Source organism: Podarcis bocagei (genome assembly GCF_964188305.1).
Source record: "Podarcis bocagei genome assembly, chromosome: 14".
Taxonomy (NCBI): Eukaryota; Metazoa; Chordata; class Lepidosauria; order Squamata; family Lacertidae; genus Podarcis; species Podarcis bocagei.
The window spans coordinates 19,144,586-19,206,994 of record NC_138139.1 but is presented as its reverse complement, the minus strand read 5'-3'; the positions used below and the strand labels follow the sequence as shown (position 1 = coordinate 19,206,994).

The following is a 62,409-nucleotide window of genomic DNA, read 5'->3' as shown; positions in this document are numbered from 1 at the left end:
TTGGTTTCTTACACTTTTGACTGCTGGATAAAAGGTGGGGGACATAAAGGAATGGGGGAGAACTTTATTTTAATTTTTTAAAAGTACAGACGAAGTTACAGACGTCTGTTAAACGTCAATTATGTCTGGATAAAGACGTCTGCTTAAGGCTTAGTTATGGCCCTTTCTCCCACAGAGATTTTTTTTTTGAAAAAACTAAGGCTAGCCAAGGATGCCTTTGGCAACCTAATTTGGAGATTGTAACTATAAACAAGCCCAGTATTAATGGAGGCTGGCAAGAATGCAAATGAACGAGAGTCCATAGCTGTGGAAGAGGCGACAGTCTTGAAACTTTGAGGGTGAAGGGTGAGAGAGTACATGAAAGGAGAGAGTGGAAAGGGGTCGTCTCCAATGTTGCCTGGAGCTATAGACATTAGGGTGCTATATTCTTCTGATTTTCATATTCATCCTCTTGGGTTCTTGGGCTCATTAGAATATTTAGCAATCACCGCTTATGTCGTTAATGTGGTTGAATTAAGGAGAGCAAGTTTTTAAATTCAGACACTAGCTTATGTGTATTTACAAACCAGAAAGGGATGGGGGTGGAATCTACAGTCAAGGGACAACTTCTTCCCAATCCTAAATATGGCAGTCAGACTGGATGACTTCCAATTGTGGGAGCAATCCAAACTGAATATTCACAAGCATGAGCAAGTTGGGATCCTGTGGCTCTCCGACCCAGCTGGCCAATTCCTGGCACTATGCTGGCCCACATACTGGCTCAGTCACGAATACACCAGGGTAACTCTCTCATCCCGGCTTAGCTGGGGCTTAGCCAGCTGAGTTGAACCTGGTCGAATTTTATGCTGGTGTAAACCCTGAAAAATTGGCATTCATGGGGGAGAGGTAGGGATGAGACCAGGCAGGCGGCAGCGGGTTTTGTTTTACACTGGATGCTATCTTGGTTCAGCTCAGCCATATGACCTGACAACCCAGAGGAAATCAGCACCAGCAAAACGGGTGGTGTATCAAACTAAAATTTAAAGGATTGTTTCCCTCTGCCAGACTTGAGTTAGCTGAGCAGGCAGTAGCCTCACTCCTGAAACAACCATATTTTACATTGACTTAAACTGGCATAGATTTCACTGGCTTATTTATTTTATTATTATTATTATTATTATTATTATTATTATTATTATTACAGTGGTACCCCGCAAAACGAACGCCTCGCGAGACGAAAAGCTCGCAAAACGAAAGGTTTTTTCGTTTTCGAGTTGCCTCGCAAGACGAATTTCCCTATGGGCTTGCTTCGCAAAACGAAGCTTGCCCCGGGGACAGCGGGTCTTCTCTTTTGAAGCAAGGGGCGGCGGGGAGAAGCGATCTTCTCCCCGCAGCCCCAGGTCCGGGGACAGCGGGAAGCGCTTCCCGCTGCCCCCGGACCTCTTTTGAAGCAAGGGGCTGCGGGGAGATCGCTTCTCCCCACCGCCCCTTGCTTCAAAAGAGGTCTGGGGGCAGCGGGAAGCGCTTCCCGCTGTCCCCGGACCTGGGGCTGCGGGGAGAAGATCGCTTCTCCCCGCCGCCCCTTGCTTCAAAAGAGGTCTGGGGGCAGCGGGAAGCGCTTCCCGCTGTCCCCGGACCTGGGGCTGCGGAGAGAAGATCGCTTCTCCCCGCCGCCCCTTGCTTCAAAAGAGGTCCGGGGGCAGCGGCAAGCACTTCCCGCTGCCCCCGGACCTCTTTTGAAGCAAGGGGCTGTGGGGAGATCGCTTCTCCCGGTGCTCCGAAGCGGGGTGGGGGGGTGGGAACACCTTCCCCCGCCGCCCCGCTTCGGAACGGTGCTCCGAAGCGGGGCGGGGGGGGGGAACACCTTCCCCCCACCGCCCGGCTTCGGAACGGTGCTCCGAAGCGGGGCAGGGGGTGGGAACACCTTCCCCCACCGCCCCGCTTCAGAACGGTGCTCCGAAGCGGGGCGGGGGGGTGGGAACACCTTCCACCACCGCCCCGCTTCGGAACGGTGCTCCGAAGCGGGGCGGGGGGGGTGGGAACACCTTCCCCCACCGCCCCGCTTCGGAACGGTGCTCCGAAGTGGGGCGGGGGGGCGGGAACACCTTCTGAAGGCTGGCGGGGGGCAAAAGTCTTTGTCCCCCCTGCCTGCCTTCCCAGGGGCTTTTAAATCGCCCCGGACAGTGGAGAAGTCCTCCGCTGTCCCGGGGCGATTTTAAAATGCCGCCCGCCAGCATTTTAAGATTGCCCGGACAGCGGAGAAGTCCTCCGCTGTCCCGGGGTTTTTTAAAATGCTGGGGGTGGGAAGAAAAGCCCTTATCCCCCCCCCCAGCCTTCAGAAGAGGTCCGGGGACAGACTGTCCCCGGACCTGGTCTGAAGGCGGTTTCCCTAGGAACGCATTAATTGATTTTCAATGCATTCCTATGGGAAACCGTGCTTCGCAAGACGAAAAACTCGCAAGACGAAGAGACTTGCGGAACGAATTAATTTCGTCTTGCGAGGCACCACTGTATTTACTAAGCTTTCACCCTATGGTCCACTGAGCATGCAGTTTTGGTTGTTTGGATTCTCTTCACAGCTTTGGGTGTCTCATATATTGCGGTATTAATGGTTAAGAGACCTGTGCTCTGTGAATTTGTCTAATCCCTTTTAATGGGCACCACAACATCTGGCAATGAATTCTATAAGTTGATATGTTGGTGTTTCCTTTTCTTTGTCCTGCATCTATTTGCAGCCAATGTCATTCAATGGTCTTGGATTCTTGGGGGGGGGGTGTATGTGTCCCACCAGCAGAGCATCATACCACTTTTAACAGACATTCATTCCCCCAATGAATCCTGGGAATTGTAATTTGTTAATGGTGTTGGGTGTTGTTAGGACACACCATTCCCCTCACAGAACTACAATTCCCAGAGTTCCCTGGGAAAAGGGATTGAATGCCAAACCGCTCTGAGAATTGTGAGAGGAATAGGGGTCTCCTAACAACTCTCAGCACCTTTTACAAAATTTTACACACCAAAAATTATTTGGGGGAAGCCATGACTGTTATTCAGACTAATAACTTCATGACTAATAACTCTGTTTCCTCCTAGCTTTGGTAGTATTGGGCCACAATATTCAGCCCCCTTTCCATTTTTCATTAAAGTAGGATCAAGAATACATGTTAACCGGTCATGATTTACATTGCAAGCCAGAGGCAAGATCATGGTGATATCTCACTGGAAGATTCATGCAGTGGGTGACCAACAATCTGGAAATGTAGACACCGAAGGGAATAAATGAGAATCAGAATATGGCTTCAGCAGACGTTATTGTCTTTCTTTCTTGCCTCCCTCTGTCTCCATCCCAGACATAACACACACACACACTTTCTCTCTCAGTAAAGTTGTTTGAAAGTCTGCTGGCAGTTTTAATGGCAACGAATAACCCATTAGCCATGATCTGATCGGCTTCGTATCTAAGCTGTATTCTCCCTGCTGACAAGTATTTGAAAGAGGGGAGGGACCACTTTCAGCCCAAACGATGAATCTTTCACAGACAAGAATGGGCCTTTTCTCTCAGGCTGTTTCGGCAGCCGGTTGCTAGGCGAGGCGGTTGCAGGCCAGGGCCTAGTCTGGCAGGCCTCAGGTTAACGGGATAAGGCGATTCAGACCAAACATCTTGTTTTGTAGAGTTTCTTTCTTCCTTGGCGTTTGATTGGCAGATAACATCTCGCCTTGAATTCCAACCCAGATAATCACAACAGCTTCCTGAGTTATGGGGCTAGAGAAGGGAACGTGGAGACATTGGTATTGGGGGTCGGTGGGTGGGTGCAATTTCCCAACCTCTCCCCAATGACCATAAAAAGGAATCTGTGAGGAGACTTGCCATGAATAACAATTTGTTTGAACCCAGTTAGAAACTTCCAGGCTTTGATTGATAAGGCTCCTTCCCTGAGGAACAGCTGTTTTGTTCCGTTCCATTCCCACAAAGGTAGACTTTCCCACTCCATGAAAGCGTCAAATTCCTTCAGGGAGCTCAGTGCGATGTTAAAATAAAGGCAGTCTTAGTCTTGAGAACAAAAATGAAAGCAATCAAAAAGCTATGTCGCTCTCACATGTGAAATACTCTATCTCTGTGTGTCTGCTGCCATTACAAAAATTGCTCCAAAAATCGCATTGCAAAAATTGTATTAAAAATGGCAGCTAAGGCAGCAATCATATATATGCTTGCCTGAGAGTAAGCCCCACTGAGTGCAATGGTGCAATCCCATACATATCGACTCAAAAGTGAGTCTCTTTGAGTTCACTGAGGTTTTACTTCAGTCCCAGGGCAGCCTCAGCTGCTTATACAGATGGCTGGTTTTATAAGTTATTAGTCTGAACATTCTAGCTCATCTTCCTGTACAATGGGAAAGATGTTTGTTTCGTACTTTCAAGCTATTAACACACCAGTTGAAGTTATCTTTGACTCTTAAGAGCTTGGGCGTATGAAAGAACAAGCTCCCTTCCCATTTACAAACACTTCCCAAAGCTGGTTGCCTACAGTATGTTTCTATATACAAGCAAATATACAAGCAGCATTGTTTTTGACATCTCCTTTTCACTGAAATTGATCAGAGTGAATTGCATAATTAGTTACCAAAGATTTGGTCATAACAGATAGCAATATGAATATCGTTGTTTCTAGCAGAAGCAAAACTGTAGCAAAACAGAAACAGTGCCAATTGTGACAAACTCAGAACAGATTGTAATGCACTTTTGTGTGTTCTTTTCATGTGTTTTTACACACGCTTTAACCCCTGGCATGTGCATATATATATATTACATGTCACTTGACTGGAGAACTGTATTGCAAAATTCAGATAAGGGCAACTTTTTGACGGATGGCTGTGATTTTTCTTCACATGTTTCTAACAGTGTGAATTTGATAGATCTGCCTTTCAATGCAAACTGAATCAAACTTCTTCTCCCTTTTGTCCATATTAATATACTTTGTTCCTTCTGTGCCTGCCTATATATATATATATATATATATATATATATATATATTTGCTTTCGTAGATTTTCACGGGTACAGGAATGCAGGTTTTGGTGTCTTCGGGTGTCTTCCCGTGTAAGAGTTGGGGTGTCTAGGCGACGTTTCGACGAGGTCTCACTCGTCATCTTCAGGCTGGTGCTTTCGGCTTCTTGTTACTGGATCCTGCTCTGTTCCAGATTTATGGTATAATGGGCTATTATACCATAAATCAGAACCTCTTCTCTCTCTCAGTAGGAATTCTATAGTCTTCTTCAGCCCTGCAATATTAATGCTGGACATTCTCTTCCTCCTTCTGTTACCCTGGACCACTCCCAAGACCCTCAGTGATCCCAGATGACAAACTTCTGGCAAAAGCAATTACAAAGATGCCAGTTTACTATCTTACAGGACTCTTTGGGAGGCAACAACAGCAACAACGCAAGTCTTGTTTTATCACAGCTTCGAAGAGCAGATATGTAAAAAGTTCTATAAGCAAAACTCCCCAGAAGTCAAAGGTCAGCTGCAGGATTTTCTGATGGGTTCCTCACTACCCAGGCAGCACAGTTCCACTAAGAATTTGCAATAAGCTTGCCTATAGATAGTTTTGATAATTGCTGCTGTCATTTTCTTGGCAGAAGTGTCGATAATTTACTGTCGCCTGCTGCTTTGCATTGTGTTTGATTGATTATTTTATTTTATTTTATTTTTGGTTATAGCTTTTTTGTTACGGCTTTTAAAATCATTGCTATCTATCCTGAGATTGCGGAAGTGATGAAGGTTGAAATGTAAATTCAAGCAAATAAACAATTACGTGCCTGGGTACAGTACATGAAAGTTAGAAAGGACTTTGTTGACTTTCCGTAACAGAAACCTTATTTGTATGTTGTAGGAAAAGTAGCCCAGTCTTCCCCTGTATCCTAAAAGCCCTCCTTAAAAAATCCTCAATAATAATAATAATAATAATAATAATAATAATAATAATAATAATAATAATAATAATAATAATTTATTATTTATACTCTGCCCATCTAGCTGAGTTTCCCCAGCCACTCTGGGTGCCTCCCAATTGAATGTTAAAAACAATACAGCATTAAATATTAAAAACAGGGCTGCCTTCAGATGTCTTTTAAAAATAAGATAGCTGCTTATTTCCTTGACATCTGATGGGAGGGCATTCCACAGGGCGGGCGCCACTACCGAGAAGGCCCTCTGTCTGGTTCCCTATAACTTCACTTCTTGCAATGAGGGAACCACCAGAAGGCCCTTGGAGTTGGACCTCAGTGTCTGGGTTGAACGATGGGGGTGGAGACGCTCCTTCAGGTATACAGGACCGAGGCCGTTTAGGGCTTTAAAGGTCAGCACCAACACTTTGAATTGTGCTCGGAAACCTACTGGGAGCCAATGCAGATCTCTCAGGACTGGTGTTATGCGGTCCCGGCAGCCACTCCCATTGACCAGTCTAGCTGCTGCATTCTGGATTAATTGCAGTTTCCGGGTCACCTTCAAAGGTAGCCCCAGGTAGAGCACATTGCAGTAGTCCAAGCGGGAGATAACTAGAGCACGCACCACTCTGGCTAAGGAGGAATCTGATTGCTGGACCGTTACACCCAGGCATTTTGATGAATCATAGAAGAGTTGGAAGGGACCACAAGGATAATCTAGTCCAACCCCCTGCAATGCAAGAATCATTCGCCCCATGTGGGGCTATAACCCATGACCTTCAGATTAAGAGACTCCAGAGGCAGAAAATCTAAATCTGGGAACCTTTTCCCATCTCATAGCTGCATTCCTTTTTGGCCAAACTTCCAGAGGTCAGAGGCCAAAGTGGGCAGAGTACAAAAGGTGCGTTTCTGCACTTGCTCACACATTTGCTGCTCTCCTCCATTCAGGGAAGCAAGAGGCCTTATCAGAGTTCAAGGACACACCACCCTGAGGCAGCAGCGGGGGAACTTTTCCAGTCTGAGGGCCACATTCCTTTCTGGGCAACCTTCTGAGGGCCACATAACCAGTGGTGGGTGAGGCCAGAGGCAAACATGGGTGGAGCAACAGAGGCAAATTTTACATTTGTACAGTAGGCTACTTTCTGCACCCACCCACTCACCTCAACCGGTCCCCCTCCTGGGGTGCAAAAGTTAAAGGACACAACCAAGATTGGCAGTTACACTCAAGGAAGGTGCAAAGCAGGAACCGCCTGAGCCACTGCATGGCTGCCTCTGTGGCCCTGAAGCTCCCCTGCTCCCGCCCGTATTTCTCGTGCTCGGTTTGTACGTGTGCGCATTGTGGTTGGGTGGGAGGTGGGATTTGCCAGCAGCAGATCTGCACAATGACTCCAAGGGCTGGCAGCATCTCCTGAAGTGAGGAGGCCGTGCTTCTCACTCCATTAGCACATGAATAAGGAGGGAAGGGGGGTGGTTGGGTGGGAGCAGAAGGGACAAGCCCCCACTGTCCACTCAAGCAAACAATTTGGCTAGTAAATTGACATAATTACAAGGGGGGAGCGAGAGAGAAGGGGGAAAGGACCCCCTTCTTCTGTGCTCTAGAGGGCCTGACCCCTACTGAGTTACTTAGACCCTTTGTGAGCCATGGTGCTAGGTACTGATTAGAAAGCATATGTCCTTTTCAAGGGCTCTAAGTGATTGGCTGCCTTAATCTGATTACACTTTTTTTTAGCAGAGCTTCTTCTGAAAAGGCCTGGAGAGTCTTGCAGACACACTGCTGGGGGAGGATCAGCAAGAGGTGGACACACGGGCAAGGGCCCATGCAGAGACGCAAAGCCGAGCACGCACACACACATGAAGGAACATGGCAATTGACATAGAATCATAGAAGAGTTGGAAGGGACCACGAGGATCATCTAGTCCAACCCCTTGAAAAGCAGAAATATTTTGCCCAAAGTGGGGCTCAAACCAGCAACCCTGAGATTAAGGGTCTCATGCTCTATCAACCAAGCATGTGCATGTACGCCCATGTATTCAGACCCAGATGTAAGTAAGGTAAAGGGACCCCTGACCATTAGGTCCAGTCGTGACTGACTCTGGGGTTGCGGCGCTCATCTTGCTTTATTGGCCAAGGGAGCCGGTGTACATCTCCCGGGTCATGTGGCCAGCAGGACTAAGCCGCTTCTGGTGATCCATAGCAGCACACGGAAACGCCGTTTACCTTCCTGCCAGAGCCGTACCTATTTATCTACTTGCACTTTGACGTGCTTTCAAACTGCTAGGTGGGCAGGAGCTGGGACCGAGCAACGGGAGCTCACCCCATCATGGGGATTCAAACCGCCGACCTTCTGATCGGCAAGTCCTAGGCTCTGTGGTTTAACCCACAGTGCCACCTGCGTCCCTAGACCCACATGTACATTTATGCATATACACACCTGCAGTTGTGCACACAAAAAGAGGTATGAACGCAAGCCCAAGGCAACTGTCATGTGCACGCCTACACATAAGTTAAGCATGTGCATACATGCAGTCGTATGCCCACCCAGACACAAGAGACAGAGAGAGCTTGCCGTATACGTAAATCAACACCTGGTACAAAGAGATGGAGGCAAAAAGAGATTAACATTCAAAGTTCTATATCAAAATCTACATAAACATTACACAAGAATGATATTGTGGACCGCACACCTAAACAGGTGCTAATGTGCACTCAGAAGCACATGCAAAAACTAGACATGCCCCCTTCATTATGCACATAAATTGAAGGAGAGTTGCAGCATAGATCTATTGACATATATGCACATTATCACTGGGCCCGTAACTTAGTGGTAGTGCATTTGCTTTGCATTCAAAAGCTCCCTGGTTCAATCCCTGGCATTGCCAGGTAGGGCTGGGATAAATGCCTACCTGAAACCCTGGAAAGCTGCTGCCAGTCAGTGTGGGCAGCACTGAGCTTGATGGATCAATGGTCTGATGCAGTATAAGGCAGTGCCTTATGTTCCTAAGAAACTCACACAGACATGTAAAAAAGGTAAAAGGTAAAGGAGCCCTGGACGGTTAAGTCCAGCCAAAGGCGACTATGTGGATGCGGCGCTCATCTCGCTTTCAGACCGGAGCTGACGTTTGTGCACAGACAGCTTTCTGGGTCATGTGGCCAGCATGACTAAACCACTTCTGCTGCAATGGAACATCTTTACAGAAGCCAGAGTGCACGGAAATGCCATTTACCTTCCTGCCGCAGTGGTACCTATTTATCTACTTGCACTGGTGTGCTTTCGACTGCTGGGTTGGCAGAAGCTGAGGCAGAGCAACGGGAGCTCACCCCGTCATGCGGATTTGAACCATCGACCTTCTGATCAGCAAGCCCAAGAGGCTCAGTGGTTTAGACCACAACGCCACCCGCATCCCTCACCACGTACCTGTGTACTCACCACATAGATACCCCATTCATGCCATATATTCGACCTCACATAGAGCAAATGAAGATGCATGAAAACTCATCAGCGTATAATGACATTTTGTCATGCAGGGAAATAATAAAAGGCATTTCACAATGAAAAAAAATCACATACTAGCTGCGGGGTCCTATATATGTCTAGTCAAAGGGGCGTTACAATAAATTTGATGGGGTTTACTACCAGGTAAGTGGATATAGGATTGAATCCTAAGGTGGTAGTCAAAAGTCTTTGAAATTATTCTCCCACGCCATGGAAGCCCTGAGTTTTAATAGAATGCAGAATGTTGGGGGCAGATGGACAACAGCATGTAACACATCTGCTAAAATATCTAAACTGGCTGCCCATATCCTACTAAGCCTGGCTCAAGGCCCTTGGGTTGATACACAAAGACCGGAACAACTTGGGTCCAGGATACCTTAAGGACCATCTGGGCCCAGGATGACAACTTGAATAAAATATTGTGGGCCCCAGGTAAGCCCCACCCCACACAATCGATCACATAACGTGTTGCACACACACACCTTTTGAATTTGAATGCCCATCACCTTTGTGGGGGTGCGCCCCCCCAAATAAATTATCTGGGCCCTTCTATCTGCAGAGGAGCACTATTAGATGTCTCCCATGTTACAGAGGTCTGAATGGCCTCAACCAGAAATTGGGCATTTTATGTTGTTTGTCCCGTGCTGTGGAACCCTCTTCAAGCAGGCATCCTTGCTTGTGATTTGCAATTGTCTCTTGAATACAATTTTTTATGCTGACAGGTTTATGTAGTTTTAAAACTTCCCTAAGTAGCCTGTCATTTTAATGATGGCTTTGTATTGCTTTTAAAGGTTGCTATGTTGTTGATGTTTCGTGAGTGGGTGGTCTGTAAACACACATACATCTGTCTATCATCTATCATCTATCTATAGCTATCTTTTAATGGCTACTTACTGATTTTTTTTAATTGCCTCTTTTGATTTTGTACTTGTAGTTGCTTATTTCATCATTCACTGCCCTGTGAACCAAACCTATTGAAGGGTTCTATGTGGATTTATAAGCATCAATAAAGCAAATAAGGAAGGACTGGTCAAACTTGACATAGGTGTGTTCAGCTACTTGAGGACTGTGCAGGACACAACTTTGACTTCCATGCGTGAAAGAGCCATCACAGATCAAGTACCAATGGCTGCCAGCTCAGATCACCTCCTCAAATGCAGTGGGGGTCATTTGCACATTCAGCCCTGAAGTAGTCCCAAGCAACATGCATATCTTAGTGGAGGGTGGTTCATTAGGACATACCTGATAGCCTTATTTGCATCCAATCCAGTGTGGGTGGCGAGGGATGTGAAAATATACCCATTTCAGTTTCTCTCAGTTTCTCATTTTTTCCCCAATCTTAAATTTGATTCTTCACATTGGTTTGTATATATATATATATATATATATATATATATATATATATATATATATATATAAGATAAACGTCCTCGTGAAAATTCATCAACATTTCAGTGCAAATTCCTCCTAATAAACATTTTTCAGATGCAATTTTGCCTAACATTTTTGCAAAGCAAAATAACAATGCATTTTTGCATGTTATTTTCACTAAAGCGGGCAATTATCTGCACGCTTTATGCATTTTTGCACACATTACTTGATTAGAGAATGGCACTGCAAAATTCTAAGAAGCACACATTCTGAAGGATGCCCACGTTTCGATTTGCGTATTGTTCGGGAGGCTGCTAATTAAGCAGGTTCAGTTTTAGATGTGAACTGAACTGAACCTCTCCCCCGTCTCCAAGGGTGACACTAGCCATGAGCTTCCTCCTCCTCCTCCTCCTTAGTCCCGGTGTTGCCCTTATAAGAACTTAGCAGGGAGGAGGATGGGGGCAAAACGAAGACTTGGTGGTTCTGCCTGCCGTCAGCTCTGGCTGCCCCTACTGTTGGACTCCCTGCCTTGCGCCCAACCAGCCCCAATGGGCACCAGCCTCCACTTGCAAACGTGTGTGAATATCTGACCCGTTACTCTCATGCCTACAGGGATGAATGCAGCGACACTTCCCCCATAGCTCAGTCCTTGTTCTTAAAGGGAGGCTACTGATCTGAATGAGGGCCTCCTCTGTCTAAGTAGCTCTGCAGGGATTGGATCATGATCTAAGCCCACCCGCCTGCCTACTAACCATAGGATTAAGGGCTGCTGTTCTCTGGCCCGCCTCTTTCCCCGTTCCTCTGCTAACTAACATCATCCCCTGGGGTAAGCTACCATCTTTACATGATAATTTTTTTAACCTCATTTCTGCTTCTTGGCCTGCCGCTCTCAGGGGATTAGCTGCTAGGCTGGGCCCGAGAGCCTCCTTGAACGTGGCTTGCTTCAGCCACCCTCCACACCCCCCCATGGGAACCTGTCTCAGGCCAGCTTCGGTCAATGGCTTCATCCCTTTGCATTCAATTTGTACCTCCTAATCCCCCACAAAGACTTAGGCCCCAAGGTTTCAATGGCTCCTTTTCCCACATGCCTTTGGTCCCCCCCGTCCCCTCCCCGCATGCACTTTGCCCTCCAAAACAGGATAGACTTTTGCTCTGTACAACCCTCAACGGGGAGGATACTTGCTTTCCCACTTAGGCTCATGACTGGCATTTGCTAGGGAAGAGGGGGAAGGTTGATGGGGGAGTGCCAAAAGGAGACTGAAGCCTCAACAAATGGAACTCCACGGTCAGCTCGGCCCGAAAACACCTTGACTGTTGAGGGATAAATTCCTTTCCTCACCAGGGTCAAGGGAACACCTTCATGGCAAGAACTAGCGGAGGCTGACTTCATAATTACGCACATTCATCAAATGTTTCCTGTGACTTGAGAGCCTGGGCATTTCCCACCCTCGACGAAATATTAAAATGGCTTCTCTTAGACCCAGTGGCTCCCAAATTCTTTGCTGAGTCACACTGGTCGGTTATGTGAGGAGCTGCTGACAAAGCAGCCGTGTGTCCAGCTTTACAGGGGACGGTCCTCTGGCAGCTTGGGATGGGTGCATCTGTCACGCTTTACAACCTTAAGTTTAGCTCTCCACATTTGCACATCAGCTTGTGAATCACAGTCGTACCTTGGTTCTCAAACAGAATGCGTTCCAGAAGTCCGTTCAACTCCTGGAACCATTCAAAAACCAAGGCGTGGCTTCTGATTGGTTGCAGGAGCATCCTGCAGCCGATCGGAAGCCGTGCTGGACATTTGGTATCTGAAAATTGTTCAAAAGCTTCCAGTTTTCTATCATTCAGGAGCCGAAACATACGAGTACCAAGGCATTTTGGCAACCAAGGTATGACTGTATTTAAAAACAAGTCCTTGTGAAAATGGATCAACCTTTTAGTACAAATTTCTCCCGACATACACATTTTTGTATGTTATTTTCACTCATCTATGCATTTCTATGCACACTTTACCCCCAACATACCTTTTTTTGTGCACATTACAGTGGTACCATGGTTCTTGAACTTAATCCATTCAGGGAGTCCATTTGACTCCCAGAACCATTCAAAAATCAAGACGTGGCTTCCGATTGGCTGCAGGAGCTTCCTGCACTCAAGCGGAAGCTGTGTTGGGTGTTCGGCTTCTGAAGAACATTCGCAAACCGTAACACTTACTTCCGGGTTTGTGGCATTTGGGAGCTGATTTGTTTGGTGACTAAGCCATTTGGGAAGAAAGGTTTGACTCTACTTTGCCAGAGACCTGCATTGCAGAATTTGTAGAAATACAAGAATGTATGGGTGGCTGTGTTTTGGTTTGTGTATTGTTTTGTAAAGTGCAAATTAGGTGATTTGCCTTTAAATGTAAAACTGAAATATATTTCGACCTTACTGGCATGGCCACCTAGTTCAGGGATGGGCAGAAGGTAGATCAGAATCTGCAAGCAGATCTCAGAGTGATTTGAAGTTGATCAGCAAGGATTTGTGAATCCCCCTTGTTGAACAACAGCAAGAATGACGCATGTCTTGTATTGGAAGTTCAAGTCAAGTTTCAGGATAGAAACCAGAAGAAGGGAGGGTGACCAGCTGGGAACAGGGCTTAAAGTTGCCCTTTAGCAGGGAGCAGACTGGATTGCAGACCGAGCAGGTATAAAGGTCCATTGGTTGCAATCTTCCCCACTAAGGTGTGATGTGCTGCAGTTTTATTTGAATTATCGTTATTACTTCTATATGGATGCATATAAATTAGCATGTGCAAATTATAAATCTGTGCCCTCCTTTGTTTCTAATACACATTCTTCTATGCTGTTATCACAACTATGTACATTTAAAAGCACACTTTTCCCCCTCGTACACATTTTGTACACATCATTTGGTTGAAGAACTGCATTGTGAAAAGTGAGAACTTCAAAGGATAGGGTCACCTCAGCTCATGCATTGTTTCGGGACGTGTGAGTTAGGGAGTTTTGCATTAAAATGCAAGCTGAACCAAATTGCTCCCCCATTCCTAGCTGGGAATTATATTTTTGAATGCTTTCTTCTTTCAAAAATAATAAGAATACTTCCATGTAAGCCGAAAATTAGCACAGCAGAACCTTCTCCCTATCCCCCCCTTTTTTTTACTTCCAGGGAATTTTACACATCAAAAATGGCATTTTGCACCTGCCATCTGAATTAGCACACAGTCCCCTCTGTTCCCTCAGGATTCTGCAGCCTCGTTTGACGGCACTTGCAGGCTAGATAAGAGACTCTTCATTAGCGTCTTGTCTGTGTCTGATCTCACTTTGCCCAGGTCTGACATGCAGCTGCCCAGATTGTGGATCAGAACAGAAAATAGTAGTGCTTTTTTGTCTTTTTCTCTCTCTCTTACACACACACACACACACGAGAGAGAGAGAGAGAGAGAGAGAGAGAGAGAGAGAGAGAGAGAGTGCAAAGGCATGATGGGTTCATAATAAACCTCTGCTCTAATGTCTCCCCTTTGGTGAGAAACAACTCAGCAACATTGTTAAACCAACGAGGCTTGTCCAACCTTCTGACCACTGACCTCTCCTGGCCTTTGAGTAGGCCAGCTGATAAAATCCTTTAAAAGCAAACAGGGCATAATGTTGTTCGTGTGGGGACAGGAAGCAGAGGAGAGGCAGGTTTGAACCAAATTTACATTCTAAACCCTGTAAAGGGCGGCGGTCAAATTACAGATGGAAATGAGGCAGAAAGAGCAGAAAGGGAAATAGAGTTCATTGTGGAAATAGCACTGCTGTATTAGGAAGATGTTGGGAACCTGTGGCCTTCAGGATGTTGCTGGACTACCACTCCCATCATCTCTGACCTTTGGCCATGCTAGCCAGGGCTGATGGGAGTTGGAGTTCAACAATATTCTGGAGCGCAAGTCCCCCCATCATTGCTTTATTGGAGCCACTGTCAAAGAAACAGCGACATGTGAAAAAAATGGGATGTCCCAGTTATCCTGAACAGTTGAGGGGTATGCAGTAAGTGCTAGTAAACACCAGTCCTACTCAGAGTAGACCCATTGAAATTAAAGGCCCCGGTAGCACTATATATCCCAAGCAGTATCATACCACTTTAAACAGTCATGGCTTCCCCCAAAGAATCTTGGGAACTGTAGTTTGTAAAGAGTGCTGAAATTTGTTAAGAAGCCCCTATTCCATGGGGAAAGGGATTGGTTGTTAAACCTCTCTGATAACTGTAGCTCTCTGAGGGGAACAGGGGTCTCTTAACAAATCTCAGCACCATTAACACACTGCAGTTCCTGGAATATTGGGGGGGGGGTGCCCTGACTGCTAAAAGTGGTATAATAGGGCTTTAAATATGTGCATATATGGCTTAACACTCTATTTTCTCTGTGTTAGTTTCCTCGCTGATACAGTGGTACCTCGGGTTACATGCGCTTCAGGTTACATACGCTTCAGGTTACAGACTCCGCTAACCCAGAAATAATACCTCGGGTTAAGAACTTTGCTTCAGGAGGAGAACAGAACAGAAATCGTGCATGGGCGGCGCGGCGGCAGCAGGAGGCCCCATTAGCTAAAGTGGCACCTCAGGTTAAGAACAGTTTCAGGTTAAGAATGGACATCCGGAATGAATTAAGTACTTAACCTGAGGTACCACTGTAGTGAGCACGCACAGGGGTTCATGAGCTCCCTGGTGTGGAGGGGGGCTAGTTCCTTGGCTAGTAAAATTTTAGAATAAATTGGCTGGCCCTTTCTTGCCTGAGCAGAGTCCAGATCCAAGGCCACATTCATGCATCCACTTTCTGAGGTCTTATTAACTGAAAATTGTGAGGGCAACCCAAGGCTGATTAAGAATGTGTTGTTGAACTGCCCGGCATTCATCCTCCAGAGATGACAGAAGTAAAGTCCCCAATTAGCCGGAGGCACATTTCCTAACTGAAAAAATCACTAGGCACTGATTTTCTCCTCAATTCAGTAAGCAAAGCTGAGAACTCATCCACACATCCCTTTCTAGGCACAGATCTGTGCTTAAAAGCTCAGTGTCCTGTCCAAGCCCCAGAGCTTTCTCCATGAAAACCTGCTCTTTAGCGCTCAATCGGAGCAAATGTCAACTCGGGTTTTTGCTGTTTGCTCCAACTGAGCTTTAAAGAGCAGGTTTTTCATGGAGAAAGCTCTGGAGGAAACAAAAAAGCACCTGGACACAACTTTAAAGCACTGACCATACCGGGAAAGAGTGGAGGAAAGATACCCTTTTGTGTAAGGTTGAGCCAATATTCCCTCTCCAGTTACCCAAAGTATGGTCCCCACCTGCAAAAGAAACAGGAACCAACTTTTGTTCCTGGGGAAGTGGAGGCATTCATTTTGATCTGTGTGGAGGAGGTGGTTGCTTCTTCTGAGGAAGTCCAGCCTGTGTAAATAGTCTCACTCTGCTTCCCACTGTCCACACTTCCCAGAATGCCTCTGGGAAAGATGTGACGTTGCTTTTTTATTGCGCAGCTTTGGCCAATGCACACTTTCTTTTTGCAAGCGCCTTCTCCTGATAAATGCACTCTTGTAAACATCACTTGGTTGGAGAACAGTATCGCAAAATTCAGGTAAGACTTAGGAGCCAAGCAACCAACTTTGATACCTGAGGGCAAGCAGTTCAGCAAGCAAACCATCCCTTGATTCTATTCCCTTATAACTACACTTCCCAGGAGTCTTTGGGGGAAGCTATGACTTTCTAAGGGACGCGGGTGGTGCTGTGGGTTAAACCACAGAGCCTAGGGCTTGCCGATCAGAAGGTCGGCGGTTCGAATCCCCACGACGGGGTGAGCTCCCGTTGCTCGGTCCCTGCTCCTGCCAACCTAGCAGTTCAAAAGCATGTCAAAGTGCAAGTAGATAAATAGGTACTGCTCCGGTGGGAAGGTAAACGGCATTTCCATGCGCTGCTCTGGTTCGCCAGAAGCGGCTTAGTCATGCTGGCCACATGACCCGGAAGCTGTACACTGGCTCCCTCACCCAATAAAATCAGATGAGCGCCGCAACCCCAGAGTCAGTCACGACTGGACCTAATGGTCAGGGGTCCCTTTACCTTTACCTTTATGACTTTCTAAAGTGGCATGATATGGCTTTTAAATGTATAGTGCAGACAGGGCCTTACGGCATCTCGTCCATGCTATAGCTGCCATGCAGCCAAAATTAACTGCAAGCAGGGATGTAGGCAGTTTCTTGACTGTTGCACCCTTAAAGAAAAGTTACCTCAGATCAACTAAAGCCAGACCGTCCTGGCTGATCACAGCATGCCGGATCACCTTCATCTCCAATTCCCATGCCGTGCGGTGGGAACTTGTCGCCTTTGCCGCCACCTCCCCTCCCCATCCTCACAAAGCAAACTGTCCAATTAGAACAGGGTCTCTTTGCTTCCATCTTTGCCGACAGTTAATTAAGATGCGGTTGCTGGCAGCAGTTGACAAATCCCAGGACCGTGTTGTAAAGAGGTGTGTGTGTGTGTGGCTTTATCCAGCAGGAGAAATGAGGGTGTTGTATCCTAAGGGGACATGCACAGCTGATGTTCAACTCCCTCTCTCTCTCCTCAGGTGTGAGAAGTGCATGCAGACGCAGCAAAGAACAGCCACTTTCCCCCCTCTCTTTTGCATCTGGTCTCCTTTCCCACTCCACTTCTTATAAGCATTGCCTCCCGTGCCTGTTTCCTTGCTCCAAACACTCCCTTGTCTGTTGCCCCAAATCCACCTTACTGGAAACAGCCTGTGAAATAAGTCTATGTAGCGATAACTGAAGTCGCATTACTAAAACACTTCTGATTCCTCTATCTCAAGATCATCCTCACTATTTTGCCAGGACGGCAACAGCTTCTCTCAAGTATAACGTATACTTTTCAGGCTTGTGATCACCTACCACCAAGGTGTTGTTAGGGCTGGACTAGTGGGTGCCACTCTGGGGCCCCGTCCATCCCAGAGGGACCCACCCAGGCCAGGGATCTCCCAAAATCCAAGCAGCACCATGGCCAAGTGGCCTTTATTTTTCTTTTGAGTGTTATGCTTCCTTCAGCAGCACAGAGCTCTGGTGCTGGCTTCCAACTCGGCGGCCGTTCCTGAGAGACCTGGCATTGTGTAGTCATCAATGATTTTCCTCCTCCCTCCCAATCCCTTTTCCTTTTGTGTTTATGTCTGTTATATTTAAACCTGGTGGAAGGAGCTGTCTTAAAAGAATCATCTCTGCAAGCTGCTCTGGGTGCCTCTTTTTGTAGCTAAAGAGCAGGGTAGCAATGTGTGATATCCAATATAGACCCATTAAAATTAGGAACTTGCATTCATTAATTTCAGTGGGAATACTCTGAATAGGACTAGCATTGGCTTAGAAACAAATATAGTTCAATGAACTCCATGCTCTCTCTAACATACTGTGCTAAAGTTCCCCCAGTGTGACACTCCCTGCCTTTCTATAGAGCTTGGAACCAGGAAAAAACATTCCAGTGGTTTTCTCCATACCATCAGGTTTCTCCTGTGTCCACTACATCTATGTTCTTAGCTTACAGTAAAGCACTCCATTTCCCCCCATCTTGGCTCAGAGGCTTCAAGAATTAGTAAATAAACAGCTACACATTGTCCCCTTTTCCAAAGGTATCTGGCAGATGAATTCCATCCTACGGCTCTATGCAGGGATTCAAGCAAGGTTCTCTCCCAAACATAAGGAGAACTCGCCGGATCAGGCCAATGGCCCATCTAGTTCAGCGTCCTAGCAGGACCCAAGTGCATAAAAACCTCTCTGCTCCTGTGGCTTCCAGCAACTGGCATTCAGAAGCATTTATGCCTCTGACTGCGTGTTGGCAGCCCTATTTGGAGAAGCCATTGGGAACTGAACCTGCAACCATCTGCACACAAGGCAGATGCTGTGCCACTGAGCTAAAGGTAGTGCCTTTGCTGGTTATTAGAAGGAAAAGAAGGAAAAACAAATTTGAGGGTACAGTCTAGCATGAAGCGCTTTTAATATCCACTGATTCCAACAGGAGGGATTTCGGCAGCACGCGTTTCAAGTCTCCCCTTCTCCAGCTGCGTTATCACAGATCTTTCAGCACGCTAATCACATGCTGGCTTTCAGAGCCTTGAGCATTTTGGTCTTCCTGACCCTAGACGCTGCCACCATGCGTGGGTCCACCGCGCACTTAGAGATGAGAGGGCATTCGAAAGCTCTCTTCCAGATTGCCTCTGGCTCAGAAGCTTCCTAGGGGGCGGGGGATGGAAGCAGAGAATCTCAGACCAATCTGAGGAATATGAAGGGGCCGAAACACAGCACTGCAAGCTCTTCTCAGATCAGCTCCAGCTTGGGAATTTCCCAGAAAAAGGGGCAGGGGGGGAATCAGAGGGGACACCCCAAGACCATCTGATAGTTCGGGAAAATGCATTACTTTTAGGATAGCTACATATTCCATTCATTTTTCAAGCTTTGCTGCCTAACGATGCAGAATGCCTGGATGATGAGGGAGGGAGAGAAGGAAAGGACAATCTTCTTCCCCTCTTCTTTCTTCTGCTCATACCATTTCTGCTCTAGGTACCTTTAGATGGGGCTAGTCAGGGGAGCTGTTGTGGACAAGCAGGGGAGGCCAGTAATTCTCCGGCTGAGATTTCAAACTGAGACGGTGAATACATTTGGGGCTTGCAAAGCTGACTTCTTCTTTTTAGGTGATCTTTCACATTGCTCTGCAGCTCGTATCCAAGTCCTGAACTTGGGGGAACTTTGCTGCCACTTCTAGCCACATGATATTATAGATTTCCACTTGTCTTTGCATGGTAGCAGGAGGATGTAAACACTCTTTCTTCCAGGCTAACCTCACGATGGTGCAAGATGCAGGAAGAGAAATAATAATAATAATAAGGGCACAATCTATTCCATGAAGAATCTTTGCATCCAGACAAATGATGGTAGCAAATGTTACAACTTCCAGAAAACCACAACCTTCTTGTGTACTTGAGAGTGTAGGAGATTAAACAAAACAAAACAAAACAAAACAAAACAAAAACCACTCAAGGAATTCCAAAAGGAGAAGCTGATTATACTGATCTGGTTGTCTGCATTGTCCTATAAGAAAAGAAAATGAGAGGCTCATGTGTAAAGACAGGGGAGAAATTCCATTAAGTTTGCATTTATCATTCTCTCTTTCCAAAACAATACAAAAACAGAAACACAGCCATCCTTTGACATTATCTGAATTTTTCAAGGTAGATCTCAAAGTAATGTGTACAGAAAGGCATAAAAATGCTGGTCATTGGCAACAAGGGTTTAATTTGATTTGCATATACTAGGGTGAAGTATGCATGGAAATGCATTATATTAGGGAAAACCAGTGGTTTTTTTCTGGGGGGACACAGGTGTACGCATACCCCTAAACATTTTGTGAATCGAAAGTTTGGCCTCATTGAGGGGCAGTATTTCAATATGAGTAGGAAAATGAGAGGAAAAAAGCACTGTGGGAAACTGATTTGCAAAAATGAGTCCATTAGGCAAAAAAAAGTGTGCATTAGGAGAAATTCATGCAGTTATAAAGAACTAATTAAAACCTTTTTAAAACAATTAAAACCAACGATAAGCTAAAAAGTCAGACTAGAACACATGTCAATGTTCTCCATGCCTGGACACACTTGCCTAAAGAAAAATGGTTTTTAGCAGTCACCAAAGAGAGCACATTGAAGGCACTTCCGAAGTGCAGGTTCTGTCACACTAAAATATCAGTTTACTACAAATGAGGGGAAAGCATTATGTGGCATTTGTAATGGTGTCAGTTCTGCAGATTGAAGGGGCTGAGTGAATATATATGGGTAAGGTGAACTTTCATGTAAACAGGCCCCAAACTGTTAGGCGAGATCAGTTGAGATTGTGTGTGCAAGGTAGAACTAGGTGAGACTGTGTACAGGTTATGTATACTAGGAGAGACCTGGATGAAAACACACACATAAAATTTCCTGCAGGTGAACTGAACTCAAGTCTCAAAAAATCTGAAATTGTCAAGATTCATTTGTCCCCAAAACAGGGGTCCCATTTTACCATTGGCATCGACTCCAGTGGATTAAGGGTCTGTCACAGGCTTCGCGTTTGAGTCGTTCATACAATACAGGCTGCTCTCTTCATCCCCAGGTACCTGATAAGGCGAAAACATCTGTTAGGTCCCAACTTATTTATTTATCATGGTTATCTGTAGCTTTTATGGCCCTGGAGAAAGGAGAGGCCGGGAAGACGCACAAAGAGGGAAAACAAAACAAAACTGTTACACAATCAAGCCCTCATGTGACAGGGAACAGCACCATCTTGTGGCTTATAGAGGCTTGCTTTACTTTCCTCACCATAGAGTCCACACAAGCCTTAGATGTCTTGGACTACAACTCCCATCAGTCCCACTCAGCATAACCGAGGGTGATGGGAGTTGTAGTCCTAAAAATATCTGGAGGGCAAAAGCTTGTCAAAAGGCTGGTCCAAACCAATATGGTCGGCCTAGAACTGTAGTTGTTATTAGTATGGATAAGAATGGATAATATGAACAACAATCTACATATTTATTCAGTTTTGTTTACTGGATAACCTGCAATATGGACTGAGTTTGGTCATATTTTTGGTAAAGGGAGAATTTTGTATCGGAGCAAATTTATTTAGTTCTTATCCCACTGTTTAACCACAAATGGCTCCCAGAGTGGCTTACATATAATGAAAGCAAGACAGTCCCTACCACAACACACAAAGAAAAAGGAACAGGGAGGGAAGAGGAAAATTAAAATTAAAATTCAGGCACCAATTTCCAAACAGTTCTTCTTATAATAACCAGCTGGCCCAGTTTAGGGGCAGTGGTTTAGCAGGGGCACGTGCTAAATCTGCCTGTTGCATAATCTAGCATGGCTCCAGATAAGATTTGACTTGCATTACATCAAAGATGGACCTCCAGATTTTGTTGGACTACAAATTCCATTATCCCTGGTTACTGGCCAGGTTGGCTGGGACTGATGGGAGTTTGAATCCAGCAACATCTGGAGAGTTACAGCTTTCCCCAGCCTGGGCTAGATGCCCTATGTTGCAAATACTCAGCAAGACAAAAGATTATTCCATACTTTAGAGTTGTGGATCAAGTCAGCTGAATCAAACTCTGCTGAATCCTTCAGGTGCCTGAACCTAGAGGTCTAAATCACTTACTTCCCAGTAAACATTATCCTCAAAGCAGTTTTCATCTGTGGGGTCTCCAAAGAAAGGCAGTTTCAAAATGCCACCTGAACGAAAGATAACAGAGTACGGAGTTCATTCTATTATGTTTATTTTTTATTTAATTTATATACCGCTTAGGTGCCAAAATGGCTTCTAAGTGGTTAACAACTGTGTAATTAAAACACACAGATTGTGAAAACAGCTTTAATTAAAAAATAAAAGAAAGCCCCCGTTAAAAAGCATGGCAATGAAAGCAGTTAGAAATAATTAAAGCAATATGACACGCACCTCAGGGCAATATGGTTTTTCATTAGGCCCCTGGCTGCAGTTTAGTGGGGCAGGCCAACTAGGAATCAGGGATGCAGCAGAAATTTGATTCAGTTTTATTGTTGCTTCATTTAAAGGCACACCTGAATTGAAATGCAGCCACCCTTCAGGATTTGCAGTTACATGGATTTGGTGGTGTAGTTTTTCAATTAATGTTTAAAAACATAGAACACATACTTGGGGGATAGATAGAACTGAATATATGAGTGGAAATAAAATGTATTTTATTAGGGGATATATTGCTTGCCAAATGTGTCTATCTGTCAAAACTGCAAAAAAAAAAAAAAAGTGATCATGAGATGAGAAACTCCTCAAGAAACTAATTTTGGGCCCAAGACTGTTTGATGTGTGACAGGTAACAGTAAACTGAATTATTGGAAACATTGCAAATAGGGTTTTTTAATAAAAAAATCATACCCCAACATGCCACAAGGTGGCAGTAGTGAAACACCACAAAGAACCATGAGGCTAAAATTGTAGGCAGTTGCTGGGGGAAAACGGCAAAGAACTCACCCAGGATGATGGGGCAGGCTGGACTTTCAATACCAAGAAAGCAGAAGGACATTTGTCATTGTAGGCCCAGATCAACTTAACACAACCTGGGCTCCTTGGGTCAGTCATATAAAACAAAGGCCATAAAACACCGGTCCTGAAAGACCTACATTGGCTCCCAATATTTTTCTGAGCACAATTCAAAGTGTTGGTGCTGACCTTTAAAGCCCTAAACGCCCTCGGCTCAGTATGCCTGAAGGAACGTCTCCACCCCCATCATCCAGCCTGGACATTGAGGTCCAGCTCTGAGGGCCTTTTGGGGGTTCCCTCATTGCGAGAAGTGAAGCTACAGGGAACCAGGCAGAGGGCCTTCTCGGTAGTGGCACCCGCCCTGTGGAACACCCTCCCATCAGATGTCAAGACAATGGACAACTATCTGACTTTTATAAGACATCTGAAGGCAGCCCTGTTTAGGGAGGTTTTTAATGTTTGGTGTTTTATTGTGCTTTTAATATTCTGCTGGGAGCCGCCCAGGGTGGCTGGGGAGTAAATAATAATAATAATAATAATAATAATAATAATAATAATAATAATACAGGTGGCATTCCTGTTTGGCAGGTCAGAAAGGGCCAAAAAGACTAATGCGACACACAGCCTGAATTCTGAGTCAAAATGGAAAGGCATATTTGGACTCAGCCATGACTGGCATTCTCCAGAGTCTTAGGCAGAGACGTCCTTCCCATCTTTCGCTTCCTGATTCTTCTCACTGGAGATGTCAAGAATTGAACCCTGGGGCCGTCAACTTGCAAAGCTGTGGTTCTGCCACGCACCTACGACGGCCCCTCCTGCTAAGGCCATGCCCAACGATACAGCAATGCCAGCTGCCTGGAAGCCGCCTTGGACGCTGGGCGTTCTGTGGCTGAAGTCTCCCGTGAAGTCAAAAGCACGGATGAGCCTGTGCGGAAGGAAAGCAACAGGGGAAAGAAAGGGGAGTCAAGCTTTCCCACATGTTCAGTGAGAGCAACCCAAAGTCCTTTCAAAGCGTCACTGTTTTGCCAAAGCAAAGCCCATAATTTCCTCAGAATTGTGAGCTTTTCTTTAACACGTGACGATTCGGTTACACTTCAATCAGGGCTCGGAAATCCCAGGCCCGGGGCCAAATGTGGGCCCTTTGGCCTTTTTGCCTGGCCCTTGTGCCACGCCCCATACCAGCCCTGTTTTGCGCCCAGAATGTTTTGACTTGGCTGAAATGCACCCTTGAACTCTGATAATAATAATAATAATAATAATAATAATAATAATAATAATAATAATAATAATAATAATAATATTTTTATACCCCGCCCTCCCCAGACAAGACTGGGCACAGGGCAGCTAACACCAGGTATAAAAACAATTGATTAAAATACAACTTTAAAACAAGATTAAAATACAACATTAAAATGCAGCCTCATTTCAGTAGAAACTCAAATCAAAAACTTTTGGGGGGGATGAAAACGTCAAGTCTTCACCAAGGCCAACTATCCAAACCGGTCCTGTGTGGGCCAGAAAAAAGCCAGGGAAGTTGCCAAATAGGAGTTCCATCACAGAAGGAGAAAGGAAAAAGGAAAGAGGGGAAGGGGATCAAGTTGATTCCAAGTCAAAGGCCAGGCGGAACAACTGAACAATAATGCCTCTTTGCATCTAAGGAGGGGGGAATAAGAGAGGTGAGTGTGCGTCGAAAAGTAGCCTGCTGTACTAGGGTGAAATTTGCATTTGTTACCCCGCCCACATTTGCCTCTGGCCCCGCCCACCACTAGGAAGATTACCCTGAATGGAATGTGGCTCTTGAGTTGAAAAAGGTCTTCCAGCTTCTGCTAAGTAACAGGCATTAAAATAAAAATTAAAATGCAGGTGAATTGCCGCCATAGAGTCAAGTTCTATATCTCCTTCATCCCCCACCCCAAACAAAACACACCACCCTTCAGAGATGCTCACCCTTCCTTCCCGTAGACTCCTTCAGTCGCAGCGGCAGCCGTGACGGCCCCCACAATTCCTCCTATCAGTCCTGGCATCCCATGTAGGTTGTGGATACCACATGTGTCTTGAATACGCAGTTTGGACTCCAGGAAAGGCTGGCAGGCATGAGGGGAGAACAAGGCATTTAGAAGCAGAACCCAAAACACAGTGTTGCAATGCGGGGGGCTACTGTTCAGCCATGACCCACTTCTAGAATACTCCATTCCATGGCCACCGCCACACACTGGTTTTCTGTTCCCAAATAGTCAGCCAGTCACTGCTCAGTCAGCTGTTTCAAGGTTCCCTCTCCCTCAGGATGCTTGTCTTTTTAAAAAAATAATAATACAGTGGTACCTCGGGTTACAGACGCTTCAGGTTACAGACTCCGCTAACCCAGAAATAGGAACGCGGGTGGTTAAACCACAGACCCTAGGACTTGCCAATCAGAAGGTCGGCGGTTCAAATCCCTGTGATGGGGTGAGCTCCGGTTGCTCGGTCCCTGCTCCTGCCCACCTAGCAGTTCGAAAGCACGTCAAAGTGCAAGTAGATAAATAGGTATCTGGCGGGAAGGTAAACGGTGTTTCCATGCACTGCTCTGGTTCGCCAGAAGCAGCTTAGTCATGCTGGCCACATGACCCAGAAGATGTACGCCGGCTCCCTTGACCAATAAAGCAAGATGAGCGCCGCAACCCCATAGTCGGTCACGACTGGACCTAATGGTCAGGGGTCCCTTTACCTTTACCTTGACCCAGAAATAGTACCTCGGGTTAAGAACTTTGCTTCAGGATGAGAACAGAAATTGCACTGTGGTGGCATGGCAGCAGTGGGAGGCCCCATTAGCTAAAGTGGTGCTTCAGGTTAAGAACAGTTTCAGGTTAAGAACGGACCTCCGGAAAAAATTAAGTACGTAACCAGAGGTACCACTGTAATGTTGTGCTTCAGCAAACCTCGAGGGTCCCTCAAGCCTACCAGTACCACCTGCTTGTGGTGAAGGTGCTGTTCTGGCTACATAGGGAGCCGTACCTGTCGTTCCCCCCCCCCCAGCTGTTATTGGACTGCAGCTCCCATCATCCTTCACCATTGGTCATTCTGGCCAGGACTGATGGAAGATGTAGTCCAACGACATCTGGGTTCTCCATGCCTAGTGCAGGGTAGAGGTTAGGCACAAGGAAGCCCAGGTTCAGATCTCCACTTGGCGAAGTAGCTCACTGCGGGACTTGGGATCTCTCAGCCTAACCAACTTCGCAGGCTTGTTGTGAGAATCAAATAGAGGGGGAGGAGAGCCATGTATTCTGCCTTGAGCTCCAAGAAAGGAAGCCAAGATATGAACATAGTGGAGGGAGAAATAGGCCCCATCTGATTGGTCCTAGAACAATAGGATTCAGAATGCAGGAGTCTGATCGGTCCTAGAACAATAGGATCCAAAATGCAGCAGTCTGATTGGTCCTAGAACAATAGGATCCAAAATGCAGCAGTCTGATTGGTCCTAGAACAATAGGATTCAGAATGCAGGAGTCTGATCGGTCCTAGAACAATGCAGCAGTATGATTGGTCCGCAGGAGCCACCCAATCCAGCTCCAGGTGGAAGTGATTCCACAACCTGATTGGAGAATCAGGAGAATCCCGGAATTAGCCAATCACGTGCAGCCCATTGTGTAAATAATGTATATAAAGCAGATATTTTGGGGGAACTTTCATTCCTCCTTACCACTATGAGCTGAATAAAGAGCATGAAATCCACTCTCGATTCCGAGTATATTTCACATGCATTGCCGAGGACTCTGGTACATATTATAGATCTACGGAGGGCAGAATATTGGAGATTCCCAATCCACAAGTACAGTTGAAAAGCTGCCATAAAGCATGTAGGCCCAAAGGATCGTGCCACTTGTGGGACATTTCACAATATAGTGGCATATTCGGAAGTGCAGGGTCCTTTCATGATAGTCACAGCTATGCCCCTCAATGCCACACCCCTTCTACAATTAATATTTGAAATTTGAAATACTTTATTGTCACTTGTACAACTTGTATACAGCGAGATTACACGAGCACCCCCCACTCAGCTCTCTCAGTCTTAATTCCCCTTGTTTACTGACACCCACCCACCAAACCCGAAAGTCAGTTGCCCTGTTGTTATCTTTTCATTCAGCAGCCTAACAGCCCATGGATAGAAGCTGTTCTTTACCCTGTTGATGCGACTAATCATGCTTCTATATCTTCTGCCTGAAGGCAGGAGATCAAGAAAGTGCCGGCCACACAAGCTTCTAAACATATAAAATAATCTGAAAATTGTGCAATAATAATAAGGGGTGCATTGCAACATTGGAGCCGATTTGTAGGGGCCGAGGTAGTTTCCCCCCAATGCATTTTTGAGGGGGCCAGGCCCTCTCAATTTTCAGAGGACATTTGGCTCCGCCTTAGCTATTCGAGAAATTGTATTGCACCCCCTCAACCAGCTGGAGAAGCTGGCACTTCCTCATTGCAACGATCAATGCAGATCTCCATGTGTTGCCTTGAAGCTAGATCTAATATTTTCTAAAAAGAGGTGCCCTTACCGTGAAGTAGACAAACCCAATGGTAGACACAATGCCACAGATAAACCCAACAATGAGGGAGCCATATGCGGTGAGCATCATTTCTGCTGCAGTGCCCACAGCAACACCCCCTGCCAGGGTGGCATTCTGGATGTGGACCTGCACAAAACAGCAAATTCAGAATTCAACAACAACAACAACAGTTTTATTATTTATACCCTGACCGTCTAGCTGTGTTCATGGAAGAACCTTAAGGACCACCATTTACAGCACAAGGCTTCCTGTTTACTGAGGTGCAGTTAGGCCAGGGGTGGTGCCCTTCACACATTTTGGACTCCAACTCCCAACATCCCTGAAGGTTGTCCACTGCTGGCTGGGGCTGATGGGAGCTGGAGTCCAGCGACATCTGGAAGACCATGGGTTCCCCATCCCTGTTTTACAAAGGATGGAAGTGAAACTCACATCCCTTATCTCTCACATGCTGGTCCATACAATCTTAGGTTGTGTACATTTATACTTCTGAAGTACAATCAGAGCACCTTTTACCCCTCAGCGAATCCTGGGCCCTGTACTTTACTCCTAGCAGCTACAATTCCTGGCAATTGTTAAAAGAAAATTACAAGGCCCGGAATTCTTTGAGGGAAGGAACGTGCTTTAAAGTAGGCATAGCCAAACTCGGCCCTCCAGATGTTTTGGGACTACAACTCCCATCACCCCTAGCTAACAGGACCAGGGGTCAGGGATGATGGGAACTGTAGTCCCAAAACATCTGGAGGGCCAAGTTTGGCTTTAAAGTGTGCGTACTTTGCCTTATTCTCCTTCTGTTGTCACCCTTTCTGGAGTCCTGTGGTGATGTCTTCTTCCACCACTCTTCTATAAACTGTTGGAAGCCAACCAAACCTTCCCAGCTCATTTGTCAAGCCTCTGCCCTTCTCCTTTCATGGCATCTACCTCCTCTTGTCAGTTGCCCCTACTGTTTGCTAGCACTTTGCTCCTGGACATTTGCAGGTTATCTTCAACTCATTTTTACTCAAAACAGACCCCCCCTTAAATTAATGGGCCTATGTTAGGCCATTAATTTCAATGGGTCTACCCTGACTAAAATTTAATTAGCTATTACCCTATGTTTACCTATGATTGCACATATTATTTGTTTTGCACTCATTGCAGCTGAGATTGGAGCCTTCGCAGTCCATGGATCTTCAACAGCCACCCTCACTGAATTGGTTTCAGTGCCTGCTAAAATGCTGGTGTGTCTGGACATGTGGTTTTAATTAGGATAAGTGTTTTATTAGAGCATGGTGCGGGTAACGGCAAGGTTGCAGGTTCGATCCCCATATGGGACGGCTGCATATTCCTTCATTGCAGGTGTTCAGACTAGATGATCCTCAGGGTCCCTTCTATCTTTACAAGTCTATGATAACGGTTTCATTTTATATTTTAATTTCTTTTATATAACTTGATTTCTTATGTTTGTTTTTATGTTTTTAAAATCACCACTTTAGATCGCATTTTGTAAATCCCTGGGAGGTATCCCTGTTCTAGTAAGTGACACATAAATCTTGTTAAATAGAATAAATAAATAAGCTGAGGTGTGCCCAGACTGTCAGTAGGAGGTGGGTTCAAGTGCACACTGAGAAACTGAGCTTTGTGCAGTTAAAGTGGATTAAAGTGCTTTGGTGACCTCAAGAAAATCACTTAACGGCAACAACAACAACTTTTGTGGTTAGGAAAGTGTTGGGGGAATGCGTTGAAAAGTGTATGATGAACCAATGATTCACAGGATATAAACACTGCAGAAGCAAAGGGGGATGAATGGTCATTGTCATATATAGCCTACCAGGAAATGAATAAGAATGAAAGCTCAGTCAGCACCAGATATGATAATCTAACCCCATGAGCTTTCTTCAAGCAAATCAGGATGACTGCCCAATGAGCATGTCATGCAGATAAGTAGCAGAATTCCAAGCCTTGCATCAGGGCTAGCCAACTCCCATCAGACCCAGCCAGTATAGTCAAGGATCGGGGATGATGGAGGTTGCAGTTGGAACAATATCTGGAGGGAGACCACCTTGGCTACCCAAGGAATGTGAGAAGGGCTGTAGCTCAAAGGCAGAGCACACGTTTGTTCTCCAACTTTGTAGAGTTCAGTTCCCTATCAGGCATTAGAATCAAAGTCACAGAATCAAATAATTGTAGAGTTGGAAGGGACAGATATGCTGCCCCTACCAGTTATGGCTGTGGGATGTAGTCCATTGGAGCAGTCAAATACAACATCCCTTGTTTGCCTAGAGTGGACACAGACAGGGGGATGTTGAACCAGCCAGCTGAACTTCCTGTCCCACCTGGTCTGGAGCATCCTCCCCCTGCATGTTACCAGGGAGGTGGGCGTGACCCTGGCAGACCCCACAAAAGGTCCAGCCACGCAGCCATCCTCCTCTTTTGATGCCTTTTCTTCTCTGGGACTGCACTGCTGGCTCCCTGCCAGCAGCACAGGGTCTCATCCTTACAAGGATGTAAGCCACACTGTATCTGTAACTATAAGCTAAAGCCTGCCTTCAGGGATCCAACTGTGAACTGAATGTGAGTAAACCTCTTATTACGTTTAAAGGAAGCTTCATGTGTCTTTATTCTTTTTAGGAGGGATAAAAGGGGACTCACCAGGAACAGAACCCAATCTGAACAATGCCAGATTGGATTGCTTAAGTAAAGAGGTTCAAACGACTCTGCCAACTAACTTCCTGCTATATATTGGGGAATGTCGCTCTGCTGCTGACTCACAAGCATGCGTTAGGAAGGATACTATGAAATCAATAAATCCTCTTGTAGTATCTACAACATTCCCACAATAGCATCCATGAAAGGTCTCAATAAATATTTTTCAATAAATATGAGAGGTTGTTTGCTCTTCCTGCTCAGTTCCTGCTCAGCCCCTCCTAGGCTGAACACACCTCCTCAGACATATCCAGATTTCATTGGATACCAGAATTAGGCACCTACCTGCCCTCACTTCCTTTCTGAAAAGAGGAGACATGCAAAGAGGTTCTCTCTGTGTACAAACGTGGTAGTGACTGGTGCCCATGGGATTTGTTCCACCAGCTTCAAAAGCTTGGTGATCTTGCCCTACATCTGCACTCAAATAATCTCAGGATTAGAAAGACCTCTCTCTGGATCCTGGGAGAGTTGTTGACAGTCTGAGCAGACAATAGTGGACTATAGACAGTCTCAGTATAATGGAGTTTCCTGCATTCAGTAGGCTATACTCTTATCAAGGGAAAGTGACGCTCCTCCTCTTGCTCTCCAGAACCCAATTCTGTCTACTTGGTTCCACTGATTATCCTTCCGTTCTTTATTTTCCACTGGTGCCAGCTGCACGGCTGAAGAGATAAGCCTTCTCAGTTAAAAGGCACACCGAATAGTGGCTTGCCTCTTCAACATTTAGCGGAAAACGTTAACATTTTTTCCTCCCTTGCACTTCCATAATGACCATTGGCGGTCCTTGGAAAAGTGGTTTGAAACCACTACACCCAAGAATTTTGGAAACCTTTAATTTCTCTGCAACTCCCCCCAAAATAATTGCTTGCCAGAGGCGTGTGTGGATGTGTATCTCCCTACAGTTCCTATGAGCCCACAAAACACAAGGGGCAAAGAAGGGAGCGTACTTATGTACCCCATGCTAGTGGTGGCAATGTGAAGATCGTCAGTCTTTGCTCACCATGTTCAGCTTGCCTTTCTTCTGCAACAAGCTTGAGAAGGCCACAGTCGTGAGGACACAGGCCGCCAGAGAGCAATAGGTGTTGATGGCAGCTCGGTGTTGGGCATCTCCATGATCAGAAATGGCAGAGTTGAAACTGGGCCAGTACATCCATAGAAATAAGGTGCCTGGAGGAGGAGGAAGGATGAACTAACTCGCAACATCAGATCAACAGAAGCATCTAGATCAGTGGTTCTCAACCTTTTCAGTATGTCAACCCACAAATCCAATTTTACTTGGGTTCATGACCCATTCATTCATTGTAACATGAATTTGGGGCTGTGGTTCTTCTTTGCCACCAGCGAGTGGTCCCCAAGAGTTAAAATATAAGGCTCAAGCCCTGCCAGTAACCATTATCAGGAATCCTGGCAGACAGGATTTCTGCTGTAGACCGATTCCTGTGATGTACGGTATTTCTGCTGTAGACCACCTCCTTTTATGATGTACGTATGATGTTTTGGGGGTTGGTCTTGGGCTACAGGGTGGGAAATTTCAAAAGTCTATATAAGGGGTTGCACACCATTGTTCAAGGTTCTCCCTCCAGCGTGTGGGGAGTGGGGACCCTGTTGCAACAGTTAATAAAAATCAGGCTTACTAGCCGCTTTGCTTCTCAATACCCTCTGGTTGGCCTGTGTTATTTTCTCCTACTGATAGGGAACCCACTTAAGGACTCTATACGGGCTCTTGGATACCCCATAAGGGAAAAGGAGCAGTTTTTTTCTATAACACACCGCTGATGTAGAACAGGCTGACACTGAGCCTTGTGAGCTGACAAAGAAGCACACTGTCATCTGCAGACCATTTCATTGTTCAATCTGTCTCTGAGCTACTTTGGCAGGATTAAGGATGGAGAGAAGGGACATTCTTCTCATTAGCAACTGGGGCCGATCTTCCCTAAGCCTGGCCACCCTGCAAGCTGAAGGCGGAAAGCATCAAAAACCAAAGGCAAATCTTACCAATCATAGAGAAGAGATCTGAGTGGTAGACAGAACCCTGCTTATCTTTGGTCTGCTCCAAGTTGGGCCGATACAAAATGGCGGTCACCACTAGTCCAAAGTAAGCGCCAAATGTGTGAATGGTCATGGATCCACCAGCATCTTTAACCTGCAGTGATGGGAGAGAACAGGGGTCAGTCTTGGGAAGGAACGGGAGGGTCTCCATGACTGTCCCACAAGCAGCTAAACCACAATGAGGAAATCCCCTCACAGAGCAACAATTCTCAGAGCGGTTTTACAATCCAATCCCTCTTCACAGAGAACTCTGGGAATTATAGTTCTGTGAGGGGAATAAGGGCCTCCTAACAACTCTCAGAACCCATACCAAACTACAGCTCCCAGGATTATTTGGGAGAATCCATGACTGTTAAAAGTGTTTTAAATGTGTGGTGTTTTAAATGCATGCCCTCCAACATGTTATGGCGAAAAACTGGGATGCGCATCTTCCAGGCTGCGCTCCCAGTGCGAGAGTACACAGCCAAAACACCTCACATTTTGGTGACATGAGTGGCCCACAAGAAGAGATAGTTACAAGAGCCAAGATCAAGCAACAACAACAACAACAACAGCTGCAGCTGCAACAGGCAAAGAAAAGAGGCTCAATTTCAGGCGTAACAGCCGGATCAGCAGGAACAACAGGACAAGACAAAGGAGCAGCCGTCTCTATGGAAGCTGTGACAGAGGCCTTGCTCAAGATAAACCAAACTCTGGAGTCTTTGACAAAACAGACTTCAGAGAACACACAAAAATTAACAGAAATATCAGCAAGATTAAACCAGAATACAGAATCTATAAACAAATTGGTGGAGGAAAACGCCACCACGCGCCAAATTGCCGAAGAGGCAAAAGCCACTGCCGGAGAGACACAGGAGAAATTAGAGCCACTTGCCAAGAAGGTCTATGAGCATGATGCAACTTTGGCCTTGTGGGAGTTACAGAGGAAAGAGAGAAATTTAAAATTAAGACTGATTCCGGAGAATGAAAGAGACAACCTTGTGGAATATTTGACACGGGAGTTTGCGGATTGCTGGGACCTTGAGGAAGACGAATTTAAAATTACGACTGCCTTTAGACTGGGCAAAAAGCAAGATAGAAAGACACCGAGAGACTGCTTGATTACACTCAGATCCAAGGAGGAAAGAGATAAAATATTAGGACTACACTTTGAAAAGGCCTTGCAAATTGGAAATTCAGCTGTACAGATCTTTAAAGACATCCCAAAATATATTTTGGATTTAAGAAACTTCTACAAGGACTTGGTTCTTTTGCTAAAGAAAAATTCTATCCGTTTCAGGTGGGAGTTCCCACAAGGACTGTCATTCGACTACAAGGCAAAGAAAGTGAAAATAAAGACAATTCAAGATAAAGACAAATTTTTGGCAAGATACCAGGAGGACCTACAGAAGGGGACTGTGGACGTACTTGCAGAACAGAGGAGAGCACTGGATATCCTGAATCTCTCGTTTGGACAAAAACCACCACCATCAGAAGAAGAGCAACAACTTGGAGCTGTTGGAGGAGCCTTAAGAAAATAACAAGATGGCTTTGCAATTCCTTAGTTGGAATTGTAATGGACTGAATGGGCCTTTGAAGAGAAGACAAGTATTTCATATTTTGAACAGAGAACAACTGGACTTGATATGTTTACAAGAAACCCACATAACCAGAGCCCACAGGAGATTACTTACAAATAAAAGGCTAGGTCAAGAATTTATTTCATCAGACAAAGTTAAGAAGAGAGGAGTGGTAATATATGTGAAGGAGAAATGGGCTCCAAAAATGATATTCAAAGATGAACAAGGGAGGTATCTGGCTGTGGAGATACAAGTACAAGGAGAAAAATTTCTAGTTGTTGGAATTTATGCACCAAATGAAGGCAAATCTGACTTCTTTAAGAGACTTCATGAAACTTTGACGGACTATCTGGATTACAATATGATAATCATGGGAGACATGAATGGTGTGGTCTCCACTAATATGGACAAGGCACAAAGACTAACAGTCACTAAAGAAGGGAGACTCCCTAAGACTTTTTTCGAAATGACAGAAAACATGGACTTGATAGACATTTGGAGAACAAGGAACCCTCTGGAGAGAGAGGGAACCTTTTTCTCCCAAGCAATGATGACCTGGACCAGAATTGACCAAATCTGGGTTACTAGTGGACTGGCTCCAAAGATTAAGAAAGTGGAAATCTGCCCAAAAACTTGCTCCGACCATAACGCCGTGAAGATGGAGATGAAACCCACAATAACTGGTCAATTTAGATGGAGAATGAATGACACCCTCTTTCGAGATAAGGAGATTCTCACGAAGGCCCAAAAGACCCTAAAAGACTACTTTGAAATAAATTTGAGGACCGACGTGGAGAAAAGAGTGATCTGGGACGCAAGTAAAGCGGTTATGAGAGGATTTTTGATTCAACAAAATTCAATAAAGAGGAAAAAACAAAATGAGAAAAAAGAGAAGATTTTGGAAATGATAAAGGAAGGAGAGAGGAAATTAAGAACAAAACCAAAGTCTCAGGATATTTTAAGAGAGATCAAGTTATATCAAACACAATATATGGAATTGATGAACCAAGAGATTGAATGGAAGATAAAGCAAATGAAGCAAAAGACTTTTGAATCAGCAAATAGATGTGGTAAACTTTTGGCATGGCAACTGAAGAAAAGGCAGAAACTAAATACAGTTACAAGCCTAGAGGTGGATGGAAAGAACATATCTAAACCCAATGAAATTAGAAATTGCTTTTTAAGTTATTTTAAAAAACTTTACACTCAAGGCCCGCAAAATGAAGAAGATATAGATAAATTCCTTGGAAGATATGGACTACAAAACATCTCTCATCAAAGTAAGATGGATTTGAACCAGAGAATCTCAGAACAAGAGATAGAGGCTGCCATTCAGAATATGCAATTGGGCAAATCTCCGGGACCAGATGGACTGACTTCCAGATACTACAAATCGCTGAAGGAATGGCTGACTCAACCACTAAGAGAAGTTTGTAATGAGATCCTTGAGGGAAAAAGGGCACCTGAATCGTGGAAAGAGGCATATATTTCACTCATACCAAAGTCAGAGACTGAAAAGACCCAACTTAAGAACTACCGCCCAATATCACTGCTTAATGTGGATTACAAAATTTTTGCAGACATTTTGGCAAAAAGATTTAAAAGAGTCTTGATGGAGAAGATTCATAGAGACCAAGCAGGCTTTCTCCCTAAGAGACACCTAGCAGATAATGTAAGGAATGTAATAGACATTTTGGAAAAGCTAGAGGTGAATATAAACACTAAAGCAGTATTGATCTTTGTGGATGCGGAGAAAGCCTTCGATAATATTTCTTGGAGTTTTATGAGGAAGAATCTCCATGGGATGGGGGTAGGCCAGGGTTTTGAGAATGGTATGGCTGCAATATATTCTGAACAAAAAGCTAAACTGATTGTAAATAATGTCGTGACTGAAGAACTTAAGATAGAAAAAGGAACACGACAGGGGTGCCCAATTTCCCCATTACTTTTTATTTCAGTTCTGGAGGTGTTGCTGAACATGATAAGAAATGACCAGCAGGTCAAAGGTGTGCAGGTCGGAGCTAAACAGTATAAGTTAAGAGCGTATGCAGACGACCTAGTATTGACTTTGCAAGAGCCAAACACTAGTACGAAAAAGGTCCTAGAAATAATACAACAATTTGGCCAGGTAGCTGGATTTAAGTTGAATAAGCAAAAAACCAAAGTTTTAGGGAAAAATCTAACAGATATGGAAAAGGAGAAATTTCAAGAGGAAACAGGTTTGACTGTGGTCAAGAAGGTGAAATACCTAGGGGTTTATTTAACATCTAAGAATGTGAATTTGTATAAGGACAACTATGAAAAATGTTGGTCAGAAATTAAAAAAGATCTAGAAATATGGTCAAATTTGAAACTGTCAATGTTAGGCCGAATTGCAGTAATTAAAATGAATGTATTGCCTAGAATGTTGTTTTTGTTTCAGACCTTGCAGATTCTTGACAAGATGGAATGTTTTAAGAGGTGGCACAAAGACATCTCGAAATTTGTCTGGCAGGGCAAAAAGCCCCGAATTAAATTTAAAATACTGACTGACGCTAAAGAAAGAGGGGGTTTTGCCCTGCCGGACCTAAAATTGTATTATGAGGCAGCAGCTTTTTGCTGGCTGAAAGAATGGATGCTCCTCGAGAACACGGACATCTTGGATCTGGAAGGTTTCAATAATGCTTTCGGTTGGCATGCATATCTTTGGTATGATAAAGTTAACAGTGCCTTTAAAAATCACATTGTTAGAAAAGCATTATTTAATGTTTGGATAAGATATAAAGATCTATTGGAAAATAAAACCCCTAGATGGGTGTCACCAGTGGAGGCTAAAGCAGTGAAGAAACTCAATATGGAGGTCGGATGGCCGAAGTATTGGGAAATCTTAGAACAGGATGGAGATAAATTCAAACTACAAAGTCAGGAGAAATTGAAGCATAAAGTAGAAAATTGGTTCCAATATCGCCAAATAATGGAATTTTTTAAACAGGATAGGAAAATCGGTTTCCAGGTGGAAAAATCAAAACTAGAGACCGAATTGTTAGAACCCAATACTAAGAATTTATCTAGAATGTACAACTTGTTGTTGAAATGGAACACACAGGATGAAACAGTTAAATCGGCTATGATTAAGTGGGCTCAGGATGTTGGACATAACATTATGTCAGCTGACTGGGAATGGTTATGGAACACCGGTATTAAATTTACGGCATGTAATGCCTTAAAGGAAAACATTATGAAAATGGTTTACAGGTGGTACATGACCCCAGTCAAACTGGCAAAAATCTATCATTTGCCCGACAATAAATGTTGGAAGTGTAAAGAGACTGAAGGTACTTTCTATCACCTTTGGTGGACATGCCCGAAGATAAAGGCCTTCTGGGAAATGATCTATAATGAAATGAAAAAGGTACTTAAATGTACCTTTTCTAAAAAACCAGAGGCCTTCCTCTTGGGCATTGTCGGCCAATTGGTGACAAAGAAAGATAGAACTTTCTTTATGTATGCCACAACAGCAGCAAGAATACTTATCGCAAAGTATTGGAAGACACAAGATTTACCCACTTTGGAAGAATGGCAGATGAAAGTGATGGACTATATGACACTGGCCGAGATGACAGGCAGAATCCGTGATCAACGAAAAGAGACGGTGGAAGAAGAATGGAGAAAATTTAAAAGTTATCTTAAGGACTACTATAAACTTAATGAATGCTAAAATGTTCTGGTTTCCAGAAGCAAAAGGGTACAGGGATACAAGGCTAGACTATAAAAGAGGACTAAGATGACAGAGATTAGAAAGTAACAACTGGGAGTTGCTAGTTGAATTATGGACATTGGGATGCAGAGAGGGGGGGTATGGGGAAGTTCAAGAAAAGAGGTTTATGAAAATATGTTTGAAACTATGCATGTATGTCTGTCACTTTTTGTGTTTGTTTGTTTTTCTTAAAAATGTTGTAAAACCAATAAAAATTTTATAAAAAAAAAAAAAACACCTCACATTTTGGGGCTCCATGATCTCATGACATATCGCGATTTCACATGTTTTCAGGTACCATGCTCTCACGCGAGAGCAGAGCCCCAAAATGGGATGTTCCCATTTAATCGGGGCAGTTGAGTGGTATGTAAAACATATGGTGTGAATGTGGCGAATCTTGGCAACAGTGGAAGCTTTCTCCAATGTAGTCAACGAACCCTCCCCAAGCTCAGGACCACAGCAGAAGTCAAAGGCTTAAAGCTCCCCAACACCCCAGATCTAGATTGAGGGAGGCCTGTGCTCACTCACCCTTTAAAATAGGGGTAGACAACCTAAGGCCTGTGGGCCGGATGCGGCCCAATCACCTTCTCAATCCGGCCCATGGGCGGTCCGGGAATCAGCATGTTTTTACATGAGTAGAATGTGTCCTTTTATTTAAAATGCATCCCTGGGTTATTTGTGGGGCATAGGAATTCGTTCATTCCCCCCCCCCAAAAAAAAATATATAGTCCGGCCCACCACATGGTCTGAGGGAAGGTGGACCGGCCCATGGCTGAAAAAGGTTGCTGACCCCTGCTTTAAAACAACTACTATTTGTGCAATTGCTAATCCCATGAGTGGTGTTCTGTCCAGTTTGGTTCTGAGCTTGGCACACAAAAACAGCCTTTTGGAGCTGATAAAAGAAGAATGTTATGCGGGAAAATATAGGAAACTAATCTGGCTTTCCGTTTATGGAGTGAATTCATTGTAATATTATTTGGTGCAACTGACATGAATTTGGCAAACAAGTAATATTTCCCAGCGTTTGCAACATTGGTGAGTGAAGCCCAAGGCTATCCTTGCATCCCACACAGTGACCCCAAAAAATCTATTTTTGAGCTTGCCTCCCTCAGGGCACAGTCCAATTCCTCTATCTGATGGTCTGAGGAATGTCTTCCTCTGGGGGCCTTTACACACCATTGCCCTACTTGTGCAATCACATTCCACAAGGCCAGGACTAACTCCAGGTTTTTGTGTGCTTTGGATAAGAGACCTGCACTGGGCAGGTCTTAAAGCTTAAAGCTCCCCAACACCCCCTCCCCCATTTTTTTTTATTTTTTTTTATTTTTGCCAGAGTCCTGATTTAGATTGGGGAAGGCCTGTGCCCACTCACCCTTTAAAACAACTACTATTGTGCAATTTCTAATCCCATGAGTGGTGTTCTGTCCAGTTTGGTTCTGTCCCTCAAGCAGTTTTCCTTTCATCCCTCCCGTTCCCACACAGGTGGGAAGTCGCTCTGCTCCATCTGCACTATACATTTAAAGCAGTATCATACACAGGCATAGCTTCCCCCAAAGAATCCTGGGAAATGTTGCTGGTTAAGAGGGCTGAGAGTTGGAAGGAAATCCCCTATTGTCAGGATGCTGTCAGCGGCTCCCAGCTGGTTGCCCAGGAAAGTATAAAGACAAGGAAACGTTTCATACAGTCCTTTTTTATTCCATACTTTACAGAACCCAGCCTCTTGGATAATGGCGTGGTCCTGAGTAAATCTCCACTCCCCTTCTCTCCCACTTCTTCATTCGTCATCTCTTCTACGGGTGCTGATAAATGCCCTCTGTCTTTGAGCTCTTTGCTCTCCTACTTTTAAGGCTCGCCGGGTTCTGGGAGATGGTGGGTCTGGAATGCTTTCTAGTGATAACATGTCAGCCAGCTGCTGCTCCGGCCCTGCCTGCTCCTCCACTCCCCTGATTTCCCAACTTTCCCCTTCATCTGCCTCTGAGCTGCAACCTCCCTCACCCCTTTGTTGTAAAGCTGTACTGTCTTCCTCTTCCTCCTCCCTGGAAGGGTCAGGATGGGGAGGCAGTCTCCACCATTCATCCTCTGCCCAGACCCTGACACCTATTCTCCTTACAGAGCAGCAGAGGACTTTGGGCTTTCAGATTTCAGGGGCGCCCTATGCAATATCAAAATTTGGTGCCTCCCTCTTCCGGGGTGGCGCCACCGGCAATGGCGGACTCCCTCTGAACCGGAGGGACCAGCTCCGCATGAAACGGGTCTTTTCCGCTGTGGTGTAGCGGGGACCCTTCTGGAAATCACAGGCGGATGAAGTCTGTGACCGTGGGACGCGGCGGGCACCCTTAGCGCCCCCCCAACCCACAAAGGAACCCATAAACGGGCTCCAAAGTGAAGAGGGGGAAGTGGCGCGGTGCTGTGAGTTAATTGCTTTTTCTGTGGAGTGAAGCCGCCTAGCCGTTGCCGGAGAGTGCTGCCTTTTTCCTGGGACAATTTGGCATCTAAAATAACCAACCGTGAGTACTGGAACATTAAATATTTGGACTTCAAATAAGAACTGGCGAAATAAAAAGGAATTTGGACTTTAAAATTAATCCTAATTTGGTACTGAAACGGGAAGGTTTAAACAGGAAGTCACTCTTCCGTTTCTTTGTAGTCAGAACAAAGCAAAGACAACGCAAACTAGAGCCTTAAAAATCACTTTTAAAGGATCGACTTTCATCATTTAAAATCGCTGAACCCCACTTCAGTAGCAGGAGAAGAAGGGGGACTTTTTCCTGAGCCGTTTAAACCTGCAGAAGTGAAGCTAAAGCAAAGTAATTTTCCACCGTCCTGACCCTGGAGCGGGGTGTCAGATTTGATGTTTGAAGCTCATTGACCAGAAATAAATGCTTTGACTGATAGTTAAAAGAAGAGAAACATTGTGACTCCATTGTTTCCTTTCGTCTTTTAAAAGAACAAATATGGACAAAATATCTTTAAAAAGAAACTTTGTTGCTATTGTTTTCAAGGAAAAGAACTACCAGAAGTCTTCCCCCTAGAGGGGAACTGTGAAATTGTAACTAAATCCTGGGAACTTGCAGCTGTTACTGATTACAACTGTGGGAAAGGATTTGTGACCTTGTAGGACAATGCCTTCAGAAGCACTGTTGGGTGCTTTCTGTAAAATAAATGCCCTATTGGATCAGTTAAGTCAGAAGACGGATTTTATGACTAATGCGGCCAGAACCTTTGAACAGGTAGTGGGAAACTATATGGAGCCCACCCAAGAACCAAAACAGGAGCGTGCCATGACAGAACAACTGAAAGAAGAGGACCTTGCTGAATCTTGGGTGCCAGGGATGGAGGGACTTTTGGCCCAGCAGGAAAATGAGCCTTTGGATTTGACAAATGAACTTGGAAAAAAACAGATTTGGAAAGACAAAGTTTGGCTGGAAATGGGGGGTTGGACTGACCTCCCTATGCAGGGATGTTTGGACTTTCCGAATCTGGCAATGGGCCATCAGAGGTTTGGAGCTGTTGGGACTTCCAATCTTGGAGGGAATTTGAAACATGTTTTAAAATACCACATGAAGTCTAGTCTGGACTATGAGAAAGGGGCTGATTTGTTGAAAAGGGTCAAAAACACTACCAAGCTGGAGTTCCCACGAGTGAAAGGAAAATATGAAGAAGAACTGCGGAAGGGACATGGAAGAGATTTGATGGCCTCGGATATAAGATCACCAGGTTAATGTGCCAGACTAATGGGACAAAAAGGACTGACAATCCCGGGACCGGGGGAAGGGGACGCTGGAAGAAGATTGGATTGTTTTTATTCTCTTTTTTTTAAAGATCAGAAATGTTTTATGAAAGTTGCAAAAATGTTGAAATGAAATTACTTGGCTCTTGTAAGAATGTTTAAAGAATTAGGTAAAAAGGTAATGGTTATGAGAAGCTGGTAAAAATAAGATTTAAATTTTAAGTTTTAAGGTTTTTTATAAGATAAGATGAAAATAGAGCAAGGCAATGTAATGACAGAATATTATGAATTATGGAAAGGATTTGCTGTGACAATTATTAATCAAGATACAAGAGATGGGAGGAGGAGGAGGTCATGGAAAGAAGGTAATGAAAGTGGTGAATTTGAAAATGATGGTTTCATTTTTCATTTTTTCATTTTTTGTCTTTTTTTCTGTAATTTTGTCTTTTTTCCCCCTTTGTAATTTTAAAAATTCTTTTTCCAATAAATATCATTTTTTAAAAAAAAAATGGGGCCTCCCCCCTGGCCTCTCACCTTCCTTTGTTTGTCATTGTTACAACGTCCCTGCAGCATCCTCTAGGCTTGGCGCCCAGTGTTGGCGAACCAGTCGCGCTGCCCTAAATCCACATGTGTGCAGAGCTATATTTCCCAAAGTTTCCTGGGAAGGAGAATTAATTGTGAAACCACTTGGGCACTAGTAAGTATCTGTGGACTCAGCTACATTAGCAAAGAAAAAGTGCCTCGTATGTGCTATATATGCATTATAACACTGTGACACCAGGTGGCGCTGTGGAGTTCCATTTTTGCCAACCCGATTTCTTATACAAAGTTTACGGCGCGTTTAACTGAAACGCTTCTTGGATGTGTCTAGATCCAGCCTGTGTGTGTGTGTGTGTGTGTGTGTGTGTGTGTGTGTGACAGAGAGAGAGAGAGAGAGAGAGAGAGAGAGAGAGAGAGAGAGAATATTAAATAGCCTTACATGGAGCAGGTCCAGTAGGATGTATTCATTAACGGAGAAGAGAGTCACTTGAAACAATGTCATGATCAGCAGCTGCACAGGACTGATTTTGCCCAGGACGGCGCCAAAGGCGATGCAGACAGAACCCACACAGAAATCTGCACCAATCATGCTGAGAGGAAGAGGAAGAGGAAGGTTAGAAATGAAGCACATTTATGTATATACAGTGGTACCTCGGGTTACAGACACTTCACGTTACGCGTTTTCGGGTTGCGCACCGCGCCAAACCTGGAAGTACCAGAACAGGTTACTCCTGGGTTTCGGCGCTCGCGCATGCGCAGAAATGCTAAGTCACGCTTTGCGCATGCGCAGAAGTGCCAAATCACGACCCGCGCATGCACAGACACAGCGCTGCGGGTTGTGAACATGCCTCCCGCACGGATCACGTTCGCAACCCAAGGTTCCTGTATATCAAAACCTGTATAAACCAGTGTACTTCCACCTTGAGTCCCCAGACATTGTTGGACCAGTAGCGGATCGTGTGTTGGGTGGCAAGCAGGTATGGTGCAATGACACATCACCTTGTCATTTTCACCACACCATTGTCCTTCTGCCGCTAATTCCACCCACATGACTGACTGGAGATCAGGCAAGCACCACTGCCTCCCCATGCCGCCCGCTACTGCGTTGGATCACAACTCCCATCATCCTGACCATTAGCTAAGCTGGCTACAGTGATGATGGGAGTTGTAGTCCAACAGGACCCAAGGATGAAGCAAGGCTGGTATAAACTGAATCCCTTCCGTATCAGGAGGCCCTCAAGAATCACAGGGAGGACAGAAACACGACGTGTGGATCTTCCATCTTTCCTGGTTATATACGCTTCAGGTTACAGACTCCGATAACCCAGAAATAGTACCTTGGGTTAAGAACTTTGCTTCAGGATGAGAACAGAAATCGTGCTCCGGCAGTGCGGCAGCAGCGGGAGGCCCCATTAGCTAAAGTGGTGCTTCAGGGTTAGAACAGTTTCAGGTTAAGAACAGACCTCCGGAATGAATTAAGTTCTTAACCCAAGGTATCACTGTAGATTCCTTGCGGCAGGGACCTGTATTTCTGACTTAACTGACCCTGTGGTGGTATGCTACAGAGATATAGTAAACAACAACTGGGCTATTGTCTTGATCCAACTGGCTCATCTTATATTTTTCTGACTATTCAGACTCTTAATGCCATATTTTAGTGCTCCAAGCATTCATTTTGTCCTATTAACAATTCTGTGAAACTCAGAAGTTTCCATATCTTTCTGGTTCCCTATAGGGCGAAAGGATTCCGTCTCACTTGCCAGCCCTCCTTCCCTGTGTATATCTTTATATTCAAATACAGTGGTACCTCAGGTTAAGAACTTAATTCGTTCTGGAGGTCTGTTCTTAACCTGAAACTGTTCTTAACCTGAAGCACCACTTTAGCTAATGGGGCCTCCTGCTGCCACCATGCCTCCGCTGCACGATTACTGTTCTCATCTTGAAGCAAAGTTCTTAACCCAAGGTATTATTTCTGGGTTAGTGGAGTCTGTAACCTGAAGCGTCTATAACCTGAAGCGTCTGTAACCCGAGGTACCACTGTACAACAAACTGGTTCTTTTCACCAGTGTATCACACTAACCTTATAGTCCAACCAAGAAATATGGGTTCCCCACCCTCACCCCAGCCAGGTTCCATATGAGCAAACTTACCTTTCCACTCCAATGAGTATCTTCCCGTTCTCAAAGGTATGAAACCAGCCCTGAACCAGGAGAGCCCACTGGATCCCAAAGGCGGCAAGGAGGAAGTTGAATGCGACAGCCCCAAAACCGTAGCGTTGAAGAAATGTCATGAGGAACCCAAAGCCCACGAAAATCATCACATGAACATCTTGGAAAGCTGCATTAAAGAAAGAAATTTCATTGACGTTGGTTCAAAAACGTGTGTTCAATAGAATAAGAAAACAAGAAGAACATAACGTTTAGAGAAGATTGGAAAATGTTTATTGAATACATGGGAAATAACTGTGTACAGCTGAAAACGCTGTCAGCGTTAAGATAAATTCAACAGTGTAAATAAATTATGATGGATGTAATAATGGAATACTGAATGGTATAGTTTCTGTAAAATATGCAGGGATTGTAACATGAACCATGGAATGAGAAGAAGGGAAGTTAGTGATATCTTAAGGATGTAAAAGGGACACAGTGGTGCTGTGGGTTAAACCACAGAGCCTAGGACTTGCTGATCAGAAGGTCGGTAGTTCGAATCCCTGTGATGGGGTGAGCTCCCGTTGCTTGGTCCCTGCTCCTGCCAACCTAGCAGTTTGAAAGCACATCAAAGTGCAAGTAGATAAATAGGTACCCGCTCTGGCGGGAAGGTAAACAGTGTTTCCGTGTGCTGCTCTGGTTCGCCAGAAGCAGCTTAGTCATGCTGGCCACATGACCCAGAAGCTGTACGTCAGCTCGCTCGGCCAATAAAATGAGATGAGCGCCACAACCCCAGAGTCGGCCACGACTGGACCTAATGGTCAGGGGTCCCTTTACCCTATACCTTTAAGGATGAAAAATGAGTAAATTGTAAAACAGAAAATTTAATAAAAATTATATATAAAAACAAAAATGTGTGCTCACCCCAACCCTCATCTCACTTTATCTGCATATCTAGCAACCACACTCGCTTCCTGTTTCATTTCAATTCACTTTTAATTCCCACACCACCTTTCAATATTACTATGCACAAGGTGCTTTACAGCAACAGAATATGCAACAAAGAACACACACCAGATGATAATCTGATCCAATACAAAAAGTCATTATAAAACAGAACTTTAAAATGGAACGGCTTAAATCAAACGAAGTAATATTCAATAATCTATTAGAATATAACAGTACACAATAAAATCAATTCTCAAAATACCTGCAAATAATAATTAAACAGAAATTCACTCTTAACAATCACAATAAATAATCGCTAAACTATGATTAATAAAAATAACTGCAAGTAGCGATGCATAAAATACCACAATACCTACATGTAAAAGGATCAAGTTGAGAAACAAAGATGCACAACTTATAAAACTATTTTTTTTAAAAAAAAATCCCAAAACCTAAAAATCCCTAAATGCTGCTGAGGACTATCACACATAAGTGGCATCGAATGATGCCTTAAGAATACAAAAACATAAGTAGAGTTCTGCTGGATCAATGGAATATACTTAGGAAACTGCATCATACAAAGTCAGATCATTGGCCAATCTAGCATACTATTGTCCAATGACAATGACTTTCAAGAAGGAGCCTTTTCCTGGTCCAGCTGGAGATGCTGGGGACTGAACCTAGGAAGCAGTGGCGTAGCGTGGGGGGTGCCAGGGGTGCCGGCCGCACCGGGCGCAACATTTGGGGGGGCGCGTTTGGCCGGCCATCCTCGAGGAAGCAGGAACCCCACTGTCCTCGGACCTCCTCCGAAGGCTGGCGGTGGGGCGGAGAGACCTCCTCCCGCTGCCAGGCTTCGGAAGGATGCTCCGAAGCCTGGCGGTGGGGCGGAGAGACCTTCTCCCCGCGCCAGCCTTCGGAAGGCTGCTCCGAAGCCTGGCGGTGGGGCGGAGATACCTTCTCCCCGCGCCAGCCTTCGGATGGCTGCTCTGAAGCCTGGCGGTGGGGCGGAGATACCTTCTCCCCGCGTCAGCTTTCGGAAGGATGCTCCGAAGCCTGGCGGTGGGGCGGAGAGACCTTCTCCCCGCACCAGCCTTCGGAAGGCTGCTCCGAAGCCTGGCGGTGGGGCGGAGAGACCTTCTCCCCGCGCCAGCCTTTGGATGGCTGTCCTGAAGACTTGTGGTGGGAGCAGTGGCGTAGCAGGGGGGTGCAGGGGGGCCTGCTGCACCTGGCGCAACATCTGGGGGGGCGCGGAAGAGACTCGAGTGCTAAAATCCACGGGTTAGGGGGCGCAAATTACTTGCCTTGCCCCGGGTTGGGGCGCAAATTACTTGCCTTGCCCCGGGTGCTGAGAACCCACACTACGCCACTGCTAGGAAGCAAAACCTCCTGCAAGCAAAACAGATGCTCAACCATTATAGTCTTTCCATCTTACTATCAGACCAGGGGAGCACCTAATTGCGTTGGTTTTAAAATTTTGTTTGTTGTTTTGGTTAGAGGGGAAATACTTTAGATATATTAAAAAGGAGAATTCCCTGGGTGTCTAGATCAAGGTTTGGGGTAAGTACTCTTTGATGAGAGAGCACCAGCAGAGATTTAAAAGCACAAACATGCAGCAAAGTAAAGCAAGGAAATATAGGCTATTAGACTTTTAAAATATCCCCTTCTAAGTTGCCTCCAAAGCCCCCCATTTCCCTTAGCATAGAAAGAGACCACAAGTTTGGGAAGTTAAAAAATGTTTTACTTACCAACTTTTCAAAGGTCAGATTCATGTGTTTTTCCATACAGCAGCAAGAAAAGACAGGCTGTATAACTTAGGCTGCTGAATGGTAAATGTTTCTAAATTATTTGTATAGAAACACAAAGATGCCTTGCTTAAGCCATGCGGTCTAAGCTTGGACCTCCTCACTAGTCAGATTTACAGAGTGGAAGAGAGAGAACAGAGTTTGGTAACCTTTTCTCCCAAGGTGAAGGGGTTTGACCCAGTTAAGCTGGGCAGGACAGCTTATCCTATGGTAATCTTATAATTATACAATAATAATAACTAGCGATGCATTGCAATGACCAATGCAGACCCCATGTGTTGCTTTGCAGCTAGATCTACTGCTGTGCACATATGCGGCAAATGATTTGGTATGCTCCAGTATCTTCTTTCAGAGTGACTTAAGTTGTGTTTCCCATGAAATTCCATTGTATGTAGCAGAACCTGCATATCATTCTCTTGAAACTGAAGCAGCTGGAGTTTCATTCCTAAATGCTTAGGTTTGGAGACATACAGAACAACTCTGAGCTCATCAAGACTTCGTTCAGCTCTGATGGCCTTCTGGCGGTTCCCTCACTGCGAGAAGTAAGGTGAAAGGGAACCAGGCAGAGGGTCTTCTCAGTGGTGGTACCCACCGTGTGGAACGGCCTCCCATCAGATGTCAAAGAAATAAACAACTATCTGACTTTTAGAAGATATATGAAGGCAGCCCTGTTTAGGGAAGCTTTTAATGTTCAATGTTTTATCGTGTTTTTAATATTCTGTTGGGAGCTGGCCAGAGTGGCTGGGGAAACCCAGTCAGATGGGCAGGGTATAAATAAATGATGATGATGATGATGATGATGATGATGATGATGATGATGTGAAAGCAAGCATATTTGTGAAACCCCAAACTATGGACTTCTCATTCAGAAACCGCTAGAAGAGACCGGAAACATCCTGTTATTTGACGTTGCCATTGACGTATCCTGTGTGTGTGTGTGTGTGTGTGTGTGTGTGTGTGTGTGTGTGTGTGACAAAATTAGTAAAACGTATCACACGCTGATATACTGGCCATTTGCACTACACAAGGTACACAGCGCACAGCAATTTCCCACCCACCCCCTTGGGCTTCTGCAACTCTGTCTGCATTGCAAAACAAGTCTATACATTTCCAGCCACTTGCCATCCATCATGTCCTCGAGATAGAAATCAGCTCCAGTGACACTCAGCAATTATCAGTGGTCCAGGAGGTCCTTAGGCTGCTGAATAAGACCAAGATGAGGGTTATGTTTCCTCCATCATTTGGCCTGGGAATTCCCACCATACACAAACAAGTTAACTTACATGAATCAGCCCATATTCTGCCCTCATGCGTTTAAAGGGCATATGCACTGTGGCGTATATACAGTGGTAGCTTGGATTAAGTACTTAATTCATTCCAGAGGTCCGTTCTTAACCTGAAACTGTTCTTAACCTGAAGCACCACTTTACCTAATGGGGCCTCCTGCTGCTGCTGCCGCGCCGCCGGAACGCGATTTCTGTTCTCATCCTGAAGCAAAGTTCTTAACCTGAAGCACTATTTCTGGGTTAGTGGAGTCTGTAACCTGAAGCGTATGTAACCTGAAGCATATGTAACCTGAAGCATATGTAACCCGAGGTACCTCTGTACTAGCATTTCGAATCTGGCCCATCCCTAAGAAATGGAACATGAATCACTGGGCTAAGCATATTCCTGTTCAGAATGGAAAGAAGCAGAAGTCCCAGCAAAGGACGAATGGATACAAAAACTTATGGAATATGCAGAAATGGCGAAACTCACCAGAAGAATAAGAAATCAAGATAGCAAACTTTTTTAAATAAAAGAATGGAAATGGTTTATTGAATATTTACAGATGAACTGCAAACAGATAAAGGTATTGGCAGGATTACTGTAATAGCCTGCAGTTTCGTAAGAATTTATATTTAAAGTAGATAATTAAATGAGCAAATTAAATGAATTTGGATATGCAGAAGATATTAAAAAATAAATTTAAGGAACCGCAGAAAGAGCGGGGAGGAAGTCAAACTTTGAAATGGTAAAATGATTGTAAAATTTATGAAATGTATAAATTTTAAAGGTATAAATAATTTTTTTTTAAGGGAATGGGTGCAGAGCTGGCAAATCAACTGAAAAAGGTAAAAAGCACACACTCTGTGCCCCCAAGATCATCTGTGCTTCCTCTTCCACGGAGGATTTAATGGTGGGAATTGGTAAGAGGATATATTAATCATATTTAATCCTCTAGAGACCTGATACCAGACAGGCTGGATCTACCAATGTATTTAGAGAAGCCTGGTCAAAGTTAACCTGCAGAGGTGAAAAGGATGGTAGCAGGACCGAGCAAGATTGAATTCCCCAAGAGCATGGGTAGGCAAACTAAGGCCCGGGGGCCGGATCCAGCCCAGTCGCCTTCTAAATCCGGCCCGTGGATGGTCCGGGAATCAGCATGTTTTTACATGAGTAGAATGTGTCCTTTTATTTAAAACACATCTCTGAGTTATTTGTGGGACCTGCCTGGTGTTTTTACATGAGTACAATGTGAACTTTTATTTAAAATGCATCTCTGGGTTATTTGTGGGGCATCGGAATTCGTATTGTTTTGGTTTTTTTCAAAATATAGTCCGGTCCTCCACAAGGTCTGAGGGACACTGGACCGGCCCCCTGCTGAAAAAGTTTGCTGACCCCTGCTCAAGAGGATAAAAACTTTATAAAAGAATGGGAAAAATTTACAAGTGTAAAAAATATTATGGACAATATGGTTCGATATAAAAACTGGACTACAGACTAATGTGCAGTTGTAGATGTTTTAAAACAAGATCCCATGGACAGGATGGGGGAAAGAAGTGAGATTCGGAGAATCTCCACATATTGTACTACTTTATTGATGTGTGTTTATTTGTATTTTTTATTTGTAAAATTAATAAAATGTTTTGTTTTGTTTTGTTTTTTTAAAAAGAATTCCCCATTCATGAGCTGATGGGCAGTGGGAGCCAACCAGCTTTCTTCAGGTACATGAAAGGTTTCCACACAGGGAGCTCTCTCATATACCCAGACCCAACAGCACTGGACTCCCCCCAGAGTGGTACAGTCCTTTCTGAAGGGATTGGCTGTTACTTGATGTAACATTTGAAGCCAACAGCTGGGATAGTTTCCTCAACAGAGCTTGAGACTCTTAATCTCAGGGTTGTGGGTTCAAGCCCACATTGGGCAAAAGATTCCTGCATCACAGGGGGTTGGATTAGATGACCCTGGTGTTCGCTTCCAACTCTACAATTCTATGAATCTATGAACAGTCATGGCACCCCCTCTTCCTGGAGAGTGGAAAACTTCCTGGGATTGCTTTGGAAACTCGTGTGATTTAGAGGCAAAGTTAAAATGTGTCAGTTAAATTACAAGTTAGTACAATAAGTACAGAAAGAATAAAGTAAGCGTTGTCTGGTTTCCTAGTAGAATACAAAGGAATGTTAATCCTATGCAAAAGTGGAGGAGGAAAGAGATAAAATTGCACGTCAATAGGAAACAGGATTGTCCAGTTCAGATTGTATCCCTTAACCGACACAAATGAAGAACTTTGGCAGCTGAGTCAATCATAACCAACATGTTCTATCCCTAATATAATATATTCATGTCGACTCCCAGAAGGAGAAAATGTTGTAACGCTACTACTGCCACCAGTAGAGGAAGTTTAATGATTAAACAGTGTCTGGCTTAATCCAGGCTTTCTACTGATGTGAGGGTGAGACTGAGCAGCTAAGCTTTCCAGGGACTGAGGGAACTAGCCAAGATTCTCATCTCAAACTCGTGTTTAATGAAGTGAGGTGTTTTGTTTATGAAACCCAAATGAAGAGCGTGTGATTTTCCCCAAGCACGTCGCGACGGAACTCTGTTAATATCAATGCCACTGTAAAAGTCTTGGGTGAGTGGGAGCATTTGGGAGAGGCTGCATAATAGAGAAAAAACAAAACACCCAGGCTTTGCCATACTCCCAAAGTGGTGGCAGTTCGTGAATGAGGAAGACATCCAGTGACATCACACCCAGCTGAAATTAAGTAAGGTTACCATCTGCACCATACGTTTAAAGCAGTAGCATACCACTTTAAGCAGTCATAGCTTCTCACAGAGAATCCTGGGAAAGGTAGTTTGTTCAAGGGTGCTGAGAGTTGCAGTCCTTGAGAGTGGCTTAACAATCACTCCCTCTTCCCAGGGAACTCTGGGAAATGTAGGCCATTTCCTTCAAGGGTACAGTACTTGGAACTGCAGCTCTTTGAAGGGTAATCCACAGTTCCCAGGGTTCTTTAGGGGAAGCTATGTGTTTTCAGTGCATGGTGTGGAATGCGTGTGACCTCGAAAAACAGGGTGCCTCTGAGCAGATGCTTAGACTTGCAACTACCAGAACTGAACTAAGCTTACGGTCCATTCACACAAAATTCCACTCCTGGTTACAGTGGTACCTCGGGTTACAGACACTTCAGGTTACATTCGCTTCAGGTTACAGACTCGGCTAACCCAGAAATATTACCTCGGGTTAAGAACTTTGCTTCAGGATGAGAACAGAAATCGTGCTCTAGTGGCGCAGCAGCAGCGGGAGGCCCTATTAGCTAAAGTGGTCTTCAGGTTAAGTACAATTTCAGGTTAAGAACGGACCTCTGGAACAAATTAAGTACTTAACCCGAGGTACCACTGTGTCTTTCTTCCGTTCAGCAGCCTACTTTAGGTGGAAAAAGTCAGCTTGTTGTTGCTACTGTTAAACAACTGGGAGTCAGAAATCCTGGCTCAGGAAAAGCTAACATGCTGCTCTACAGATGTTGTGTGGACTATAATTCCCATCAGACACAGCCAGCATGGTGAATGATCAGGGATGATGGGAGTTCCAGTCCACAACAGCTCGAAGGCGCCACATTGCCCACCACTGTCCTTGCCAATCTCCTTCAAATTAGCCAGGGATCCCAGTTGACTTTAAAGCAAACTAGTTGGCCCAACCAAAAGATCTAATGACTCCTTTTCAGTCCCTTCATATTCTGTGGAATCCACAGGGTTGCAAAGACCAACAACAATACTAGTCAGTGCTATAAAAAAGAGGTGCCATGAACTACTGCATATAATGCATGTTTGCATGTATTTGAGAAAGGGTGGTAGTCATTCTTTCCTTGAAACCTGAGAAACAGCGCACAGTTTCTCCCCAATCCTGTGACGGCTTTTCTCCTCCAGCCTATACCGCTTGAAGTGAGTCAGGCTTCACCATCTCTCTGTTTGGCACCTATCCAAATCGGGCAAAACACACATCCTGATACACCCATTAACCTCCATCCCCACATGGTTGTATACAGGGAAGAACCAGGCACAAGAACCAAGACAGGTAAGATGAGAAGGAATAGAGAGGATGGGCTGCTCAGGGGTAATGGGCACAGAATGGGGAAAGCGCTCCAAACATTACAAAGAGGGATGGGAGAGGAATTTGCTTTCCTTTACAATTTAAGGTGAAACTACCCAATTCATGGTGGGACGCGGGTGGCGCTGTGGGTTAAACCACAGAGCCTAGGGCTTGCCGATCAGAAGGTCGGCGGTTCGAATCCCCATGACGTGGTGAGATCCCATTGCTTGGTCCCTGCTCCTGCCAACCTAGCAGTTTGAAAGCACAAAGTGCAAGTAGCACAGTGTTTCCGTGCACTGCTCTAGTTCGCCAGAAGCGACTTAGTCATGCTGGCCACATGACCCGGAAGCTGTATGCTGGCTCCCTCAGCCAATAAAGTGAGATGAGCACCACAACCCCCAGAGTCATCTGTGATTGGACCTAATGGTCAGGGGTCCCTTTACCTTTACCTTTACCCAATTCACACCTCTTGAACCGATAAAGGTAAAGGTAAAGGGACCCCTGACTATTAGGTCCAGTCGTGACCGACTCTGGGGTTGTGGCGCTCATCTCGCTTTATTGGCCGAGGGATCCGGCGTTTGTCCGCAGACAGCTTCCAGGTCATGTGGCCAGCATGACTATACCACTTCTGGTGAACCAGAGCAGCACACGGAAATGCCGTTTACCTTCCTGCCGGAGCGGTGCTTTCGAACTGCTAGGTTGGCAGGAGCAGGGACCGAGCAAAGGGAGCTCACCCTGTCGTGGGGATTTGAACTGCCGACCTTCTGATCAGCAAGTCCTAGGCTCTGTGGTTTAACCCACAGCGCCACCGCGTCCCTCCTCGAACTGATACATGAATGTAAAAGACATTTATCCTTTGTAAGGTCCACTTTTCAGAATTCTGCAGTGCAATTCTCCAACCAAGCTGCATATATTAGAGGGAGGTGTGCATACAAATGCATATATTAGTAAAAAAAACAAAAACCATGCACATTCTGCTTGCCCAAATGAGTATGTTAGTCAAAACTGCCTGCAAAAACATATCATCAGGAGAAATTAGTGCTAGAACGTTGACAAATTTTCATTAGCATTTCTTAATAATTGCAAACTGCTATGGAAATGTAGATAACTCGAGTTTAAGATTTGAAAAAATTGAGAAACTTAAATGGACAGTTTCTCCGATAATGGAGTTGTTCAACACATGTGGAGAATAGCTGCACTGCCTAAGATTTATCTTGAGGCTTGCTAATGGTGGCCAGTGTTTCTCTGCTCTTTTCTTCCCTATTCTCCCAAGGGACCAGGGTATTCCTTTTGGCATTGGCAAAAGAAACAAAGACTTGCTGACATTTAGGCTTGACATTTCCTTTCCCCCATAACCTTTGGTTCAAGTGGAAATCTTGTTTTGCTGACCCCCGTCTGATCAAATTCAGTATTCATTTCCATGTACATTTACCTGAAGGGAAGCCCCTTGAACTCAGTGAGCCTGACAGTGCAATCCTATTCATGTCAAAGCAAGACCCATTGATTTACTCTCTGGTAAGAGATTCAGAGTTCTGTGGAACTCAGAAGCTTATTCATTTGTTGATCACTTATTGAAATTTTTCTTCGCACAAGTATTGCACTGTTGTGGATTTCCACCCCACCCAGCCCCTTACCCATTACATATGGCAATGTTAAGGCACCCAGGCTGTAGTACATGAATAGGAAACCTGTGGCCTTTCAGATGTTGTTGGACTTCAACTCCCAGCATCCTTGGCCAGCGTGACCAATGGCCAGGTAATGATGGGAATTGTAGTTCATCAACATCTGAAAAACCACCCTGGTCTTTCCTCTTAGTGCTTAAACTGGTGAAACCATCATTCTCTCCCCACATGGATTTCTAAGAGCTGTAGTCCTGTGTGAGTTGCATACAGATTTATAAGAGAATTCTCAGCATCCCCACCAAGCTACAGTTCACAGGATTTATTTTTATTCTTTTAGAGCCATGCCTGCTAAGCTGATACAAAACCAATATAAATTAGAAATGCAGATGTTCCTGAATTCTCCATTAGAGTGTAATCAATACAGATCACAAATTTAAAGCCCAAGGCTGCCCCCCAAAAAATCTTGGGAACTGTAGTTTACCCCACACAGAGCTATAGTCTACAGTTTCCAGTTTCCAGGGAACTACAGTTCCCAGGATTCTTTGGGGAGAGTCACATGCTTTAAATTTATGGCATGGATGTGTCGATTGCACATTAAACCAATTCACACATTTGGCTGCTGCTGAAGCAGAGATCTGAATCCCACTCCAAACTCCTAGCTTGTCCATTTTCCAATTTGCATGAAACTTACTTAATAAGTGGCTGTTGGAAGATTTCTGCCTTAGGCTGCTACTGTTTTAGCTCTCTCGAGGTGGGTTGTTAGTCTTTTGCAGCAATAGACAACAAAGACCTGGGGCACCTTAAAAGATGAACCAATTTATTATCGCATAAGCTTTCGTGGACTCAAGGCCACTTTGTAAGATGTGCAAAGTGAAATCTTAGTTGGCAGGGAGAAAACTGGGAGTTGGGCGACAATGAGATACAACCCCAATTCAACAAATCAGTTGTAACTAAAGCACAAATCTATGTTGAAAAGGCACACCCTTCAGTGTAGCAGATTGGTGATCACATACTCAGCATTGCTAAGATGATTGTATCAACACCTGTATTGCGGCAGGAACCAATACAGATAACCATTGATAACAACAGATATCCTGGCATTGGTCAACTAATTAGGCTCACAAAGACAATCAAGAACGCATCTTTCCTTAACAGTTAGCTGATTTCTGATTTTAACATTTTTATATGGTTCTATCGTATGATTTTATGCATAATTGTTGTAACCCACTCTGCTATTTTTTTTATGAACCGTGGGATACAATTTTTAAATACAAATAACAATGCAAAGTTAGTATACGTAGGGTGGTTTTTAAAAACCTTTACCTCAATGAATTGTAATTCTGTTTATAGGTAGGTAGCTATGTTGGTCTGCTGTAGTCGAAACAAAATAAAAAAAAAATCCTTCCAGTAACACCTTAGAGACCAACTAAGTTTGTTATTGGCATGAGCTTTCGTGTACTGGAAGGAATTTTTGTAATTCTGTTGTTTCACATTGAAACAGTATTCGCACTGAACACAGGTACATGCTGGTTCTACACATGTGCAAGTGTTTGTGAGAAAGAGTGTACATTTATTGATTTGCACAGCTTGTGTACACAGGTACTCAGACCATATACTTTGTGAATATTACATGTGAATAACTGCGCATGTGTACAGCTCAGGGTCTGTGTACCCAGGCAGAGGGATTGCAACCCACTGAATATGAACACCCCTATTGTATTCTTGCTTTGTGATCCTTTTATATCTGAATGGCAACCTTGAGGTCAGTTACAGAGTGTCCTGGGAGTTTGAAAGGTTCTCCCACTGGTTCATGAATAGTGCAATCTCATTACATGAATGTAACATTTTTTCCTTTGTTTCAGCTTGTTAGCTGTTTTCGCATTTTGGCTGGGGGGATGGGGAGGAATGTCGAGATTTGTGCCCGCTTATTCTTCTACATAGAGACTGGCACATCTGTCCTATGTAGAATACCGATGGGCATTGCTACTAGATGACGGCACAAGGGAGAGAAAAAAATCAGCATCCCAAAACCCCTTTGCCAGGGAAGTTTTTAATATTTGACATTTTATCATGTTTTAATATTCCGTTGGAAGCTGCCCAGATTACTACTACTACTACTACTACTACTACTACTACTACTACTATTATTACTATTATTACAGTTGCCACTAGGATTGTTTAAGCAGAAGAACTTGTGGAGGCCCAGTGTGGTGTCCTGAACAGAGTATTCACTTGAACTGAGAAGGAAGCGTGTTTTGCCATGAAAGGTCATTGCATAACCTTTGGACAGAAACTACCACCTCAGCCCAACATTCCTCATAGGATTCCCATTTAGACATAATGGTAAAGCCAGTGAATGGTACAATCAGTGAAGGGTCTGAATGAGGAGAGTTTTGAGGGCCATAGATAGAGGCCTAGAGGTCCACAATTGGTCCTCAGGCTTGAGGTTCTTCACTGTTGTCCATAGAGGTTCTTACTTGGCTCAGGCTCCATCCACACTCAACACTGAAAGCCCATGACTTCCCCCAAAGAATAATAACTGAATTTTTAAAGGGGGCTGGGAAATGGTAAGCAAACCACACTTCCCAGGATTCTCAGGGGGCAGCCATGACTGTTGAAGTGCTATAAATGTGCTTTAAATGTAGTGTGGATGTGACCTCATCCTCTTAACTTGGTTTTATTTAGTTAGTTGGCTGCATTTATATCTGAGGGAGCGTCTCCACCCCCATCGTTCAGCCTGGACACTGAGGTCCAGCTCCGAGGGCCTTCTGGCGGTTCCCTCATTGCAAGAAGTGAGGTTACAGGGAACCAGGCAAAGGGCCTTCTCAGTAGTGGTGCCCACCCTGTGGAACGCCCTCCCACCAGATGTCAAGGAAATAAACAACTATCTGACTTTTAGAAGACATCTGAAGGCAGCCCTGTTTAGGGACGTTTTTAATGTTTGATGTTTTATCGTGTTTTTAATACTCTGTTGGGAGCCTCCCAGAGTGGCTGGGGAAACCCTACCACATGAGCAGGGTATAAATAATAAATTATTATTATTATTATTATTATTATTATTATCATCATCATCATCATCATCATTATCATCATCATCAGTGCTTTTTTCTGGGGGTACGCAGGGGTACACAAACCCCTAAACATTTTGTGAATCTAACTTTGTCCTCATTGAGAGACAGTATTTCAATATGAGTAGGAAAAGGAGAGTACCCCTAAACATTTTTTAAGGGAAAAAAAAAGCACTGATGATGATGATATCCCACTTTTTTCTCCCAGGAGCTCACAAGGTGGGGTACATGGTTTTCCCCTTCCTCAATGAATCCACACAACAACCCTGTTAAGTAAGTTAAGCTGAGAGGCAAGGTGAGCTTCCTGGCAAAGTTAGGCTTTGAATCCTGGTCTCTCAGGTCTGGTCCTAGTTCAACATCTCTTCCCTAAGCAGGGTCATCTATTCCTTTCTCAAGCTGCCCTTGCCCTCCAATATGCACACTTAGCTGCAGTGATGCACGTAGGGCAAGAGTCTAGTCCCCACTTCAGCAGAAGGAGCAGAAAGACCCTCAAAAGTCAGTTGGGTGGGCTTACCATGGTCTCCCACCCAAAGAGCACTATCCCATAAGAACACCAAGTCCACAGTTCTACCTAACCTAACCATACCAATTGTTCAACCGAATAAGCTCAAGGATGGTCACTAGCTCAGAATGCTTCCGTAAATCAGGTGTGAGGGTAGCTCAGTCTGTAAAGCATGAGGCTCTTAATTTCAAGGTTGTTGGTTTGAGCCCCACGTTAGGCAAAAAGAGTCCTACATTGCAGGGGGTTGGACTAGATGCCCCACGTGGCCCCTTCCAACTCTACAATTCTGTGAACCTTTGGCCCTCCAGATGTTGCTGAACTACATCTCCCATCAGTCCCAGCAAGCATGGCCAATGAGCAAGGATGATGGGAGCTGCAGTTCAGCAACATCTGAGGGAGAGAACTAAAGGTTCTCCACACCTGCAGGAAAGGCTTTGCTCATTTCACTATATCAAGACTCCTTTGTGCAAAACTGCATTAAAGTTACGTTTTTGCTGCCCGCCCCTTCCCCTAAGTGAGGAGGAAACTAGTCTTGTCTAAAGCTAGGACTGGCCCAAAATTCTTTTTGGCCTAAAGCAGAACAGAAAACAGAAAACCGAAAACCTCTCCCCAAGTCACGGTATACAGTATTTTGGCACCTGAGAAAAATCCCTGCCTCAAAATAGAATAAAAAATAGATACTTGATCATTGTTGCCCTTTCACAGCATCTAAGATCAGCTGCCTGAAACAGCCACGGCACTTTGTCCAATGGTAGGGCTGGCTGTATATGACCAGAACACTGAAATTAAACTGATCTGGGACTGAAATCATTCCTCTGTGATAACTTGCCTCACCAATGCAGGATCATGATTCCCGATTAACCCCTTTCCTTTGGGTGCTTGCCAACACCCAGTGTGCAGTGGTTGGGGTCCCAAGGTCTACATATAGATGGTGCCCCATGGATGGGGTCCAATGGGAGAAATAAAGAACCACTGGGCTCCTCTGGATCACCTGTTTACTGAGCAGCTATCCTGATTCCCTTGCGCAAAGCTTACACAGAGGCTAGTTTATACCTGGTGTTTCTTGAGCATTGATTTTGATTTGTTTGCAGGAATTTTATACAACAATGAGCATTCATCCTGATTTTCTTGCAGGGGTTTTATGCAGCTTTCTGCTAAACCATTCGTGCACCCCTCACTTTCGAACACCGTCAACTCTCCCGTCACTTTCCTAACTGCAAACAGTCTGTTTCTTTTCTTTAAAAAGTGCCTTTGTTGCACCAGAGTGACAGAATGCTTTGATCCTCATCAGTCACCCAAACCTAAATTTCCTGGTATGCAGTAAGAACCCATCCTTCAAAAATTCCAACAATCTGGAAAGCCCCCCGTAACGTTAATGGCCAAATGTCAACATTACTTACACGGGTATCTGAAGTAGAAGTCATTCTCGGCGTCGCTCGTGATGTTCTTCTCCTGCTTCGCCTTCTCCCAGCCGGCTATATCGGATTCTGCGTTGAAGCGCACGAAGACGCCAAAAAGGATGATCATGGCAAGCTCCCAGAGGAGGCAAACCAGCGGCAGACGCCAGCGCATGTCAGTGTTCCTCGCCATCATAGTCCTCGCAATCAGTTTGTCATTTGCCTGCTTGTTTGGTGAAGGGGGAAGAGGAGCTGTGTGTGAGCTGGGAGGTGCGAAGTTACAGTCCCAACTGCTGGGGGAAGTTCATTCATTTTATGTCATCTGGGGAGAAGTGGGTGTGACCGTGCGGCTGTCAGTCATCACTTCAGACACTCAAGGACACTGGCAACCAGTCCCATTTCAGAGCTTGCTTAATAGATCAGGGCACTCTCTCATATAACCAGCCACAAACAAAGGGGCGAGGCACATGTGTCGGGCCACCTTAAGAAACTGAGTGCATTCTGTGTGCTCAGCATCACAGATGAATAGATTCAGCATCACGGCTGGATGGATTCCATGATTAGCATCACAGCATCCTAAGGTGGGAGCGGCTAGAGGTTGATAAGCCAGGGTTATCTGTGGGGTACACACTGTGGCTGAGTTTGTGCTGGTGCGGGGAGGCAGCCGCAGTGCCATCACAGCTAAGAAAATGACCACTCTATGTATCTCATCTACATTTGCACTCTGCTTAGGAACCATACCTGTTGCACTGCGTTCTCATGTGGACTCACTGTTTCCGTTTGCGAGTTGGATCAAGACCGTGAGTGTAGGAGGAGTGACAATCTTTACCTCCCCAGGTGAGCGATGGGGAAGGGACTTAGCAGGTGAGAGAGTCGGGAGGGAAGGCTGACATTCAAGGGATGTAGGTTAACTGTGGTGAATCTATGCAGACTGGTTTTTTGAAACGGAGATCCCCCCCCCCTTTTGGCCTTATATACTGCTGTTTTATTTCTGCGCTAAGCTTGATCCTCACACCTGTTTAGTTTCAAGCTGTTAAAACAGTCTATTGATTTGTACAAAGTTGCTTGCACAGGTTGATTTTTTAATGATATATTTAAAGACTGACATTATGGGTTATGGGTTATTTGTAATGGTTCCTAATTAAATAATTATGGGTTATTTGTAATGGTTCCTAACATGGTTTCTGAATTGTGGTTGTCCTTTGTGCGGTGTAGTGTGAGCTGCTTCGGGCACACGTGTGTGCGTGTGTGTTTGTGTGCGTGTGTATTGACAGCATACATTTAAAGCACTACGACACCACTTTAAATGTATGGTGTGAAAGAACCAAGGCCAGAGCAGGGAATGATTTAGAGAAGCAGTGGGTAGCCTCCCCTGTGTATCTGTATTTTGGGTCCACAGGATCCTTCATTGATTTCATTCTTTCATCTCCTGCACTACACTAAGAGCTATTTACTTATTACATTTCTGACCTTTCAAGATGGTGTACATGGTTTCCCCTCTCCCCTACCAGTCATCAGCACAACGACCCTGTGAGGTAGGCTAGGTTAAAGAAAAGTGTTCAGTTCAAATATCCCCCAGTGATTTTATGGCTGGGTATGGAGATATGGATTTTGCTTTCTCCCGGGCCTAGTCTGAAACTCTAGCTGTTACACAGGAGTTTTCTTGTGGCATATAAAATGCAGAACTAGCACCTTATTATATATTACTCTCTAATTCTAGATGGGTGGAAGCTGGCTGTAGTTGTTAAGTGTAGCATGGGGAAACATACTCTGCATATGCTCAGAGGAATTCTCTTCTAATGCAGCTTTTAAACTCCTAGGACTTGATCCTGTCATTAAAAGCCACCATTTTATTTTATTTTTTATATATAATTTTTATTAATTTTTTTGTTTTACAATATAGAATACCCATTTAAACATCAAAATATCAATGACTTCTTCTCTTTCCATAGTTCATTTTATATGTCCATATCATAAATCCCTGCATGTTTTACATAAACTAAACCATCCAGTATTCCATTACAGTGGTACCTCGGGTTACATACGCTTCAGGTTACAGACTCCGCTAACCCAGAAATAGTACCTCGGGTTAAGAACTTTGCTTCAGGATGAGAACAGAAATCATGCTCCGGCGGTGCGGAAACAGCAGGAGGCCCCATTAGCTAAAGTGGTGCTTCAGGTTAAGAACAGTTTCAGGTTAAGAACGGACCTCCGGAACGAACCTCCAAGTACTTAACCCGAAGTACCACTGTATTACGTCCATCAAAACTTATTTACACTGTTGAATTTATCTTAATGCTGCCAGCGTTTTCAAGTCTACACAATCCCCCCCCCCATATTCAATAAACATTTTCCAGTCTTCTCTAAAAGTACGTATGTTCTTCTTCTTCTCTTATTCTATATGTTAAGTCCGCAAGCTGTGCATATTCCATCATTTTAAAACCTTACCTCTTGCTGCTCTCAGCAATGAAGCTGAACATTCGAAGATTCAGGACAGATAAAAAAACGTACTTCTTCATGCAGTGCATAGTTGAACTGTGGAACTCTGTCCCACTGGAGGCAGTGATGACCACTAACTTAAAGGTAAAGGGACCCCTGACCATTAGGTCCCGTCACAGACGACTCTGGGGTTGTGGCGCTCTTCTCGCTTTATTGGCCGAGAGAGCCGGCGTACAGCTTCCGGGTCATGTGGCCGGCATGACAAAGCCACTTCTGGTGAACCAGAGCAGTGCATGGAAACGCCGTTTACCTTCCTGCTGGAGCGGTACCTGTTTATCTACTTGCACTTTGATGTGCTTTCGAACTGCTAGGTTGGCAGGAGCAGGGACCGAGCAACGGGAGCTCACCCCGTCGCGGGGATTCGAACCGCCAACCTTCTGATCGGCAAGTCCTAGGCTCCGTGGTTTAACCCACAGCGCCACCCGAGTCCCCACCATTAACTTAGATGGCTTTAAAAGAGAATGAGTCAGATTCATGAAGGTCATGACCCATGATGGCTATGCTTGGTCTTCCCCAGGAGGGGAGCTTGAGTCCTCCATGCTGGTTTCCCACAGGCATCTGGTTAGCGTCTATGAGAACAAGATGCTGGACTAGATGGGCCATTCAGCAGGCTCTTCTTATCTTCTTCTGGCCTCTTGGTTTTCCTCCAACTCACAGCAGGCCTTGCTGCCCTTCCCTTTCACCTCTTCCCTCCTCCCGTTTTCTTTCCTAACCTCCTAAGGAACACAGAAGGCCATTCCAGAATTGCCTGCAGCTGTCTCTATGGGATGGCATGTAAACCGTCTGGCTTGGTCACTGGGTGTAAAAAAAAACCCCAACTGCCACTGGGGCACTGCGGTGTACATTGTTAGCCGTTATCTAACTTATACTCATCATTAGAACTACTAATGCAGGTTTTTAAGTTGCCATTCACCTGGGGGCAAGTTTTAATTGACTCCTGGGCAATCGTTCTCAAGTAGCAAGTTGCACAGTGCTGTTTTGCTTTATATTTTTGTTACTTATTTTATTTTATTTTAAATGCATTATCTGCCCTTTGCCACCAGGTCCCAGGGCAAGTTACAACAGTTTAAGATTAAGAACAGTTAAAACAAATTACAGTAACAGGGAAAAGTGCACCCCCAACCCCCCCCCCCACATCTCAGGTATCAAAGGCCAAAGTAAAGAGATATGCCCTCAGCATTTGCCAAAAGCAGCAAAAAAGGTAAAAATGTAAAGGACCTCTTGACGGTTAAGTCCAGTCAAAGCCGACTGTGGGGTGCGGAGCTCGTCTCGCTTTCAGGCCGAGGTAGCTGGTGTTTGTCCACAGACAGCTTTCTGGGTCATGTGGCCAGCATGACTAAACTGCTTCTGGTGCAACAGAACACCGTGACGGAAACCAGAGTGCACAGAAACGCCGTTTACCTTCCCACCAGAGCGGTACC

The 62,409-nt window shown here is 44.8% G+C and overlaps 1 protein-coding gene across 1 annotated transcript; it reads right to left on the bottom strand.

Moving 5' to 3' along the window:
- Positions 1-18,749: 18,749 nt before the first annotated feature.
- RHCG (Rh family C glycoprotein) lies at positions 18,750-58,785 on the bottom strand. The gene is made up of 11 exons (XM_081171221.1): positions 58,493-58,785; positions 43,804-43,990; positions 42,093-42,243; positions 32,035-32,182; positions 31,040-31,206; positions 27,346-27,483; positions 24,767-24,903; positions 23,620-23,744; positions 21,962-22,035; positions 20,828-20,921; positions 18,750-19,864 (listed from the first exon to the last, which is right to left on the bottom strand). Exons 1-10 carry the CDS (start codon positions 58,683-58,685, stop codon positions 20,850-20,852), a joined length of 1,392 nt encoding a protein of 463 aa, XP_081027347.1. The 5' UTR covers positions 58,686-58,785; the 3' UTR covers positions 18,750-19,864; positions 20,828-20,849.
- Positions 58,786-62,409: the final 3,624 nt, after the last annotated feature.

Bases quoted from the DNA above. Each gene is read 5' to 3' on its own strand.
- RHCG (XM_081171221.1), bottom strand. From the start codon at position 58,685: ATGATGGCGAGGAACACTGACATGCGCTGGCGTCTGCCGCTGGTTTGC. The intron at 31,207-32,034 runs GTAAGATTTGCC...CTCCTCCTCCAG, and splicing joins AGATCTCTTCTCTATGATTG to GCACCTTATTTCTATGGATG. The intron at 27,484-31,039 runs GTGAGCAAAGAC...TGTTTTGTGCAG, and splicing joins AGAAAGGCAAGCTGAACATG to GTCCACATCCAGAATGCCAC.